The sequence below is a fragment of the Ictalurus punctatus genome, chromosome 9, assembly GCF_001660625.3.
Source record: "Ictalurus punctatus breed USDA103 chromosome 9, Coco_2.0, whole genome shotgun sequence".
NCBI lineage: Eukaryota > Metazoa > Chordata > Actinopteri > Siluriformes > Ictaluridae > Ictalurus > Ictalurus punctatus.
The window spans coordinates 25,197,273-25,268,453 of NC_030424.2; the positions used below are offsets into that span (position 1 = coordinate 25,197,273).

The 71,181-nt window shown below is 37.6% G+C and overlaps 6 protein-coding genes, 1 long non-coding RNA gene and 1 pseudogene across 17 annotated transcripts; 2 read left to right on the top strand and 6 right to left on the bottom strand.

Annotated features, from left to right (window-relative positions):
* The first annotated feature begins 2,674 nt into the window (after positions 1-2,674).
* Positions 2,675-5,328, top strand: LOC108269858 (F-box only protein 36). The gene is made up of 4 exons (XM_017475951.3): positions 2,675-2,831; positions 3,025-3,133; positions 4,350-4,522; positions 4,958-5,328. The coding sequence occupies exons 1-4, from the start codon at positions 2,736-2,738 to the stop codon at positions 5,165-5,167; spliced, it is 588 nt and encodes a 195-aa protein (XP_017331440.1). The 5' UTR covers positions 2,675-2,735; the 3' UTR covers positions 5,168-5,328.
* Positions 5,329-5,843: 515 nt separating this feature from the next.
* LOC128633585 (procathepsin L) lies at positions 5,844-14,474 on the bottom strand. Of its 4 annotated transcripts, none has more exons than XR_008397011.1 (10): positions 14,373-14,474; positions 12,582-12,682; positions 10,540-10,682; positions 9,706-9,903; positions 9,397-9,582; positions 9,027-9,192; positions 8,784-8,904; positions 8,500-8,601; positions 8,258-8,332; positions 5,844-6,668 (listed from the first exon to the last, which is right to left on the bottom strand). XR_008397011.1 is itself a non-coding variant. In XM_053682733.1 (9 exons), exons 1-8 carry the CDS (start codon positions 13,015-13,017, stop codon positions 8,502-8,504), a joined length of 1,101 nt encoding a protein of 366 aa, XP_053538708.1. In that variant the 5' UTR covers positions 13,018-13,208; the 3' UTR covers positions 7,863-8,332; positions 8,500-8,501. The 4 variants fall into 4 exon arrangements, 1 of the variants encoding a protein (XP_053538708.1); XR_008397009.1 differs by lacking the exon at positions 14,373-14,474 and adding an exon at positions 12,932-13,208; XR_008397010.1 differs by lacking the exon at positions 14,373-14,474 and having other exon boundaries at positions 12,582-13,208.
* LOC128633587 (procathepsin L) lies at positions 13,694-17,826 on the bottom strand. Of its 2 annotated transcripts, XM_053682736.1 has the most exons (9): positions 17,680-17,826; positions 17,335-17,435; positions 17,055-17,197; positions 15,788-15,973; positions 15,421-15,609; positions 15,054-15,216; positions 14,747-14,852; positions 14,373-14,474; positions 13,694-14,136 (listed from the first exon to the last, which is right to left on the bottom strand). In XM_053682736.1, exons 1-8 carry the CDS (start codon positions 17,682-17,684, stop codon positions 14,375-14,377), a joined length of 993 nt encoding a protein of 330 aa, XP_053538711.1. In that variant the 5' UTR covers positions 17,685-17,826; the 3' UTR covers positions 13,694-14,136; positions 14,373-14,374. The 2 variants fall into 2 exon arrangements, with proteins under 2 accessions (XP_053538711.1, XP_053538710.1); XM_053682735.1 differs by having other exon boundaries at positions 13,694-14,474.
* A 1,507-nt stretch (positions 17,827-19,333) lies between these two features.
* On the bottom strand, positions 19,334-24,283 carry LOC128633586 (procathepsin L-like; annotated as a pseudogene).
* A 206-nt stretch (positions 24,284-24,489) lies between these two features.
* LOC128633588 (cathepsin L) lies at positions 24,490-26,667 on the bottom strand. The gene is made up of 5 exons (XM_053682738.1): positions 26,545-26,667; positions 26,147-26,312; positions 25,861-25,966; positions 25,230-25,331; positions 24,490-25,010 (listed from the first exon to the last, which is right to left on the bottom strand). The coding sequence occupies exons 1-4, from the start codon at positions 26,638-26,640 to the stop codon at positions 25,232-25,234; spliced, it is 468 nt and encodes a 155-aa protein (XP_053538713.1). The 5' UTR covers positions 26,641-26,667; the 3' UTR covers positions 24,490-25,010; positions 25,230-25,231.
* Positions 26,668-27,905: 1,238 nt separating this feature from the next.
* LOC128633589 (uncharacterized) lies at positions 27,906-32,208 on the top strand. Its single transcript, XR_008397012.1, has 2 exons — positions 27,906-27,990; positions 32,176-32,208. It is a non-coding gene; the product is annotated as an uncharacterized LOC128633589 (long non-coding RNA).
* Positions 28,680-39,978, bottom strand: catl (cathepsin L). 6 transcript variants are annotated; one of them, XM_053682436.1, is made up of 9 exons: positions 32,906-33,039; positions 32,571-32,671; positions 32,160-32,302; positions 31,102-31,299; positions 30,738-30,929; positions 30,340-30,505; positions 30,054-30,159; positions 29,420-29,521; positions 28,680-29,200 (listed from the first exon to the last, which is right to left on the bottom strand). In XM_053682436.1, the coding sequence occupies exons 2-8, from the start codon at positions 32,668-32,670 to the stop codon at positions 29,422-29,424; spliced, it is 1,005 nt and encodes a 334-aa protein (XP_053538411.1). In that variant the 5' UTR covers position 32,671; positions 32,906-33,039; the 3' UTR covers positions 28,680-29,200; positions 29,420-29,421.
* Positions 39,979-50,682: 10,704 nt separating this feature from the next.
* On the bottom strand, positions 50,683-56,181 carry LOC108269855 (procathepsin L). 2 transcript variants are annotated; one of them, XM_017475948.3, is made up of 7 exons: positions 55,998-56,181; positions 53,565-53,707; positions 52,950-53,144; positions 52,541-52,732; positions 51,915-52,080; positions 51,648-51,753; positions 50,683-50,934 (listed from the first exon to the last, which is right to left on the bottom strand). In XM_017475948.3, exons 1-7 carry the CDS (start codon positions 56,092-56,094, stop codon positions 50,754-50,756), a joined length of 1,080 nt encoding a protein of 359 aa, XP_017331437.1. In that variant the 5' UTR covers positions 56,095-56,181; the 3' UTR covers positions 50,683-50,753. The 2 variants fall into 2 exon arrangements, with proteins under 2 accessions (XP_017331437.1, XP_053538709.1); XM_053682734.1 differs by lacking the exon at positions 55,998-56,181 and having other exon boundaries at positions 52,950-53,091; positions 53,565-53,703.
* Between the last annotated feature and the right edge of the window lie 15,000 nt (positions 56,182-71,181).

The following is a 71,181-nucleotide window of genomic DNA, read 5'->3' on the forward strand; positions in this document are numbered from 1 at the left end:
GGTTCACTAATCTGCAAAAAACTGAGTCTACAATTTGTGGAACAATTTCAGAATAATGTTCCTCAACGTAAAATTGTTAAGACTATGAATATCTTATCATCTACATCACACAATATCATCAAAAGAGTCAGACAATCTGGAGAAATCTCTGTGGGCAAGGAACAAGGGTGAAAATTAATATTGCATGCCTGTGATCTTTGGGCCTTCAGGCGGCACTGCCTTAAAAACAGGCATGATTCTGTAATGGAAATCACTGCATGGGCTTAGAAACACCTCCAGAACTCATTGTCTTTGAACACAGTTCACCATGCCAACCACAAAGGCTGGTTAAAGCTCGATCATGCAAGGAAGAAACCATATGTGCACATGATCCAGAAACACCGCCGTCTTCTCTGGGCCAAAGCTCATTTAAAAATGGACTGAAGAAAAGTGGAAAACCGTTCTGTGGTCAGACAAATCCAAATTTGAGATTCGTTTTGGAAATCATGGACTCCGCGTCCTCTAAACTAAAGCGGACTAAAGAGGAGAGGGACCATCCGGCTTTTATCAGCACTCAGTTCAAAAGCCTGCATCTCTGATGGTATGGGGGTGCATTAGTGCCTATGGAATGGGCAGCTTGCACATCTGGAAAGGCACCATCAATGCTGAAAGGTATGTACAGGTTTTAGAGCTTCCATCCAGATTTCATCCCATCTTTACCTCTCTAAGATACTCTTTTTATACCCAATCATGTTACTGACCTGTTGCCAATTAACCTCATTAGTTGCAAAATGTTCCTCTAGCTGTTTCTTTTTAGTAACGCTTACTTTTTTTGCCCCCGTCCCAACTTTTTTGAGACATGTTGCGGCCATCAAATTCAAAATTACCTTATTTTTTCCTTAAAATGGTACAGTTCCTCAGTTTAAACATTTGATGCTTTCTATATTCTATGAATAACATGTATTTATGAGATTTGCAAATCACTGCATTCTGTTTAGTTACATTTTACACAGCGTCCCAACCTTTTTGGAATTGGGGTTGTACTAGGATGTATGTACTGCAGACATGCAGCTTGGTGAAGATCCAGGTGGCCTGTAGCTGTTCCAGGGCAGTGGGAATTAAAGGCAGAAGATACCGATATTTGTCTGTGCATTGATTAAGTCAAGTCAACTGGGTTGTCAACCGACGTTGTCAAGACACGAATCAAGCGGTGTGTTGTGTCTACAAGCACCACAAAGCGATCTGGCCTCCGAACCTTCCATTTCATCACAGACATAAAAAATAAAAATAAAAAGGCAGAAACATGATTACGACAGATGACAACTGGAAACCGTGTTTTTGTCCACGAAAAGCTTGCTGTTTTCCGTTCGTCAGCACACATATCGATTTAACTTTCATCCGCACAAACTCGTTATGTGCTGAAGACGCTGGTAAACAGTGTGTGTGTTGTTGCTGTTACAGACAGTTGCAGCAGCTCCACTAAGTGAAGTGGGCTAAATCTCAAACAACACCCTACTATCTATATAAGTGCAATATATAGGGTGCGGAAGAATGACTTCCACGACTACCTAGGATGTACGTCTAATGCATAGTGTTTTTGAGACAAGGCCGATCACTACCGGATCAGCCGCGCACGATGTAAACGACGCATGCGCGCAATTTTCACGCATGCGCAGTAAGAGAGACAGTGACGTCCCTTGAACAGCTGAGCGACCTGCATTTTGTTCCAAAACAGTCTTGGGTAAATAAAGAACTTCTGATAGCAAGCAGTTAAACCGGTGGCTCTGCTTGTCATGGTAACCACTGGACAGAGCAACAAAACATACTGGCATAAAATTGGTTTGACGTTGGACGGTCGATATTCGCGGATATGCGGAAATTAAGGGACCGTCTCTAAAGTTACATACGACATTGTTAAACACGTTTCTAACTTCAATGGCATTTGAAGGGAATGATGTACAGTCACACAACCAACTGGAAAGTGTTCATCTAGGTGTCAGCTATAATGCACACCTCTTAGATTTTTGATATTTAACAAAAATAAGCTATTAATTCATATGTAAATTAGATATGTATTTCACTACAGAATGGGGTCATACACAAAATAGCCATAATTTAAAGCTCAGTAGCATTTGAGGGGAATGATGTACAGTCACACAACCAACTGTAAAGTGTTCGACTAGGTGTCAGGTATGACGCACACCTTTTAGATTTTTGATATTTAACCCTACAATGCATAAACCAAAAAAAAAAAACCTTCACGAATGCATAAAGGGGGTCAAAATGACCCGAACTGGATTGAATGGTTTTCTTCAATACATGGCAAAATTTACATATGATTTGATAGCTTATTTTGTTAAATATCAAAAATCTGAAAGGTGTGCGTCATACCTGACACCTAGATGAATATTTTCCAGTTGTTTGTTTCACTGTACATCATTCCTTTCAAATGCTATTGAGCTTTAAATTATGGTATATTTTGTGTATGAGCCCATGCAGTAATACATATTTTATATATGACTTAATAGTTTATTTAGTTAAATATCAAAAAATCTAAGAGGTGTACATTATAGCTGACACCTAGATGAACACTTTACAGTTGGTTATATGACTGTAAGTCATTCCCTTCAAATGCTATTGAAGTTAGAAACGTGTTTAACAATGTCGTATGTAACTTTAGAGACGGTCCCTTAATTTCCGCATATCCGCGAATATCGAACGTCCAACTTCAAACCAACTTTATTCCAGGACAAAACATGGCGTCTCTGCTCCCAGACTTACTGTTTGAGATCAGTGGTCAGGCACCTTCTCCTTCTAAAGATTTCGTTCAGCTCACTGTAACAAAAACACAGGTATGATAATTTACATGAGTAGCAATTTTATATTCTGTTTATAACAAGTTGTGTATAGAAATAGGTAAAAGAAGAGGTGGTAAAAGTCCAGTATAGCATACAAAGTTTCCACTGAAACACAACGTACTTCGTAAGCGTTCGCTTTTCATTTGTGTGTGTATGTGTGTGTGTGTGTGTGTTTGTTTGTTTGAAGGTAATATGGAGGTGGTGGAAGATTTCTCTGCATGTCAAGTTGCAAGGCATGTCGCCCGGAGAAATGAAACACAGTCATGAGGAGTTTCTAAATGATAACAGACTACAGCGTAAGATTCTGAAAAACAGACAGACAGACAGACATTTTCTATACGACTTATCCTGCTGGGTCACCGAGAACCAGGAGCATCAGGCACAAGGAGGGATACACCCTGGAGGGGGTGCTAATCAATCACAGGACACACTCACATAAATTTATACACACACACACACACACACTTTCACACTTTGGACATGCCAATCAGCCTATTGTGCATGTCTTTGGACTGGGGAGGAAACCGGAATACCTGGAGCATGGGGAGAACACGCAAACGCCATACACACAGGAATTGAACCCCCAACCATCTAACCACTAAACCAGACAGACATATAGAGAGATAAATAGATAGATAGACAGATAGATCTATCAGATACTTTACTGATGCTTTAAGGGAACTTACAGACATCTAGCATTATTATATACCAGAACAGTTGGTATATCATAAAAATACATTTAAAATAGGCTAATTAATGAAGTATTATGAGTTATAAAAAAAAAAAATCGACAGCAATGACAATGCATACATGCCCACTGTACAAATAATTAACTGTATACAACATGGCAGATAATAATGTAGGCCTCACACCACAAATATTAATTTCTTTAATCCTGTAGATTTGTTCCATTATACTATATTATATTTTTATCTACTATTATATTTTATCTTCTACTACTACTACTACTACTACTAATAATAATAATAACAATAATAATAATAATGTTTCAGGAAGTTTGATTATACATTGTCAGTAAAATGGTATTCACATATAATTTACAGGGTTCAAACCTTTGTTACTGGGATGGGATCCTCAAGGGTACGTTTTTTGTACCTTTAGGTACAACATCAGGGGTGTCCAATCTTGTCTGCAAAGGGTCGGTGTGGGTGCAGGTTTTCACTCCAATCAAGCAGGAGTCACTCCTAATTCCATCTGTTTAATCAGTTGAGCTTGGTTTTCAATAGACTCAGATGGGGCTTCTGCTTGGTTAGAATGAAAACCTGTGCCCACACTGGCCCTTTCCGGATGAGATTATGTAGATGAAACATCTTTATCGACTATTGTAAAACCTTTAGATATCATGATATCTCTTTGATGTCACATTTACATTTTGAGGAGCAAAAATTTACCTTTATGGTATACAGTGTGTGTGTGTGTGTGTGTGTGTGTGTGTGTGTGTGTGTGTGTGTGTGTGTGTGTGTGTGTGTGTGTGTGTGTTTGTGCATTTAGGACAAGTTGGTTTGGTGTTTGGGTCACAGATCCTGGAGTACACACTTGGCCTCTGTGAAGGGAGGTTTGATTATCTGGAGCGTTTGCCTGATAAGCTGCTGCTGTATTTTCTTTCCTATATGAGCTACCAGGATATCTGCCACCTCAGCCAGACCTCACACCGTTTCAAGAAGGTCAGAGCACCCAAACAATAGGGTTCTACTTAGTGTTCCTGGGGAAACATTGGCTATTGTTTCATGCAAAACATTAGGGTTCATCTTAGTGATCTTGATAGAACATTAAGGGCCTGTCCCAAACATTATAATTTATGTCTAAATAGTGTTAGATTTCAAGGCTTCATCCCAAACTCAAAAATTCATGTTTATTTTTCCCAACAGGCATGCCAGCTAAATTTATGTCTTCTTAGTGGTTTACTGGAACATTAACTATTTTAAAGTTAAATCCCGAATGTTAGAACCAAAAGTTTTAAATCTTTATTCAAAATTGCAGAATTCATGTCTAGTTTTTGTCTAGCTTATTTCCGTCCTAAATGCTCCTACACATCCAAAGTTGTTTTCTTATTAGCTTAAGACAAGGACATGAGTGGCAATTTGTTTCTTTGTGTCCAGCTGTGTGACTCTAATAAAGTATGGCAGCAGGCAGTGCGGCGTAGCAGTATTGATATCACACCTGAAATAGAGACGCTGGCCAAGAGGTTTGGCTGGAGGAAGATCTACATCACTTTCCATGATATTAAAGCCCAACTTGGTAGCGAGAAAGACATATCCATGGACATGGGTGAAGATGAGGACAAACATGAACCACATGAATCCCTTTAAACATGGCTCCTAGAAGCATTATGTAAATCTCTGTGATAATTGCTTGTATTTTCTCATTTGTAAGTCACTTTGGATAAAAGTGTCTGCTAAATGAATAAATGTAAATGTAAATTTATTGTTCTTATGTTTGCAGTGTTATCATTAATAAACTTTCCTGACACGCTTGTTCCCCAACTGTGTGTTTGTCGGATGTGGAACATCTATAATGTAATTAGAGATGATTGATTGTAATGCTCTGATCGTTTTTCTAAGTTGCTTACATACATTTCAGAAAACAGTGTCTCTGCTCCCAAGCATTCTAGCATATTTCTCAAAACTACACACACATTTATGTAAACCTTATATATATATACTGTATGTGAGCAAAATAAACCACGAGAGTGGTGACAATAAGTGATGTCCTCATCCTGCAAATAATGATTTTCATGTAAGGATTTTCCCCCCAAATACCAGGAATGGTGTATTTTAACCAGTGTTTTGCTTGTTAGATAAAAGTCAAAGATTGATTTGTGCTCAGTCTGACTACATAATGTATATCTAGGTGTATGTGGTATGTACCTTATTTTGTATGTTTCTTCAATCTTGAATTCTTCTATAGACTGAAAGCTGTCACAGGTTTCCTATCTCTATATATAACTGTGTTGTGGCTTTGATCAACTGCTGCTCACACACATGATCGCAAATAAAAAATTTAATAGGAATTGCATCATTTTAACATGAGATGATTCTACACTTTGGCGGACATGACCCTTAAGGATCCATGTTTTTTTCTTGTCATGTATCATTGAATGACGTGAATAGCAAGGGAATAAAAGAAGGACAGGTTTAGTCCAGAATCAAAGATATTCGAAAAAGGAAACAACTCCATATAAAACTGTGCAATATAAAGAGTATACAACTAGTGTATCTGTAGTTTTCTTCCTGATTCATTTTTTTTATTCAGAAATGTCCCATTGTAAACTTTTCTATTTCTGATTGTGTTCATATAGTTATTAGCCTATACAGATGATCACTTGATCACTTTATTGGATGAATTTAATGATTAAACCCATCCGATCAAGTGATCATCACATTAGGTTGGGTAATTGAGGTTAGATTAATCTAACCTCAATAACCCAACCTAATGTGAGTGGACAGTTCAGGAATAAAAATCTCTATCACTGTAAAATAGCCATAATATTACTGCATGTGTTTCAGTGATGAGCATAATGTTTAAATATTTAGACACAGTACAGTATCTATCTAAAATGTATGTAAAGTATGTAAAAAGATACAGTTAATTAAATCTATGGGTGATGAGCTCGGACATTCAGGTGGAGAACAAAGTAGAATCGCTGCTCCTATGCATCGAAAGAAGCCAGTTAAGGTGGTTGAGGAATCTGGCTAGGATGCCTCTTGGACACCTCCTTAGGGAAGAATTTTGAGCATGCCCACTAGATCAGATGGAGAGATTATGTCTCTTGTCTGGTGGAGGTGGGCATCTCTGCTTAGACTGCTTCCCCTGCAACCCAGACCAGAATGAGAATGAGAAAAGCCAAAAGGTTCACATCAGGGAAAGCTGAATTGAACTCAGTACACATCAACAATATATATTATCTTTCTGCATAATTATATTAACACCATTAATTTAAAGTTGAGAAAGGTAAATGATAGTATTTTCATTTTTTTTCTGTGCATCACAGCAGTATAGTCAGACTGTAAGCATTGTATAACATAAATATCACATTGAAAATCAAGTCATGTAGCTGAGTTAGAGCTGTTTTTCTCACACCTAAAGAAAAGCATCAGTACGTAATATCATTGCCATTATTGCAGTTTTCTTGTTACTTTCTTGCTCCATAAATGTGTAATCCCTCAGTTTTCCTCAAAGGCACAGAGAACTCAACACTTAGATCATGTCATGCATTGTAAAAATCGTGCCTGGAACTTTGGAGTACGTTTTGTGAATGGACAGTACTACAGTTACATAATCTAGGCATTTTATGAAGATGCAACAAGTTGTCCCCAAAGTGCTGTCCACTCCAGGACTTTGAACAACTAACAAATCAGTAGCACTGAATGAGGAGAGTCAGGATAACTAATCCAAATTATCACGACAGTTTCTAGGATGTATACTTGGGCAAGTTATCTGTGACTTGAGCATTAGATTTCCATCCACCTGGACCTGTCATCATCAACTTTAAAGTTGTGTTCTCCACGCTTAATTCTGGCTGATCCCACCCCTCTCCACTCTTGAAGAATAATGACACAATCTCCACTGAAGACTTGTACACAGTGACTCACGAAGACCTTGTTCATGATCTCTTACTCAACTGAGGCAACAGATGGAATTTCAGAGTGATTTCTACTACAGCAGGTCCACAAAGTCATAAGACTTCTTCCAGAGAAGCAGACTCAATGCCATTGAGTCAAAGGACTCTTTTTTTCTCAGAGCTTCCACTGATGCAAGAGCTGACTAGGAATAGCTTCTGACAATACAAGCAATATAACTGTATGTGGATTTATGTTTTGTTCTGTTATTTTATTGATTAATTTTTCAATCAAAAAGTGTACTATTTTAGGTGCTTCTCCATCTTTCTATGTTCTATGCTCAATGATTATTTCCAAGTTGTAAACAGTACAAAGTCCTTTTTAAAGTGGACCAACATACTGCTGAAAAGTTCATGTGCATAAGAATCATAAGAGTAAGATAGTATGCATGAGATTTATTTTATTTAAGCAAGAACAGTATTACTAATTTCAAGGTTTTTCTTATACTTAACCTATCATGCCATTACATGCCATAGTCTACATGTCAAAGAATATTCAAGGAATCATGAGATTATTTAGAAAGGAATCAAAAAGGAAACGTGATCACAAAAATAACATATTTCTGTATTATAAATTCTTTGTATTAATATTTTGAGACAGTGGATTTTGGATTTCCGTGAGCTCTAAGCCGTAATCATCTAGATTAAAGCAAAAAAAAAGGCTGGAAATATTTCACTTTGTGTGTAATGAATCTAGAATATAAGAAAGTTCCACTTTTTAAAATTAAATTACGGAAAAATACTGACTTTTCCATTATATATATATATTTTTTAGATGCACCTGTACATGTATCATGTGTTCATAATCAACTCATGTAGTTGCTGCAGCCATGGAGCCATGGAGTATTACAGCCACCTGTAGAAAATCATCAATTATTAATATTATTGCAGATTTCAAGTTGAAGAGAAAGACTTGTTAAAGTAGTAGTATAGTTTGTTTTCAAAACCTAGAAGTTAATGTCAGTTTCATTACTCAAAATAATGCTTTATAGCCATATCATCAGTGGTGTTTACTGTACACACCTTTAAACCAGAGGGAAAATGGCGTTTGTGGCAATGCCACACTGGTTCAAATCGTTCCTTGCCATCTTGATATAGCCATTTTCACCCCACTGAAGACCCCAGCTGTGTATATGTTTATTTAAAAAAAAAAAGTCGTCAGTGAAGGGATATATATATATATATATATATATATATATATATATATATATATATATATATATATATATATATAACTTTTACAATATGCTTATCATTTAAAGCTAATTAAGTACATGTAAGTAGTAACTGGAATCCTGTTGTTTTACCTGTTCTTGACCAGCCAGTAGTCTTGTTTGTAAAACATGAAAAGAATTTCTGTGCCATAACCAACAGCCAGGACAGCATGGTTCAGGTTAGTTCTGCTACACTTTGGCTCATAGTAGATACCTTCAATTAATCAAGTAATGATCAATTTTATTAACATTATGCAATCAATTAGTAACTTTGTTAATCAGTAAAGTACTGACCAGTAAAACGGGACTGGTTTGTGATCTTCATGTGCGACTCACCAGATTCATAGAGCTGGAAGGAACTCTGACCTGCATCTATTGCGACAGAAATGGGTCCAATGGTGGCCACGGCTTGCTGTAGAGCGTTCTCATCTCCACTTCTTACATATACATAGCTATTGCAGGTAGCTCTCACAGTGGCTGGATTAAACCTGCAATACCCATCCTACAGAAAAATCAGAAAAAGAGAACCTGAGTTCTTTGTACTTCATATTTTTGCACATTCTAAAACTATGCTAGATGGTTTAATAAATATATACAAAAAAATAATAATTACTTTTCATCGTGCAACAGGCTAAGCTGTGTGTTATGTCTGTCAAAACTAGCTATGTCTGTCCATCTAAGTAATGTGTTTTTATGCTCTACTCACGCTGGCTGTATAAGGGTAGGACTCCTCTGTGTCAATTCCCCCATTGTTGATAATGTAGTCAAAGGCTCGATCGACCCAGCCTCCACTGCAACCCAGGTTTCTGTATGAGCAGTCCACCAATTGCTGCTCACTCAGAGAAATCAGATTCCCCTTCTTCCCAAATGTCTGACCTTCCAGTGACCCTGTCTAAGAGAGGACAGAAGACCAGTATTACAGTAGTGTCATTGTTGCCACTAGTTACATGTAGCAGTGATTGTGAAGAAGTAAATTAGGCATGTAGCAGTAACCACAGGACAACCCTGCCCTTACCGCACTGAAGGCCCAGCAAGAGCCACAATCCTTCTGGTCCTTAACCTGAGTCACATAGCCCTTCTCCCTCCAGTCCACAGTATCTGGCAAAACAGCTCCAGCTGTCTGCTGGAAGAATGCCGCTGCACTGTGTTTCTTGGTCCTGTTAAAGGGTCCCAGGCAGCCCTTAAGCACAGACTCTCTGTACTCCTTGTTACTCTGTTCAAGATGGAGACAGAAATGTGATACTTGTTTTCTGCTTGTTCTCAAAGTGCAGCAGTGAACAGGCTGCTTTCCTGCACTGTACTATTTTTTATTAAAGAACCACTTTTTCCCTGTCTGGGTATATGCCTGCTTACATGAACTAGCCATAAATTTAATCATAAGTATAAATATTCTTGCATGTATACCCAAAACTATTGAAGAGGAATGAATTAAAATAATTTGAAAAATTGTTCATTAAGAAAACATTTAAACATTTTGATTGCATACGTTTTTGCATATTCCCAATGCTGTCAAACCCTACTGCTTGATTATTTTTGGAAAACTCTCCGGTTATAGAATCAATTTCTTTTCTTGCTGATAAATAAATACACATCATTAACATTTTGTCAATAGCTGATTTTAGTGATCTATTTCGCCCCCTGGTGGAACAGCAGAGACCAGCTCTTTTCCCCTAAATCTTTTAATTCTATTGGAGTCAACAAGATAATTTCTAGTACAGATTCCAAAATACATTTGGTGGGCCAGAGGAGAACCTACTGTATGTTATTTATATATTCACACCACTGTTGTATATGTGTACACATATATACTGAAAATAGTGTGTGTGTGATTAAATGTTATCCATCTCACCATGTCTGCAAAGTAGTTCATGCCAAGTCTGTAGCTCTTAATGCCCTTATCAGCCAGCATGTTGTGTGCCAGGACCAGCTTACGATTTTCCAGCCAAGTCATCTTACGCTGAGACTCCTCCTCCACAGACTTATAGATCTTACCTAGTTTAAAAAAAAGAAGAAGAAGAAGATAATTTACCACTTTTACCGGTAGCCAAAAAATTGTATTTTTGTCTGTTTTGGGGGTACCTGTGTTCAGCATTGATTTGTTTTGTGATCTCACACACCACAGCACTGGTTAATGGCTCATATGAAAGTAGACACTTAAGACTTTAAGAATTAGCAGTTATTTCAAGTATTTCTTCTTTGACCTAGCCTACCTGGGGCAATATATTCCGAATTTTTTTTCTAATTATTTAAAAAAATATATTTACTTTTAACACAAATGTTATATCTTCACAGCAAATGTTGATATCAACCCCATTCCTGGTCTCAAAGATACCCATAGCACTTGTCCATGAACACCCAAAATATGAGGAACTTATCTTTAACCACTAAAATTGTGTGTAAGGTTATCCAAACACAGGTAAAAACCTCTCCAAAATGGCACAAAACCTCTCCAAAATGGCACCAAACGTCTCTAAATGACATAAAACCTCTCTAAATGGCACGAAGCTTATAAAAATGGCACAAAGCCTTTAAATATTGCAGACTTCTAGAAATAGCAAACTTTTTAAAGGCACAAAATAACCTCTCCAAATGGCACCAAATGTCTCCAAATGGCACCAAACCTCTCCAAATGGGACAAAATGAAAACAAATGTCAGTAGCATGAACTCTGTTACACAATGCGTAATTTCACACACACACAAAAAGTCTGAAACATACTTATAAAATATAATGTTTATTAAAAATAGTGCCAGAGCCCCAGGCGAAGGAGCACTTGCTCTCCGAATGGTTCAAATGATAGACACACGAGTGACCCCTCCCCTCTGACTTCTCTGGGGGGGCGGGGAAACCAGTAGAAAACTAGCGAACAGAAAAAACTGCCAAACATGCAAAAACCTGCTGTATAAAGTTTTGCAGGAAGACCGTTAGAGCGGAGAAGCCATTTCCTGATAGTGTCTTTGCACGGCGCTCTAGCACTGTGCTGATTGGCCTGTACCCGCTGACAAACAACCAAAGACGCACGCGTAAAAGTCTGGTTGTGCTGATTACGCGTTTGATTTTCTCAGCCTCTGCGTGGTAAATCATGTCGTGTTTGGGCTTGTTTGAAAGCTAGAAGTATCTACAATTGGTCTAAGTGGGTGTCAATCAAGTTAGACGGCCCGATTATAATTTAGGATGCGGAATGTTCAGCATAGCCAAAACAGATGAGTTTTTTTAGATGGTATCTCAGTTCAGTTTATGGCTAATTACTAAATTCCAGAGGGGTGGGATACCAAAACACTTAATGCATTTTGAAGAGGACATTTGTGACTAAATATGGAACTTTGCATTTGTTTTCTTCAATAAAGCTGATGGACTTTATACCGATGGAAATGTGCATGATTTATAAAAACCGCGAGCGAACTGGATTTTCGTCTATGTAGGTAATGTAAGGTAGTAAACGTTTATACAAGTACGATCTTGGGTTTAAATGGTATACTTTTATTGTGGCAGTTGTATACGGTGTTTTATTATCAAAAAAGCTTTAGTCGTGTTCTCCGATTTATCTCTGTCTCAATGTTTTCGTGGAGAGGTGTGAATTGTTTGCCCAGCAGGGAGCTCAAACTCCGCCCATTTCCCATCCCCCTGCTCACCATAAGTTAAGCACACAGAAAGCCACAAGTGTCCTGACTAATCTTGTGCCAGAACTGTGGTGATACAATAATTCATTTGTTTATACTAATTGAAAATGCCCGATAAGTCGTTTTCCATTCCGCCGGCGGAATGAACGCTAGTGTCGGGGAGAAAGGCAAAATACTGCATGATTATTTTCCTTCTTACAAAGAAGCAGATTTGTGGGTTTTATAAAACATTTTTTCAAAGACATTTGATTAGAAATAAGAAGATTTCTCACCAAACTTCAGTTTCCAGGCAGTGAACTCCATGTCTTCGAGAGAGACGCTGGCTGCACTAGCCAGAGCCACAAGAGTGGTGACGATAAGCAAAACCCTCATTCTGCAAATAAGGAGAAGATCCACATTACTGTGTTTTGTGAAAAAATTGTTTTCTTAATTCCATTGTGCAAAATCTTTTTACTCTCACACATTCTTACTCACATCCTTTTCCCCTTAAATATCAGAAAATACCTAATTAAAAATTTACGTCTGTTTTAACGAGAATATTTTACTGGTTAGATAACTGAATTATAATGATTTGCTCCTTGCCAGTCTACAAAATGTATATACAGCCATATGTTGTACGTACCTCATGTTACATGAATCTTGAATGCATTTACGAATGGAGACCTGCTGTGGATTTCCTGCCTCTATATACTCGCCTATATATTCCATATGTGTTATGGCTTTGATCAGCTACTTGTCAGTCTCCACCTCTTTTTCTTTTTTCAATAAACACATTTTATATTGAGCATGATTGTACTTTCAGTACAATGAGCAGTGAGATACAGTGAAGAATATATATTTTTTTAACATAGTTCTACTTGCTCCAAAGACACCAAAAGGCACTAAGGAGCAAAGTAACTAGCTCAGACAAGAAATTCACTCAAAAAATAATATATAATAATTAAATATAATATAATAAAAATATATACATTTAATCCAGTTTCCAACTCACATTTATATCTAATATTTTTAATTCAAATTATTTATGTGTATTCAAGTATAATTTAAATATATATATATATATATATATATATATATATATATATATATATATATATATATATAAATCTTTTTTTTCTATAATTGCTATATAAGTGTCAGTTGATCCATGCATCTTGTAATATATTAACCTCTAGATGCCGAGTCTACTTTAATAAAACTGTGTGTGGATTTGTTATTATTATTATTATTATTATTATTATTATTATTATTATTATTATTACATAGTAATCTCTAACTTCCCAGCTCCTATTTGCATTGATAATTTACAAAACATTAAAAGTACTACAAATAAATTGGAAAATTAAATTAAAAGACATCCATGTGCAAAACAACACAAAATAAGTCAGAATGACTAAGATTTATTTTATGTAAGTGAAAACAGTATTGCTAAAGTTAAGTTTAGCATGTCAGACCATTGAATGCCATATAATGCAAAGAATACTTAACAAATAATCAGCTTATTTAGAAAGAAAGTGAAAATAAAAAGTGATCACAAAAAGGAAAACTGAATGAAAAATGCCAAACTCAATAGACATCAATGCAGTTCCACTACCAGAAATGTCAGATTATTTTATCTTTCTGCAAAAAATATATTAGCACCTTTAATTCTTCTTCTTTCTTTTTTTTTTAGCTCAGAAAGGTAATTGAAAGACTTTTCTGTTTTTTTTTTTCTACTTTTTTTTCTACACGGCGACTGTATGTATATGGATGCAAATCAAGTCGTGTAGTTGATGCAGATTGAGTTAGCCAGATAGATGTTAGATGGAGTTTTTTTTTTTTACCCACCTGTAGAAAAACATCAATAAGTAATAATATTGCAGTTTTATAGAGAATGACTTTTTAAGCTAGTAGATATGAATAATAAGAATAAATTGATATTATGTGTATATAATAAGCAGTTAATGTCAGTATTCATCACTTAAAATAATAAAGAGCCTTATAATAATAATAATAATAATAATAATAATAATAATAATAATAATAATAATAGCTGTCACATTATTGACTTTTATTGTACACACCTTTAAACCAGAGGATAGATGGCCATACTGGCAATACCACACTGATTATTCTTGTTCCGTGACATCTTGATATAGCCTTTGTCACCCCAGTCAAGACCCCAGCTGTTAAATAAATAAATAGGTTACATTAATCAATCAATTAACTAATTAATTCATTTTACAACATGCAATAAGTGAGGAATTTAGTGGTTAATGTGGACCACTGCTTTTAACTAACTTGAGTGTATCTTATAATTTAAAGCTAATGTAGTTGTTGTGAATAGTAATTGGAATACTGTAAAATATTTTTAATATTACCAACATTCTATCTTTAAATACATTTTAGATACTACAAAAATAAAAACACAATGTTGTTGTTGTTGTCGTTGTTTTACCTGTTCTTGACCAACCAGTAGTCTTTTCCATTTTCTGTGCCATAACCAACAACCAGGACATAAAGATTCATCTCAGTGCTGCTACAGTCGGGGTTATCGTGGATACCTTTAATGAATCAAGTAATGCTCAATTGTCCCCACATTATAAAATCAATTATTAACAGTGTTACTCAGTAAATGAGTTGACCAAAGATTATGTCAAATGAAAGTAAACCACTAAACAACATTATTCAGATTATTTTGGTAGATTTAGCAAGTAGTGATCGGTAACACAGGATTTCTTTATGATTTTCAATGTGAGACGCACCAGATTCATAGTGCTGGAAAGATTTGGTTGCATCTATGGCGACAGAAATGGGTCCGATTCTGGCCACAGCTTCCTGTAGAGCTTTCTCATCTCCACTCATTATAATCACATAGCCAGTGCAGTTAGCTGCCACAGTGGCTGGATTAAACCTGCAAACCCTGCCCTACAGAGAGAGAGAGAGAGGATAGGACAGGCCTGAGTACATTGTACTGCATATTGTAAGACTATATGCTAGCTGGTTAAATAAAATAACTACCCAACAAGACATCTTTCATCAATAGGCAAGCAGTTAAAAAAAATTTTTATATGCCCAACAAAACTAGTTGTCCCTGTTCATCTGACTAATGTGGTTTCAGGTTCTACTCACGGGCCCCACATAAGGGTAGGATGCCTCGGTGTCAATTCCATTGTTGTTTTTAATATATTCAAAGGAATTGACCACAGATCCAAAGCACTTAATTTCCCCATATGGCCAGATGCAATCGATTAACTGCTGTTCACTCAGTGGCATCAGGTTCTTCATCTTCCCAAATATCTGGCCTTCTAGTGACCCTGTCTAAGAGAGGATAGGTGATGAAGGAATAGATAGAGAACAGAGGGAAAGAAGGAAACAGAGAGAGGTCTATTCACACCAGGACATGTAGTGTTGTCATTTGTTACATGTAGCAGTGATTGGTGGAGGATTGGAGTAAAGAAGCCATGTTGCAGTAACCATGTGTCAACCCTTCCCTTACCGCACTAAAGGCCCAGCTACATTTACCAGCCTTAACATCAGTCACATAGCCCTTTTCCCTCCAGTCCACAGTATCTGGCAGAACAGCTCCTGATTGTCGGCGGAATGTAGCCGCACTGTGTTTCTTAGTCCTGTTGAAGGATCCCAGGTAGCCCTTAAACACAGCATCTCTGTACTCCTGGTTATCCTGTCAGATATGGAGATGCAGTGAAATGTTTTTATTCTGGAGTGAAATGTATTTAATCTTCTTCAGTAGCCACATGATCCTTGTCAAGGTGTATATACCCCCTTATGTAGACTAGCCATTAATTTAGCTATAAATATTAAATATTTTACAACGGTGCTTGAAAGTTTTGGAATCCTCTAGAATTTTCTGTAGTTCTGCATACATATGACCTAAAATATCATCAGATTTTCACACAAGTCTTAAAAGTAGACAAAGAGAATCCAAGTAAACCAATGATACAAAAATAGTATACTTGGTCATTTTTTATTAATATATGTATATATTACATGAACATAGGGTCAATTTCTAGCTTGCTAATGAAGAATTACAGATCATTAACTCATTTTGTCAGCATCTGAGTTTATTGCTCCATTTTGCCCCCTAGTGGAGACCCCTAGCGCTCTATTTTGTCCACTAGTGCAATTTTTTACATTTAATTAAGGTCAAAAGATGAGTTTAATTTCAAATATCAATTCCACAAACATTTGGTGGGCCTTATAAGAATCTTTAGCAAGATGATTCTGGCCCACTGGCATATATTTGACACCCTTGGTTTATACATACTCACAAAATACATGGCAAGCTATATATATATATATATATATATATATATATATATATATATATATATATATATATATATATATATATATACACACACACACACAGTTGGATCTTAAAGTCTGAGCTCCAAAAGTCTTGTGAAAATGCCTCTGTTTGGCATTCCTTTTCAATTTAACATGAAGGTTTTCATTACAAATGATATTTATCACCGACAACTTAAGTGAAAAATAGAATCTTAGAAATATTTACATGAATTTCAGGATTTCTTTGCTTTAATGACAGTGTGCACTTGAGCTGACACAGACTGCACAAGATTGTGTAAAACCTGATGATCCATTTTAGATCAAATCACAATCATCCATGTGTGAATTTTCAAAGTTCTAAAATTTTTGGTTTATTTGGTTTAGTTTTTGCTTTTTTTTTAATCCCAGATTTTCAGTGTGATCCAACTGTGTCTGTACATGTTTCTCCTTCTCACCATGTCTGCAAAGTAGTTCATGCCGAGTCTGTAGCTCTTAATGCCCTGGTCAGCCAGCATGTTGTGTACCAGGACCAGTTTGCGATTTTCCAACCAAGTCATCTTACGCTGAGACTCCTCCTCCACAGACTTATAGATCTTACCTAAGAGGGGAAAAAAAACAGGAAACTTCTTTTTTTTCTTAATTGGGTTCATTGTGTAAATGTGAGATAGACAAACAAGCAGAGTTTTGGATTTGCAAAGCATGTTTAACAGTTTAATTAGACGTAAGATTTCTCACCAAACTTCAATTTCCAGGCATGAAACTCCATGTCTTCGAGAGAGATGCTGGCTGCACTGGCCAGAGCCACAAGAGTGGTGACTATAAGCAAAAGCCTCATTCTGCAAAAAAGTGAGAAGATTCACATTTATTTTTTTGTGTGTAAAGATTTGTTTTCTTTATTCCAGTGTAGGAAATGTTTTCTCTCCAACAAACTCTTACATCCTGTTTACCAGGAAATACAAAAATTAAAAAATAACTGTCTTTGCTAATCAAAGTTTATTTCTGGTTGGATAATACTGAATTATAACTGATGTGTGCCTCGTCAGTCGACATAATGTATATACATGTGTATGTAGTACGTACCTCATTCAGTGTGTTTCTTGAATGTTGAGTTCATCTCCGGATGCAGACCTGTTGTGGATTTCCTGTCTCTGTATGCCACTGCGTTATGGCTTTGATCTGCTTCTTGTCAGTCTCCACCTCTTTGAGCATACTCCTTGGCATCAAAGAACAAAGTAGCTGTGCAGCCCATACAATAATTTTACTCTACATTAATCCAAAAAATCCTAATTTAATCCAATTTCCAACTCAAGTTTACTATATCTAAGGTTTTGGAGATATTTTTAAACAGATGATTTTGTTAAGTAATGTATTTAAGTCTAGTTTCCAGAAGCATTACAGAACAGTACTGGTGGTCAACTGTTTGCCCCAGATTGTGTATATGTTTTTTAATTTTGGACTTCAATATCTAACATTATTGACCTTTACATTTTAATGGACAGGCTTGAGTACATAGTCAATTTTGACAGACAAGTTTAGCCCAGTTTAGAGATTACTTGATATACTGTTGCCAATATGTTAGCATCAATAGATTTTTTTTAAAGCCGAAAAAACTGCAATATGGTGTCCTGAATGGTTCTGTTCTTAGGCTCTTTATTGTCGTTCCCATTTTCCCAACAAAACATGTTGGGTTTCACTTCTACGTTGATGATACTTAACTATATGGCCCAAAGTTTGTGGATACCTGACAATCACACCCATATATCAGCCTTGTCCTAAATTTTACCACAAAGTTGGAAGCACACAATTGTGAAGGATGTCTTTGTATGCCGTAACATTACAATATCACTTCACTGGAACTAAGAGGCCCAAACATGTTCCAGCATGACAATGCACATGTGCACAAAGTGACATCCATGAAAACATGGTTTGCCAAAGCTGGAGTGGAAGAAGGTGTCCTACACAGAGCCCTGACCTATATATAATGTATTTAAGTCTTTAAGCTCTTGCAGTGTGTTTGTGCATAGTTTTACCATGTGAACAAAGAACTAACTCTACAGAAAATGGTGGAACAATCTCATAATGCAACACTGTTGTTTGTTTCATACCTGCCTCCACTATCGCCATGTTTTGTATCTTACTCAAACTTTGCATTTGAAGCTTTAAAGTTTGAGGGTTTTTTTTTTTTTCTTTTTACTGGATGTCATAGATCCTGCAGCTTTTCTGTGATCTTTTAACTACCAAGTTCAAAGTATGTTAAAAGCTTAAAGTTTGCACATACACTAACTTCACTTGGATACAATACATTTAAAGTTAAAAAGTCTAATGAAATCAAAAATGACTCTGATGCTTGTACTAAAGAGCTTTTGAACACACTTAGCATTAAGTCATTTACTTGTTAAGTCCATTTCCTTATTTCTGTCAAGCTACTTTGTAACAATGTTTAGTGTTAAAAGTGCTGTGTGTCACGAGAAGGTACAACAACGAGTTAGTTGTTAAATATGTTTATTGAAAATATTGCATGCACATCATTAAACTGCATAAAAACTCCACCCCCTATTTTCCCAGGCTCCAGAGATTATGTGGGTGGAGTCCCCACCAATACAGATATTATTTGATTGGCCAACATAATAAGACTGGTTCAACACAACTCCCCTCTTAGAAAAGACCACACAATAACAAATTAATACAGTGATATAATAATAATAATAATAATAATAATAATAATAATAATAATAATAATAATAATAATGCAGTGATTACTCTTTGCTTTTTTTCTTTTACCATTTAAAGATATTAAAACACAATATAATATAATGTGTCATTTTCATACTTTAACTCTCTCCTTCCCTCTTTGATTACTGATTGCATTAATGGTATTCAATCAATTAATTGGTTCCAATTTCACTTACAATACAAAAGCATATACTATCATGTAACATTTACTTTGATATACTTTTATGTCAGGTTTGTCCATGTTTTGCCATTGGTCATGTTCCATGCTGAACACCTTTGTCCCTTTTGGCTTGCCATTTTCTTTATATGGTCAATAATGTTTCCTAAAACCATGTTAGTTAATCAGTCACACCTGATGTTTGTTAACGCTAGTCTTTTTTAAAGCAGACTTGTTGCCTTTTGTATTTGTGAAGTGTTACTGGTTTCTTAGTCTTGCCATGTGCAAAATTAATACAATTTTAAACCAGTTCTGAAGATATTCATATAATTCTCTAGAAAGATCAAATAAGACCATTTAAAGAATCAAAACTGGGCTCATTCAGTGCTGTATAGGCTTTGTTGTTGCTGGTCTTTTAACATTACATTTACTTTAGTAGTTTAAAATGTTTTAACACATGGCATCTATGAGTAATGGTCCTATTACAGTACTCAGTTTCCCAGAGAAATTTTACTCTATTTGTACAGAAATTTCACTGTGCAATGATTTATATGTTGAATAATCAAGTCAAATAGTTGCTGCAGATTGATTTATGCATGGAGCTGTTTTTCCCACACCTATGGAACAGCACGAATAAGTAAGATTACTGCATTGATCGCAGTTAGTAAATGTGAAAAGATTTATTAAGTTAGTAGATATTGATTCCAAACATAGATTCATATTTATTTTTAAAGCTACCAGATAATGGCAGTTATCATCACTTAAAATAAAATTAAAAAAATCCTGTAATAGCCGTCATATTGTTTACTTTTATTGTACACACCCTTAAACCAGAGGATAACTGGCTGATGTGGCAATACCACATTGGTTATTCTTGTTCCTGGACATATTGATATAGCCTTTGTCACCCCAGTCAAGGCCCCAGCTGTAAAAAAAATAAATAAATAAATAAAATAAAAATTAGAAAACTTTAGTGATTAATTTTGGCCATTGCTTTTAACTTGATTGACTGTATTTTCAATTAATACATTCCTCATTTAAGTCACATGTTAGATACATTCATTGATGCATTAATTTAGAATAACATGGTACAGTAGGTCAAAATAGAGTTTATGGAGCTCTGCAGCTGTGCGGCAGCAAAGCTACCCATTGTGCCATAATAATAATAATAATAATAATAATAATAATAATAATAATGTTCAATTATGTGAAGCTAGTTCTAATTTTTGCTTTTCCTTGGAACCTGAAATTGTTAGTTTGTTGTTGCATTTACCTGTTCTTGACCAGCCAGTAGTCCTGTCCATTTTCTGTGCCATAACCAACAACCAGGACACCATGATCCAGGTCAGTGCTGCTACATTTGGGCTCATCATAGATACCTTTAATCAACAAATTAATGGTAAATTTTCCCAACAGTAAATAAATGATTATCTTTGTTAATCAATACATTAATGGACCAGCGGGGTATTCCACAAAGCAAGCTAACTCAATAAGTCAGGCTTACTGTATATCAACAAGCTTGGTTAATTCAATTTCTGTTCCCTAAACATAGCTAATTATAAGCCTCCCTGAGTTACTATTGCAAGATATACTTTTGGACAAACTTTGAGTTAGCAGAAATAAGTTGCACGTTGAAATTAGTTGATTGAACCTGGATTGACCTGTTATGCTAAATCAAGCAAATTACCAAGGTTCCTAGAATACCGTCCAGAGATGATGCCAAATGAATGTAAACCACTAAACAATAGCAATGAGATTCAGATTGTTTTGTTAGTGTTAGCAAGTACTGGTTTGTTTACTTTTGAGACTCACCAGATTTGTAATGGCTGAAGGATGTCTGACTTGCATCTATGGTGACAGAAATGGGTCCGATGGTGGCCACGGCTTCCTGTAGAGCCTTTTCATCTTTACTTTTTATATCCGCATAGCCAGTGCAGGTGGCTCCGACAGTGGCTGGATTAAACCTACAATTATTGTCCTGTAGAGAGAGAAAGGAAAGTTTGCACCAGATATCTTCTTACTGCATATCACTGCATTTCACAAAAAGTTTGATATGCCCTTCAAATTAGTCATCCCCAACCAATTATCTGAATTAAGTAATTTCATGTTCTACACACTCTGGCCTCATAAGGGTAAGACTTCTCTGTGTCAATTCCATTGTTGTATTTAATGTATTCAAAGGCTTGATCCATCCATCCTCCACTGCAACCAAAGTTATGGAATTTCCTGGAACAGTCCACCAGCTGCTGCTCACTCAGTAACACCAGCCTCCCTGTCTTCCTAAACATCTGACCTTCAAGTGACCCTGTCTAAAAGAGGATAGATGATGGAAAAGTAGATGGGGGAACACTTGTTAAATGTAGCAGCAATTGAGGGAGAAGCAGGAGTAAAGAGTCCATTTTGCATCTCAACCCTTCATCCCCTTACCGCACTGAAGGCCCAGCAAGAACCACACGCCTTTTGGTTTTTAATGCCAGTCACGTAGCCGCTTTCCCTCCAGTCCACAGTATCTGGCAGAACAGCTCCACCTGCCTGTCGGAGGAATGTAGATGCACTGTGTCTCTTGGTGCTGTTGAAGGATCGCAGGCAGCCCTTAAACACAGAGTCTCTGTATTCCTGGTTATCCTGTTAGGAATGAAGATGCTGATACTTTAGTTACTTTTTAAGTTTTTTGTTTGTTTATAAAGATCATCAGTGAATTGGTTTGTGCTAAATAAAATTTTATTCATTCATCCATCTGCAGTAACCACTTAATCCTGGTCAGGGTTGCATTGAATATCCAGGCTTCCCCAAGAAAGCTCAAAGCAGCAATTGCTGCCAAACGTGCTGAAAAAAGAATCTGAATAATTATCTAAATGAGAGATTTCAGTCTGGATACTTTCTGAACCCACAGTACATGTTTTCTTTCTCACCAGGTCTGAAAAGTAGTTCATGTCGAGTCTGTAGCTCTTAATGCCCTGGTCAGCCAGCATGATATGTACCAGGACCATCTTGCGATTTTCCAGCCAGATCATCTTACGCTGAGACTCTTCCTCTACAGACTTTTAGATCTTACCTGAAAAAAATAAATACTGAACCTAACAAAGGAAAACACTGCATGACTTCTTAATAACATTCTTATAAGCATTGTACAGTTGTGGGACATACAGAGTTTCAGTTTTGCAAAATGTGCTTGATTGTTTAATTAAACATAAGATTTCTCACCAAACTTCAATTTCCAGGCATTGAACTCCAGGTCTTCCAGAGAGATTCTGGCTGCACTGGCCATTGCCACAAAAGAGATGATGGCAAGCAAAACCCTCATTCTGCAAAACAAAATGAGAAGATCAATATTTCTATGTTTGTGTAAAGATTTGTTTTCTTTATTACAGTGTAAAAACTCTCATTTCCCCACTCCACTCTTACCAAGAAATACAAAATTAAAAATACCTGTATATTTTAACCAGAGTATTTATTGTTGGTTAAACAATCAGCCACTCTACATAATAAACATATAGTCAGGTGTAAGTGGTACGTACCTCAGATACTGAATTCTTCCCTACATGGAGAGCTGGCACAGGTTCCTTGAATTTATATACTACGGAGTTACAGATCTGCTGCTTGTCATGCACTTGATCACAAATAACAAATAAATTCTCATTTTTTAAGTAATTGCTTCATATGAGATGATTCTACAGTCATGTGAATATGAGCCTTAGTGATCATTCTTTAGTTCCTCCGCATGTATCACCTGACAAGGGTGAAGAGCAAGGGGACAATATTTCAGAGGTCAGGCTTAGTCCAAAAAAACGGCATATTAGAAAGTCTAAATGAATGCATATTTAAAAACGTGAAAATTGTATGATATATGCAGTTGCTCGATAAAACCACTATATAGTGGTGCTTGAAAGTTTGTGAACTTTTAGCATTTTTGATATTTCTGCATAAATATGACGTAAAACATCATCAGATTTTTTCACAAGTCCTAAAGGTAGACAAAGAGAACCCAATTAAACAAATGAGACAAAAATATTATACTAGGTCATTTATTTATTGAGAGAAATGATCCAATACTTCATATCTGTGAGGGGCAAAAGGAGGTGAACCTCTAGGATTAGCAGTTCATTTGAAGGTGAAATTAGAGGCAGGTGTTTTCAATCAATAGGATGACATTCAGGTGTGAGAGAGTAGCCTGTTTTATTTATAGAACAGGAATCTGTCAAAGTCTGATTTTTACAACTCACGTTCGTGGAAGTGTTTGATAGCACAAACAAAGGAGATTTCCGAGGACCTCAGAAAAGGAGGTGTTGATCAGCTGGAAAAGGTTATAAAACCATATTTTTTTATATACATGCCCACTTTGTCCATATTCTGCTTTGGTCATGTCTGTACTTGACACTTTTGTCCCTTTAGGCTTGCCATTTTCATTACATAATCAATGTTTTCTGTAACCATTTATTAATCATAGCTGATATTTGCTAACTCCTCTAGTGTTTTTTAAAGCGCATTTGTTTCTCATGTGATGTGTGCATCTTTCATCACTTGCTGCAATGACTAACATTAAGCACTATTTTTAAACATGAAGTTCTGCATACATTTAAATGATTCTGTACCAGATATCGGTATAGTTATGCATATCCTAATTACATATTAGGAGGCTTCTGTATGTTGAACTGACTGCATGTCTACAAAAATCAAATGAGATTAGCTAAAGCATCAAAACATAGCTCATTCAATAATGCTTTCTTTCTTTCTTTCTTTCTTTCTTTCTTTCTTTCTTTCTTTCTTTCTTTCTTTCTTTCTTTCTTAACATCGCATTTACATTACGGAGAGCAACTGTTTCAACACATGCCTTCTGTGAATAATGACCCAATGTATTTCTACAGTGTAACTATTAAAAGAAAACAAAAGACAATTTTATCAAACGTTCACTTAGAAACGACGAAGAAAAAGCAAAAGGATCACACAAGTAGAGCTGAATTAAAAACACCAAACTCAGTACACATTAACACAGTCCCAGAACCAGTAATGTCAGAATATATTATATAATCTTTTTGCATACATATTAACACCATTCATTTTAAGTGCAGAAAGATAGTAGTGTTATCTGATTAGTTTTTTCACTAGCATTGAGGCTGGAAACCTTAATAAAATAAGTACTAAACAAGGTCAACTAGTGTGCATCCAAAATGACATAACCCATCGTCTCCTTAATCCATTTATTAATATGTTCCCTGTGATTAAAAAAGTGCACTATAACTCAATATTATTGAAAGAATGTCCAGGGTTTTCATTTTTTCCCCCCATTATTTTATTTATTTATTTATTCCATTCATGCTCATTTTTGTCTTCGAACCATGCTTTCTGCCCACAGAATAGAAAAGTAGAAAACAAGGTTCGGCAACATATTACAGTACTCAGTTTTCTAGATCAATTATATTTTTAAAAATGACTACATTTTTACACAGATTCCATTGTGCAGTGTGTTCTATAACCAAGTCATGTAGATACTGCTGATTGAGTTGACTTGTTTTTCACCCACCTGTTAAAAAAAAAAAAAAAAAAAAAAAAAAAAAATCAATAAGTAAGATTTTTTGCATTCATTGCAAAAATCCAATTTGTTAAAGTTCTAGATATAGCCATTGAGTAAATTTATATTATTTATATTTGGAACCTATTAATGCCAGTTAACATTACTCAAAATAAAAAAGCCTTTAATCACTGTGACATTTTTTTTTATTGTGCATATTATTGTACACACCTTTAAACTAGAGGATAGCTGGCTGCTGTGGCAATACCACATTGGTTATTCTTGTTCCTGGTCATCTTTATATAGCCTTGATCACCCCAGTCGAGACCCCAGCTGTAAAAAAAGAAAAGTAAGGTTGTGTTTTTTTTTGTTGTTTTTTTAAGGTCAGTGAGTAATTTAGTGGTTAATGTGGTCCATTGACTTTAACTTGCTTGACTGTATCTTAACTAATGGAGTTGTTATAAATATTAATTGGTATTGTGTAAAGTTATTTCCAATATTTCCTCTGAGCCTGTAGATCATGAGTGTCAAACTCATTTTAGGTAACAGGCCAAAACACACTTAGCACAATGTGAAGTGAGCTAAAGGGAAAAAAAATGTTTAGTAGACCAGCAGTACATAATCAACTACTCTTACATGTATTCATCAACATTCATCTGGCAGGTACATTCTGAATGAACAAGCGGATATGTCACCTACAAAAAAAATTCGTTGGGTGGGCAAGATTATAAACATTATTGGGCCATATGTTGAGATTTTTAACTTTGGGGGGGGGGGGGGGGGCAAAATAGTTCACTTTGAATATCTAAAGTATGTTGATTTTTTATGCTGATTTTTTTTTTTTTTTTTTTTTTTAATATACCTGTTCTTGACCAGCCAGTAGTCTTGTTGATTATCTGTGCCATAACCAACAGCCAGGACACCATGATCCAAGTCTTCACTGCTACAATTAGGCTCATTGTAGATTCCTTTAACCAATTCCAACATTATGCAATCAATTATTCATTTTAATCAGTAAATCAATTGGACCAAAGATTATAGCAAATAAATGTAAAGCACTAAGCAATAGCATTCACATTGTTCTAGAAGCGTTAGGAAGAACCGATTAGTAACACAGGGTTGGTTTATAATTTTCATGCAGGACTTACCAGATTCATAGAGCTGGAAGGATATATGGCCTGCGTCGATGGCAACAGAAATGGGTCCGATGTTTGCCACGGCTTTCTGTAGAGCGTTCTCATCTTCACTGTTTATATCCACATAGCCAGTACAGGTGGCTCCCACAGTAGCTGGTTTAAACCTGCAGTCCCCATCCTGTCGAGAGTGAGAAAAGGGGCACTTTCTTCATATTGTATATTACTGAATATTGTAGAACAGTAAGCTTGCTGGATAAATAAATAATGACTCAATAAAGCAACTTTCATCCCACAAAAAGCAAGTAGAGGCTTTAAGCAATTTCACAAAAAACTGACATGCCAATCAAAATGAGTTGTCCCCATGTGTTCATCTGAATTAATTCATCTGAGTGTTTTCATGTTCCACTCACAGTAGCTTCATAAGGGTAGGACTCCTCTGTGTCAATTCCCTTATTGTCCTCAATGTATTCAAAGGCAAGATCCATCAAGCCACCTCCGCATCCCATGTTTCCATATTTCCATATTGATATGTACCAGGACCATCTTGCGATTTTCCAGCCAGATCATCTTACGCTGAGACTCTTCCTCTACAGACTTTTAGATCTTACCTGAAAAAAATAAATACTGAACCTAACAAAGGAAAACACTGCATGACTTCTTAATAACATTCTTATAAGCATTGTACAGTTGTGGGACATACAGAGTTTCAGTTTTGCAAAATGTGCTTGATTGTTTAATTAAACATAAGATTTCTCACCAAACTTCAATTTCCAGGCATTGAACTCCAGGTCTTCCAGAGAGATTCTGGCTGCACTGGCCATTGCCACAAAAGAGATGATGGCAAGCAAAACCCTCATTCTGCAAAACAAAATGAGAAGATCAATATTTCTATGTTTGTGTAAAGATTTGTTTTCTTTATTACAGTGTAAAAACTCTCATTTCCCCACTCCACTCTTACCAAGAAATACAAAATTAAAAATACCTGTATATTTTAACCAGAGTATTTATTGTTGGTTAAACAATCAGCCACTCTACATAATAAACATATAGTCAGGTGTAAGTGGTACGTACCTCAGATACTGAATTCTTCCCTACATGGAGAGCTGGCACAGGTTCCTTGAATTTATATACTACGGAGTTACAGATCTGCTGCTTGTCATGCACTTGATCACAAATAACAAATAAATTCTCATTTTTTAAGTAATTGCTTCATATGAGATGATTCTACAGTCATGTGAATATGAGCCTTAGTGATCATTCTTTAGTTCCTCCGCATGTATCACCTGACAAGGGTGAAGAGCAAGGGGACAATATTTCAGAGGTCAGGCTTAGTCCAAAAAAACGGCATATTAGAAAGTCTAAATGAATGCATATTTAAAAACGTGAAAATTGTATGATATATGCAGTTGCTCGATAAAACCACTATATAGTGGTGCTTGAAAGTTTGTGAACTTTTAGCATTTTTGATATTTCTGCATAAATATGACGTAAAACATCATCAGATTTTTTCACAAGTCCTAAAGGTAGACAAAGAGAACCCAATTAAACAAATGAGACAAAAATATTATACTAGGTCATTTATTTATTGAGAGAAATGATCCAATACTTCATATCTGTGAGGGGCAAAAGGAGGTGAACCTCTAGGATTAGCAGTTCATTTGAAGGTGAAATTAGAGGCAGGTGTTTTCAATCAATAGGATGACATTCAGGTGTGAGAGAGTAGCCTGTTTTATTTATAGAACAGGAATCTGTCAAAGTCTGATTTTTACAACTCACGTTCGTGGAAGTGTTTGATAGCACAAACAAAGGAGATTTCCGAGGACCTCAGAAAAGGAGGTGTTGATCAGCTGGAAAAGGTTATAAAACCATATTTTTTTATATACATGCCCACTTTGTCCATATTCTGCTTTGGTCATGTCTGTACTTGACACTTTTGTCCCTTTAGGCTTGCCATTTTCATTACATAATCAATGTTTTCTGTAACCATTTATTAATCATAGCTGATATTTGCTAACTCCTCTAGTGTTTTTTAAAGCGCATTTGTTTCTCATGTGATGTGTGCATCTTTCATCACTTGCTGCAATGACTAACATTAAGCACTATTTTTAAACATGAAGTTCTGCATACATTTAAATGATTCTGTACCAGATATCGGTATAGTTATGCATATCCTAATTACATATTAGGAGGCTTCTGTATGTTGAACTGACTGCATGTCTACAAAAATCAAATGAGATTAGCTAAAGCATCAAAACATAGCTCATTCAATAATGCTTTCTTTCTTTCTTTCTTTCTTTCTTTCTTTCTTTCTTTCTTTCTTTCTTTCTTTCTTAACATCGCATTTACATTACGGAGAGCAACTGTTTCAACACATGCCTTCTGTGAATAATGACCCAATGTATTTCTACAGTGTAACTATTAAAAGAAAACAAAAGACAATTTTATCAAACGTTCACTTAGAAACGACGAAGAAAAAGCAAAAGGATCACACAAGTAGAGCTGAATTAAAAACACCAAACTCAGTACACATTAACACAGTCCCAGAACCAGTAATGTCAGAATATATTATATAATCTTTTTGCATACATATTAACACCATTCATTTTAAGTGCAGAAAGATAGTAGTGTTATCTGATTAGTTTTTTCACTAGCATTGAGGCTGGAAACCTTAATAAAATAAGTACTAAACAAGGTCAACTAGTGTGCATCCAAAATGACATAACCCATCGTCTCCTTAATCCATTTATTAATATGTTCCCTGTGATTAAAAAAGTGCACTATAACTCAATATTATTGAAAGAATGTCCAGGGTTTTCATTTTTTCCCCCCATTATTTTATTTATTTATTTATTCCATTCATGCTCATTTTTGTCTTCGAACCATGCTTTCTGCCCACAGAATAGAAAAGTAGAAAACAAGGTTCGGCAACATATTACAGTACTCAGTTTTCTAGATCAATTATATTTTTAAAAATGACTACATTTTTACACAGATTCCATTGTGCAGTGTGTTCTATAACCAAGTCATGTAGATACTGCTGATTGAGTTGACTTGTTTTTCACCCACCTGTTAAAAAAAAAAAAAAAAAAAAAAAAAAAAAATCAATAAGTAAGATTTTTTGCATTCATTGCAAAAATCCAATTTGTTAAAGTTCTAGATATAGCCATTGAGTAAATTTATATTATTTATATTTGGAACCTATTAATGCCAGTTAACATTACTCAAAATAAAAAAGCCTTTAATCACTGTGACATTTTTTTTTATTGTGCATATTATTGTACACACCTTTAAACTAGAGGATAGCTGGCTGCTGTGGCAATACCACATTGGTTATTCTTGTTCCTGGTCATCTTTATATAGCCTTGATCACCCCAGTCGAGACCCCAGCTGTAAAAAAAGAAAAGTAAGGTTGTGTTTTTTTTTGTTGTTTTTTTAAGGTCAGTGAGTAATTTAGTGGTTAATGTGGTCCATTGACTTTAACTTGCTTGACTGTATCTTAACTAATGGAGTTGTTATAAATATTAATTGGTATTGTGTAAAGTTATTTCCAATATTTCCTCTGAGCCTGTAGATCATGAGTGTCAAACTCATTTTAGGTAACAGGCCAAAACACACTTAGCACAATGTGAAGTGAGCTAAAGGGAAAAAAAATGTTTAGTAGACCAGCAGTACATAATCAACTACTCTTACATGTATTCATCAACATTCATCTGGCAGGTACATTCTGAATGAACAAGCGGATATGTCACCTACAAAAAAAATTCGTTGGGTGGGCAAGATTATAAACATTATTGGGCCATATGTTGAGATTTTTAACTTTGGGGGGGGGGGGGGGGGGGGCAAAATAGTTCACTTTGAATATCTAAAGTATGTTGATTTTTTATGCTGATTTTTTTTTTTTTTTTTTTTTTTAATATACCTGTTCTTGACCAGCCAGTAGTCTTGTTGATTATCTGTGCCATAACCAACAGCCAGGACACCATGATCCAAGTCTTCACTGCTACAATTAGGCTCATTGTAGATTCCTTTAACCAATTCCAACATTATGCAATCAATTATTCATTTTAATCAGTAAATCAATTGGACCAAAGATTATAGCAAATAAATGTAAAGCACTAAGCAATAGCATTCACATTGTTCTAGAAGCGTTAGGAAGAACCGATTAGTAACACAGGGTTGGTTTATAATTTTCATGCAGGACTTACCAGATTCATAGAGCTGGAAGGATATATGGCCTGCGTCGATGGCAACAGAAATGGGTCCGATGTTTGCCACGGCTTTCTGTAGAGCGTTCTCATCTTCACTGTTTATATCCACATAGCCAGTACAGGTGGCTCCCACAGTAGCTGGTTTAAACCTGCAGTCCCCATCCTGTCGAGAGTGAGAAAAGGGGCACTTTCTTCATATTGTATATTACTGAATATTGTAGAACAGTAAGCTTGCTGGATAAATAAATAATGACTCAATAAAGCAACTTTCATCCCACAAAAAGCAAGTAGAGGCTTTAAGCAATTTCACAAAAAACTGACATGCCAATCAAAATGAGTTGTCCCCATGTGTTCATCTGAATTAATTCATCTGAGTGTTTTCATGTTCCACTCACAGTAGCTTCATAAGGGTAGGACTCCTCTGTGTCAATTCCCTTATTGTCCTCAATGTATTCAAAGGCAAGATCCATCAAGCCACCTCCGCATCCCATGTTTCCATATTTCCCGGAGCAGTCCACTAACTGCTGTTCACTCAGTGACACCAGCTTCCCTGTCTTCCTAAATGTCTGCCCTTCCAGTGACCCTGTCTGAGAGGAGAGATGATGGAGAAATAAAAGGAGAACAGGGCAAAAGAAGAAAACAGGCAGTCTATTCATACCAAAAGTAAACGTGGCCAATTATTAAATCTATCATTGATTGACAGTGAAGGAAGAGTAAAAAGGCAATGCTGCAGTAACCATATGTCAAGCCTGCCCATACCGCACTGAAGGCCCAGCAAGAGCCACAATTCTTCTGGTCCTTAACCTCAGTCACATAGCCTTTGTCCCTCCAGTCCACCGAATCTGGCAGAACAGCTCCACCTGCCTGTAGGAGGAATGTAGATGCACGGTGTCCTTTGGTCCTGTTGAAGGACCCCAGGCAGCCCTTAAACACAGACTGTCTGTACTCCTGGTTATCCTGTTAGAGACAGAGATTCAGTAAAATTAGAAGCAATGAAAATAGTAAAGTATGATGACCATACTAATTGATATGTTTTCAGTCAACCATTCATTCATCTTCAGTAACTGCTTCGTCCCTGATGTAGACCCTCTCATGAGAACACTGGGCGTTCCCTGGGTGCCAGTCATATCAATTTACCATTCACAAATATACATTCACATCTAGGGGCAATTTAGAGTAGCCTGTCTACCCACACCATGTTTGTAGGTGGTGTAAGGATTTATTATTATTTGTTAAATTTAAAGTTATGACTTACAATAATATGATACTGTGATAATCATGAGAAGTGTATTTTATACACAGTGTATTGAAATTCAAATTTTTTTCTAATTAACACTGGAAGTAAACATAAGCAGAAAGTTTAAAAAAATTTAAAATTCTAAAATAAAAAAACGGAGATGTGGAACATGTTGATTATTCATTATTCAAGATATTTGCACAATTTCTAGGTCACTATTTACATTTAAGCAAGTTTGTGATATTGACCATGCTAACTTTGTACAAAAAAATCATTTAGAGTCCCTGTGAGCCTTGTCCCTTTTACCGAAGCACATGTTCAAGCAAGACGGCAATATATTTGATCTAACATGGATCATCAGATTGAGTGCACACTGTAAAAGAAAGAAGTTGGCATACCAAATGCTAAGAAATTCTGAATTGCATGTAAATATTTCTACGATTCTACTTTTCACAAATTTTTGCTTATGAGATCATTTGTAATAAACTTTGTGTTAAATTGAAAAATGAATGCCAAACAGAAGCATTTTCCCTACTGGTCGTAGACTTTTGGACCTCACTGTGCATATTTTTCTTCTCACCATGTCTGCAAAATAGGTCATGCCAAGTCTGTAGCTCTTAATGCCCTGGTCAGCCAGCATGTTGTGTACCAGGACCAGTTTGCGATTTTCCAGCCATGTATTCTTACGCTGAGACTCCTCCTCCACAGACTTATAGATCTTACCTAGGAGGGAAAAAACCCAAAAGGTAACGGAACTTGACAAATGAAAATAGTGCATTTTCTTCTTAATTGTTTTCTCATATATATATATATATATATATATATATATATATATATATATATATATATATATATATATATATATATATATATGTATGTATGTATGTTTGTTTGTTGGAGATATGTGTAGATGTGGGTACTACTAACGCTTGTTCTTATTATCCTTTTTTAAGTGTTTGACAGTTTGATTATGCATAAGAATATTTCTCACCAAACTTCAGTTTCCAGGAATGAAACTCCAGGTCTTCCAGAGAGATGCTGGCTGCACTGGCCAGAGCCACAAGAGCAGTGATGACAATCAAAACCCTCATTCTGCAAATAATTAGATGTTGTTTTTTTTTTTATCTTATTGGAAGGAAGAGAACAGAATAAAAGAATCACTTTCTATTTTCACACCTCACACTTGCATCCTTTTTGTCTCAATTGTTGTGAAATACAACTGTCTGATTAACCTGAATAGCTGGAGGGTTCAAACTTAAATATAGTTAATCTGTGCAAAGCGAGCCCACAAAATGTGTATCTACAGTAGATGTATGTGGTACATACCTGATTCTGTTGAACTCTCTATGGATGGAGAGCTGTCACGGGTTTCCTGACTTATATGCCACTGTGTTATGGCTCTGATCAGGTGCTTGTCACACAAAAAACACAAGACATACAGACCTAGTTAAACTTGCACACGTTTATCGCAGAAATTGCACCGTCATAAAATGAGATGACTCCACAGTCAGGTGGACATGGCCATTAGAGATCTTTATTTCCTCATCAGGTATAGTTGAACCAGGTGAAGGGCAGGGAAATAAAAGACAAATATGTCGGACAGAGTTAATCCAGAACCATGGTTTAAACCTACCATACTGGAAAATGCATACAAAAGCAAAATTTACAGATGCAGAGATATATACACATTTCCTTATCTACAGAGCCATATAATTTTGGTAGCTTGGTAAGGCTATTTATGAATGTAACTATGGTTCTGTGAACCCCGGATAATGGTCAGGAGTTCTGTTCCTTGAACCTATTCCTTGAGTGCTTACTAGGTTGATGGTGGTAATGAATGACAGGGATCACTATTGGTTAACCTGGTTTCATACTAGATACATTCATAACTAGATTCATTCATAACCATAACCACAAGATACATTCATAACCATTTCACCCCCTTAACCACCAGGGGCAGTGTTTAACACCTGGATACACTTTACCACAAAGTCATTTGAAACCAACTCATGGTACATTGGAAGGTTGTTCAGAGATGACTGTTGCATTCTCACCATAAGGGGGTCTAGTAGTTCCAGTAAAAAGGTTAACACTTTAGGCACTTGGCAATGCATCAGGTCCAGTAAGAAGAGCGCAAACAACTTCCAGAATAGTTCCTATGGTTAGGGTTCCCAGCGTATAAAGGCCGTGTACAAAGATTGTTTCTTGGATTGCTACATTGCGACCATCAAATTGTCGTTTTTCTAAGGGCCAAACCCACAAGCTCAGATAGTCTGGCCTGGGATGCCACACCTCTCCATTCATCTGTGACAGTAATGATAAAGTCGAAAGGACATTCCCATCAATAGCGAGAGTCACAGTGGGAACCCTGACTTTGCTGGCCAATTTAGGGCTACCTACTTGTGGGCTAGTCCTGACCCAGAGGGCCATTGACTCACGCTTGACAGTATGACAACTTGGCCCTGGCATAGAGCTCCACCTATGCCTGACCAAACCTTTCCCAGATCTGCTGCACCACCTCTGGTGCATGTGTCGCTCTTCCAAACAGTCAGGTGATTCACCTGCAATAAAGCTAGCCATGCGTGAGCCCAATTGAGGAGTTTCCATGTGAAATCAAGAGCATGTCAAGACCTCATGCCAACCTGGTCTGAGTGGATCAGGATATGACAGTGTCTCAGGACTGGTTAGAAGAACAAGCCAGACTGCCTTCGTTCTTGTGATCCCACATGCCCCCTGTACCTCTGTTACACCACACTGCTCCCCAGGTGGTGAGGGAGGCATCCATGATGATCATCTCTCTCCAGTGGGGAACTGCCCCTAAGCATAACCCATTTGTGAGGAAGATTTTGTGTCTTCAATAATTCAGGGCTTGTGCCCCTTTCACTGAGATACTGTAAGGACCTATATATGCTGGTCATGCTTAGGGTCAAGCCATAGGTTTCTGATCTATCTCTGAAAATTCCTTAGTTCTGAGTGTATTTATTGTTTTGCACTCGTCTCACACTGATGTGTATTTGCACCTTATGAAGTCTTGCATACTGTTCCGTGTTGCACCATGGTCCTGAAGAAACATCATTTCATAACAATCTATACAAGCTACAGTATATAGAGGAATGACAACAAAAACCCACTTGACTTGACTTGACTTGACTTGACTTGACTTGACTTGACCTTGCCTGCCATTTCTTATGAAATTTTCGACAGTTTAAATTGTAAGCTGGAAAAGCTTTGATTTTTTTTGTAGCCTTTCTTTATTTTGTAAGCATGTTAAATAGTATAAGAATAGGATAATATAGTATAAGTATATATATATACAGCATATATTCTATTGTTGAAGTTCATCAAATATAAAGTAACTGTGCTATAACCTTTTTAGTAGGTTGCTGCTGTGGTTGTGTTTACTTCTTTTTCATTTACAAAAATTCTACTTCAAAAATAAAAATAAAAAATATGTAATTTGGCCAGAGGTTCCCAAAGCTGTAGTTTTTATTTTATCCTTACAGATAAAATAGCTAAGCAGCAGATTTATTTTTACATGTAAGTATACATTAAAGTGACTATCCTCACTCAATGCTCTCCTAGGCTCTTCTGTTTCCTTTATTTATACTATTTATAGTGGCAATTACAGACACTTTGCTATTATCTATCTGCAGAAGTACATCAAATATGAAAAATTTTAACATCACAGATTACAGGCTCATCATTGTACATTGAAATCCTATTTAAAACCGGAAGTGACCAAATTTTATGCTAAAAAATTTATGCCAGTGCCACTGTATATTTTATGAGCATCTATTCCCTTGCAGTGGTTCGCTCATTTTCATTTATTACTAACAAACATCATGACCACACTATTATACATTATAAAACAGTTTTAATTAAATTCACATTTATTTTATTTTATTTTTTTTTACATTTTTATGCCATATTTTCCACCATCCCATAGAAATTACAGATTAGTTTGAGGTATTGACACTTGGTACTGTATTTGTATAGAAATGCGAGGTTGTGATTCCTGGAAAAAATTCCTGTTGATGATCAAGTCATGAAGTCATTCTGCAGACTGCAGCATCCTCTTTAGTTATTCACGAAGATATTGGTTTTCTCCTGCCTGTAGAATTAATTAGATTTAGATTTACATTCATTATTTGATAATGTAATATGGTCAGTGTGGCTTATGAGTTATTTTATTTAATGTGAGATTTTTTTCAGATGGAAGATACTACCTAGAAGTCTTTAATAGAATTTCTCATGAAAAGTAAGACGTCTTTAACAAGAAGTTAATGGCAGGTGAAATTAAGTGTCTCTGATACCTGTCTCATAATTATTATCCTTTATTGTTCACAACTTTAAACCAGAGGATAGCTGGCTTTTGTGGCAATGCCACACTGGTTGCCCTTGTTCCTTGACATCTTGATATAGCCATTATTACCCCAGTTTAGGCCCCAGCTGTGAAATACAATTTAAAGTTAGTGTCGCATTTATTTACGATTTATGCACAATGCACAATTTACAGTTTACATCCTTTACATGCTTCACATAACAAATATAATCACTCATGTATAATTATCATTAGTTTGATAATATTCTAGAAATATTATTTTCTAGAAACCTCGAAAATTGAAACTGCTTTTTAATATATTGTTTGTTGTGTTTTGTTTTTCTTTACCTGTTCTTGACCAGCCAGAAATCCTGTCCATAATCTGTGCCATAACCAACAGCTAGGACCCCATGATCAAGCTCAGTGCTGCTACAGTCAGGTTCATCATAGACACCTAAATCCATTATTGTAATTAGTGAATCAATTGAGTAAAGGAAACCCTAATGTCTCAGAAAACTCAAAGAACTGCCTCAATTTCATCAATATACTGTAGTTATACCATGCATTCATACAGCATTGATTTATCAGTGATTGTGTCAGACTCACCTGATTCATAGAGCTGGAAGGATATGTGGCCTGCATCTATGGCGACAGAAATGGGTCCGATGGTGGCCACAGCTTCCTGCAAAGCATTCTCATCTTCATACCATATGTCCACATAGCCATTGCAGATTGCTCCAACAGTGGCTGGATTATATCTGCAAAACCTATCCTTCAGTGAGAAAGAGAGGGGACATTTCACTTTTTTAAATAGACCTAACAAGGGCCAAAAGGATCCAAAATTTCTATTCCAGTTTTTGTCTAATGGGCGGGGCCAAAAAAAATTTAAGCTGTTCATATTACTTTGTTTCAGTTTTCCTCTCACCTCGGCCTCATAGGGGTAAGAGTACTCTGTGTCCAGTCCTCCATTTTCTTTCACATATTCAAAGGCCGTGTCCATCCAGCCTCCTTCACAGCCCATGTTACCAACTACCCAAGAGCAGTCTACCAGCTGCTGCTCACTGAGTGACACCAGTTTAGCAGTTTTCCTGAATGTCTGACCCTCCAGTGCCCCTGTCTGAGAGAGGATAGATGGAAGCAGAATAGAGAACAAATGATTGTCTTGTAAAAGACACCATACATTTAGGAGATGACAAATGGGGATGAAGATAGGGTTGAGGAGCATCATTGAATTATTTACTCTTAGGATTAAAGGCTAAATGGCAGTGGGCAGAGGAAGGGCACGTATATTAGAACCTGAAACTGTCTTGTGCTGAATTAAAATTTCTTGCAACATAATCATCAGTTCAAACTCTGCTGTTCATCCTTACCGCACTGAAGGCCCAGCAAGAGCCACAATTCTTCTGGTCCTTAACCTCAGTCACATAGCCCTTGACCCTCCAGTCCACCGTATCTGGCAGAACAGCTCCTCCTGCCTGTCGGAGGAATGTAACTGCACTGTCCCTCTTAGTGCTGTTGAAGGATCCCAGGCAGCCCTTAAACACAGACTCTCTGTACTCCTGGTTACTCTGTTAGACAGAGGAATGGTGGGAGGAGACTACTACATTTCACCTGTAAGGACACATACTTGGCTATCCATAGACTATGGTTAGGCACCAGGATAAGCAAGGCTTATACAGAAGATATACCAAAGAGTTAGCCTTTTTTAAATTACCATATCTGCAAAATAGTTCATGCCAAGTCTGTAGCTCTTAATGCCCTGGTCAGCCAACATGTTGTGTACCAGGACCAGTTTGCGATTTTCGAGCCATGTATTCATATGCTGAGACTCCTCTTCCACAGACTTATAGATCTTACCTAGGAGAAAAACACACACTATTTAAAAAGGTGCATACATTTGATTGGCAGATGCTGAAATTAAAAACATGCTGCAAAATTTCATTACAATGCATTATGTACTGTAGAAAACTGGTATTCAGGACCACCCACATTTGTGCTTTCTTCCAACATGCCTAAACAAAGCAACCATGAACTCTGTATGTCTGGTGTAGGTGTGTTGGGAGATAAGAGATAATGTTGACTGCCCGAGGAGTCTGAAGGCCAATTTGAAGAATAATCATCAATACTGTATAAAGGTAATATTACCTATATCAACATATTATTTGGAATGTAGATATAGAATTGTACTCATCCATCCATTTTCCATACAGCTTATTCTACAGGGTCGCAGGGAACCTGGAGCCTATCCCAGGGAGCATCAGGCACAATGCGGGGTACATCCTGGATGGGGTGCCAATCCATCACAGGGCACACTCACATATACATTCTCACACCCAGTCATACACTATGGACATGAGTGTGCGAATGTGTATGGACACTTTAGACATGCCAATCAGCCTACCTGTCTTTGGACTGGGGAGGAAACCGGAGTACCTGGAGGATACCCCCACAGCACAGGGAGAACATGCAAACTCCACACACTATCGAACCCCCAACCTGGAGATGTGAGGCGGACATGCTAACCACTAAGCCACAATGCCCCCATACTGTACTCATTTCTCTGCAAAATGTTTATTCATTAATATATTAATTAACAAGACTTCATAATGTGTAGCACTGCCAACATCTATTTTCTGATTTACTAATTCACAATACAGTCAGTAAATCTACTCTAAAACACTGTGGCAACATTATTAAAAGAAATAATTAATTCAATTTAACCCCCTTTTATTTGTGTAGTATACATTAAATAAAGTGTATCATGTGGAACTTTTTCAAACAAATTGTAAATACACACACAAACACACACACACACACACACACACACACACACACACACACACACACACACACACACACACACACATACACACAAAATCAGACTTGTGGCATAGATTAATACCAAAATGATGTGTGTCCCAATCCATAAAGACCTTTAATCCCTTTAAACTCCCAGGAACTGATGCAAGTTCCAAATCAAATTTAAATTATTTACACTATATACTTTCTTATGTAGTTTTTTCTTGTGTTTTTTTGAATAATATACTTTAACATTAATAACTGATGAATAAATTGAGAGTTTAAGGAGTTTATAGACCAACTGGAACATGCATTTACCCTGGAAAACCAACAACACTGACAGTACTAACACAAGCCCAACTCCATTAGCTTATATAGACTGAATACTAAAATGAGGGTCAGTGAAAGTATGTAATTGTTCTTCACAAGCACACAGTAAATGATTTACTGAAAATATTTAATAGCTACTGCTGCAATTCAATAATTCAGATAACTATAATGATTTGTATAATTTCTTGAACTTATCAGAAAATGGCTTGATTTTATTTTGATTTATTATTAAAATACATAAATATGTTAAATGTATTTGAAAGAAGTTGATCTCATTCAATTTAAATTCAGAATCATCCTTCATTTTTTTCAAATTCATTTTATGATTTTTTTTAAAGGTGTACTCTGTGTATGTTATCATTTGTTAATCCAACTAGAAATATTTTATGAAATGCCCTCAGGCCACAGTTTAAAAAGATTTCTTACCAAACTTCAGCTTCCAGGCATGAAACTCCAGGTGTTCCAGAGAGATGCTGGCAGCACTGGTTAGAGCCACGAGAGCGCTAACAACAAGCAAAACCCTCATTCTGCAAAGACTGAGAATATAGTTTGGCTGTGTTTGAGGTATAAAGACATTGTGAATTAAATACCATTTGCTTTTTCCGTTCTCCTGAATATTACTCCTCCTCACTATTACTCACATCCTTTGCCACTCATTCACAGGTTTCACTTTGTTCTGATAGTCACAAATAGGAAATATAAAAGTGAAACCAACTGCCTGTATTAACAAGATTCATTTTATCTAGATAAAACTAAGGGCTTTAAGCTAATTGAGGATAATTTACAAATATGTGTGTGTGTGTGTGTGTGTGTGTGTGTGTGTGTGTGTGTGTGTGTGTGTGTGTGTGTGCGTTTGGTACATACCTGTCTTTGTGTGTGTCTTTGTATGTAGAGCTGCCACATTGTTGCTGAGTTTATATACTGCTGCATTACATGTCTGGTCACGTGCTTGTCACACACAGCCAAAAAAAAACTAATTTTTACTGGAAAGTTATATAACATGTTTGATTTGAGGAAATTCCACAGTCAAGGGAACTTGACTGATGACTGACAACAGATGACTTTACAGAGGAAATACTCAATAACATAACCTCAATAATGATTTATTTTTTGTCAAATAAAAATAAATAAAAGTCCCGCCGGGGCCATGTGTGGGCGGAGTTTGTATGTTCTCCCCGTGTTGCGGGGGTTTCTTCCGGGTACTCCGGTTTCCTCCCCCAGTCCAAAGACATGCATGGTAAGCTGATTGGCATGTCTAAAGTGTCCGTAGTGTATGAATGGGTGTGTGAGTGTGTATGTGATTGTGCCCTGCGATGGACTGGCACCCTGTCCAGGGTATACCCCCCCTTGTGCCCGATGCTTCCTGGGATAGGCTCCAGGTTCCCCGTGACCCTGAAAAGGAGTTAGAGGTAGAAGATGGATGGATGGATGGATGGAAAAATAAATAAATAAATTTGTGGTATATTAGAAAATATTAACTACTGCAATTTAAAAAAAGATTGACGTTTACAGTAAAATAAAAAATATGTTGACTTTTAGGTCAATATTTATAAGTAGGTTAATATACAGTATCTCACAAAAGTGAGTACACCCCTCACATTTTTGTAAATATTTGATTGGAGCTTTTCATGTGACAACACTGAAGAAATGACACTTTTCTACAATGTAAAGTAGTGAGTGTACAACTTGTATAACAGTGTCAATTTGCTGTCCCCTCAAAATAACTCAACACACAGACATTAATGTCTAAACCACTGGCAACAAAAGTGAGTACATCCCTAAGTGAAAATGTCAAAATTGGGCACAAAGCGTCAATATTTTGTGTGGTCACCATTATTTTCCAGCACTGCCTTAACCCTCTTGTGAATGGAGTTCATCAGAGCTTCACAGGTTGCCACTGGAGTCCTCTTCCACTCCTCCATGATGACATCACGGAGGACATCACATGTTAGAGACCTTGTGCTCCTCCATCTTCCATTTGAGGATGCCCCACAGATGCTCAATAGGGTTTAGGTCTCGGGACATGCTTGGCCAGTCCATCACCTTCACCCTCAGCTTCTTTAGCAAGGCAGTGGTTGTCTTGGAGGTGTGTTTGGGGTCGTTATCATGCTTGAATACTGCATACTGATCATGCTCTGCTTCAGTATGTCACAGTACATGTTGGCATTCATGGTTCCCTCAATGAACTGTAGCTCCCCAGTGCCGGCAGCACTCATGCAGCCGAAGACCATGACACTCCCACCACCGTGCTTGACTGTAGGCAAGACACACTTGTCTTTGTACTCCTCACCTGGTTGCCGCCACACATGCTTGACACCATCTGAACCAAATAAGTTTATCTTGGTCTCATCAGACCACAGGACATGGTTCCAGTAATCCATGTCCTTAGTCTGCTTGTCTTCAGCAAACTGCGGGCTTTCTTGTGCATCATCTTTAGAAGAAGCTTCCTTCTGGGATGACAGCCATGCAGACCAATTTGATGCAGTGTGTGGCACTGACAGGCTTACTCCCCACCACTTCAACCTCTGTAGCAATGCTGGCAGCACTCATACCTCTATTTTCCAAAGACAACCTCTGGATATGACACTGAGCACGTGCACTCAACTTCTTTGGTCGACCATGGCGAGGCCTGTTCTGAGTGGAACCTGTCCAGTTAAACCGCTGTATGGTCTTGGGCACGGTTCTGCAGCTCAGTGTCAGGGTCTTGGCAATCTTCTTATAGCCTAGGCCAGCTTTATGTAGAGCAACAATTCTTGGGCAAAAAAATGGGCAAGTGTAGGGATCTGAGTGACTTGAATGGACCAAATTGTGCTGGTTAGATGACTGGGTCAGAGCCACAATAGCAGGTCTTGTGGGTTGTTCCCGGTATGCATTGGTCAGTACCTACCAAAAGTGGACCACGGAAGGATAACTGGTGAACTGGTGGTGAACATATTCTGGGCAATGTTATGCTGGGAAACCTTGGGTCCTGGCATTCATGTGGATGTTACTTTGACACGTACCTCTGACCTGAAAATTGTTGTCCAAGTACACCCTTCATGTCAGCGATATTCCCTAATGGCAGTGGCCTCATTCAGCAGGATAATGCTCCCTGCCACACTGCAAAAATTGTTCAGGAATGGTTTGAGGAACATGACAAAGAGATCAAGGTGTTCAAATGGCCTACAAATTCCTGAGATCTCAATCTGATTGAGCATCTGTGGGATGTGCTGGACAAACAAGTCTGATCCAAGGAGGCCCCACCTCGCAACTTACAGGACTTAAAGGATCTGCTGCTAACGTCTTGGTGCCAGATACCACAGCACACCTGCAGAGGTCCTAGAGGAGTCCATGTCTCAGATGACACTTCAATGGATTTGATCTAAAATGTATCATAAAGTAGATGTATTAAATTAGAAAATAATGTACATTTGCTAAATTTTCACTAGTGCTCAGACTTTTGGGCCACATTGTATATAAATTACATTTTCCAGTTCCTATAATATATTCTACTCATCCATGGCACCACTAATGTATAATCATCCTTTCTACTTGTCCAATCTTATGTTTCGGTAAATGAGCTCATTCAAATTTGAGTTGTCATGTCAGTATTTCATGTATCCATATTGTGCAACTTCCTTATGAACATGTGACTTGTGGTATATTCAAAATACACTATATGTGGACATTTGACATATGACATCCATATGTGTTTCTTCCCCAAACTGTTGCCACAAAACTGCTGGCACGCAATTGTATAGAATGTCTTTGTATGCTGTAGCATTATAATTTCCCTTCACTGGAAGTAACAGACCCAGACCTGTTCCAGCACGACAATGCTCCTGTGCACAAAGTGAGCTCCATAAAGACATGCTTTGCCAAAGTTGGAGTGAAAAATCTGCACAGAGACCTCACCTCAACCCCACTGACCACCTTTGGGATTAATGAAACACCGACTGCACCCCAGGCCTCCTCACTTGACATTAGTACCTGATCTCACTAATGCTCTTGTAGCTGAATGAACACAAATCCCCACAGACATGCTGCAAAATCTAGTGGAAAGCCTTCCCAGAAGAGTGGAGGTTATTATAACAATAAAAGGGGAATAAATCTGGAATGAGATGTTCAAAAAGTACATATGAATTTCATGGTCAGGTGTCCAAAAACTTCCTTTGAAACATGGTCACTTGAAATGTATAGGCAATATATGTAGTGTATTTCATAGTTGTGAATGTGTTGAGGTAACAGGGTTGAGTGAATGTTTGGTGCAATGGGCCTCATTTATCAAGCTGGATATAAAGCTGGAAGTCGTTCTTGTGCAATCACTCACACAAGAAATGTGGTTTTCATGAAACTCCAATTAGCTCAGAAAATGTTTGTTTCCTATACTTTGTGTAAATGTATGGACAAGGACCCTCACTAATGTAAACATTATGATTAATCGACTTCGAATTACTTCTTGGTGCCAGATACCACAGCCTACTTCAGAGGTCCTAGTGGAGTCCATGCCTCAGATGACACTTCAATGGATTTGATCTAAAATGTATCATAAGTTTTTGTACAAACCTATGGAGTCCATGCCAGCTCGAGAGCACACTGTCATTTAAGCAAAATGGAGATATACCAAATACTAAGAAACTCAGAAATTCAGGTAAACATTTCACAGATTGTACTTTTCAATCAAGTTGTTGTCAATAATATAATTTGTAATGAAAGTAGTTGTATTAAATTAAAAAATAATGTACATTTGCTAAATTTTCACTAGTGCTCAGACTTTTGGATCGCTCTGTATATAAATGACATTTTCCAGTTTCTATAATACAGTGGTTCTCAACCAGGGGGGCGTGGAGAGATCGGAATGGGGCGCAAATGTTTTTTAGAATTCACAGACTTTGCATCATTTGGGTCCACGGTGTATTTTATTGCTTTTCTAATAGAATGTGCATTACTTGAAAAACTCTGCGTTCTCGCTCCCTCTGTATTTTCTTTTTGCTGGGGAGAGGCGGAGCCTAGCTGCCTTTTATCTAGCTGTTAGTGCAGACCAGTGTTGCAAACTTAGCAATTTTTCAGACCGCGTTAGTGGGTTTTTTTTTTTTTTTTTTTTTAAAAAGCGCCTAGCGACTTTTTGGACAAACCCTAGTGACTTTTCAAATATCTCCAGTACTGTGCTGCAAGCGTGAGGTCTTGCTTTCCCGCTGCACTCACACCTCTCTCTGCATCTGCTCTGTTCAGTGAGGGGCTGAGAGCCAGAGATGATCTTCTTTTCGTGTCGAGGTTCCACTTCATATTGGAACCATCGTGGTGGAAGGATTAGCTGCTCAGCAGTATGATACTGAACGTTTCCCAGGGTGCGCCAGGGGAGGCTCATTCCGTGCACACACATTCACACACCCATTCATACACTACGGACACTTTGGACATAGAGCCAGAGATTTAACAGTGTCATAACCAGACCAGGATAACCAGACGTGACCTTCCTCACAATTTACATCATTCACATGCGAATGTTTGTAGAACACAAGACGAACGTAATGCAAAATGTTTTACATGTAAAACAGTACACGTTATTACAGCCTTGTTCTATTGTTCAAAGTAGTTATAGTATTCAGAAACATTTTTGATCATTCATGTTCCGTACCTGTCTGCAAGGGCGTAGCCATGGTAGGGACATGGGGGGGGGGGGGGGGGGGGTCTCAGTTACCGTTTGAATCCACGTCATTTCTGAGTGATAGAAGCTCCAACAGCATGGGGAAAATGGGGTGCTGTGGACCTCCTGTGTTTGAAGATGTGTTCTCTGCTCCATAACCTACCATGAAACCCACCATAGCAAGTAGAAGCAAGCTAAGGTGTGTGCAGTTAAACCACACACGCTAACATTTAAACACGCAATCACGACTTTTAAACAAACTCAGAAAGGATGGCTACCTATGAAACTAAATTCAACACTATATATGTTGTAAATACAATTTCCCCACGGATGCTTCCAAGCAATGCTGTGCTGCCTGCATTGTAACCAGGTACCATTAATTTCCCAGAAGAGCAATGAATGACTTAGATGATCATTTTAATTTCATAAATTGAATATTCTGTTTGTGTAACTGGTGTCATTTATTATGTCAATGTCATCACGCTGTTTAGCTTGCTATGTAATAAGTGTACAACAATATATAGTGGTAACCTGAAATGTTAGCTATGTAAAAGGTACTGGAGTTTTATTTTCTTAATTCTAAAGACAAACCGCCATAACTAGTTCTGAATGGATAACTACAATATGGCCACAACTCAGACGTTAGTTCCATATCTCTCGTTGCCAAGCTAGCACATCTCAGCATTATGCTGAGCCTTATATTTGTAAAATCACTTAATTGTCCTTAGGCCAAATGTAGTGTAAAGGAACGAAATGCTGTGCAACTTTCCTCACTTTCACTCGCATTTATAACAGTCTGTCACAACGTGAGTGTTCACAACGAACTCGGCGGGAGGATATACAAGTGAATGTAACGTTAATGGTCAAAAACTGGAACTGACATTAGCCTAGCCTACTTCGTGGGTGTGCAAATATCAAAAGTTAATTGACGTTCTTAAGAACAAACCAAGCCATGGTATGATGCCTTCTATACTAAGCTAAGGTTACCTACTATTTAGGTATCTATTTACTTACTGTCTGAAAAAAAAGCTCGTATGTTCTGCTGCACTTTTCTACGCTTGGCTGCTGTCTCCATTTCTTACAGACTGAGCTGCTAAATTAGATCAACGAACTTGCGTTGAGTATGGGCGCAACCAAGCGTACAATTGGAGGGGGGGCACACACCTATTTTCCTTAACAAACGTAAATAAATTAAAAAGGAATAGACATAAATAAATAGAATAGATTAAGAAAAGACAGATCCGTTAGCAGGGTTCATTAAAGGGGGACATATAGAAAATATTTTGTACTGTATATTTTGGGGGAGGGATTGGTATTTCCTCAAGATTGGGGGGGGACACGACCCCCCACAAAGAATGCATGGTCACGCCCATGCCTGTCTGTTATATAGTTTTATAAAAGTCGTAAACGTTATTTTTAAAAATCATAAGTTATGAAGAATAATATAAAAAAATACAAAAGCAAAAAAATGTATCTATCTATCTACCTATCTATCTATCTATCTATCTATCAAAAACTGATTTTATATTTATTAGGATATATATATATATATATATATATATATATATATATATATATATATATATACACACACACACACACACACACACACACACACACACACACACATATATATATATATATATATATATATATATATATATATATATATATATATATATATATATATACAGTATCTCACAAAAGTGAGTACAGCCTTCACATTTTTGTAAATATTTGATTATATCTTTTCATATGACAACACTGAAGAAATGACACTTTGCTACAATGTAAATTAGTGAGTGTACAGCTTGTGTAACAGTGTAAATTTGCTGTTCCCTCAAAATAACTCAACACAGAGCCATTAATGTCTAAACTGCTGGCAACAAAATTGAGTACACCCCTAAGTGAAAATGTCCAAATTGGGCCCAATTAGCAAGTGTCCCTCCCCGGTGTCATGTGACTTGTTAGTGTTACAAGTTAGATAAACGGGAGGTGTGGCAGGGCATACAAGACATCACAAACTACAGAGGCCGCGATGCGACAACAGGAGACCTGAGTGCGATGCTGGCAGAAGAGCTAAATTGCTTCTTTGCTTGCTTTGAAACATCACAACAACAGCACTCATCTGCTCCAGCCTTGCCTCCACCCTCCTCTGGCTCCTGCATCAGTCCAGCCCTGCTTCCATCCCCTCCTGGTTTCTGCTCCACTCTATTTACTGTGAGGGAACACGATGTTAGACGGACGTTTCTGGCAGTGAACCCCAGGAAGGACGTTGATCATTTTGGACACCAATTCACTATATAAGTCCTATATAGTATGGTCCTATGTAGTATAGCATGATTGTAAAATGGTAAATGTCATACTTATATAGAGCTTTTATCCAAAGCGCTTTACACTGTGTCTTATTTACCCATTCACACACCAATGGTAGCAGAGTTGCCATGCAAGTTGCTAACTTGACATTGGGAGAAACTTGAGGTTCACTGTCTTGCCCAGAGACACTTCAGCATGTGGAGTCACATGGGCCAAGAATCAAACCGCCAACCTTACAATTAGTGGACAACCCGCTCAACCCCCTGAACCACAGCCGCCCAATTGTGAATGTCGAACAGGTTTATGCTCATCTGGTAACTGAAATCAAGCTTATGCCATGAAAGGTGAAACACATCAATTATGTTTCATTATGTCTTGTTGTAAAATCAGCCATATAGATACTACATTCACAAAATGTCCAATCTCATGTTTAGGTAAATGAGCTCATTCAAAGTTGAGTTGTCATGTCAGAATTTCATGTATCCAGACTGTGCAACTTCCTTATGAACATGTGACTTGTGGTATATTCAAAATACACTATATGTGGACATTTGACATATGACATCCATATGTGTTTCTTCCCCAAACTGTTGCCACAAAACTGCTGGCACGCAATTGTATAGAATGTCTTTGTATGCTGTAGCATTATAATTTCCCTCCACTGGAACTAAGAGGCCCAGACCTGTTCCAGCACGACAATGCTCCTGTGCACAATTTGAGCTCCATAAAGACATGCTTTGCCAAAGTTGGAGTGAAAAATCTGCACAGGGACCTCACCTCAACCCCACTGACCACCTTTGGGATTAATGAAACACCGACTGCACCCCAGGCCTCCTCACTCGACATTAGTACCTGATCTCACTAATGCTCTTGTAGCTGAATGAACACAAATCCCCACAGACATGCTCCAAAATCTAGTGGAAAGCCTTCCCAGAAGAGTGGAGGTTATTATAACAGTAAAAGGGGAATAAATCTGGAATGAGATGTTCAAAAAGTACATATGAATTTGATGGTCAGGTGTCCAAAAACTTCCTTTGAAACATGGTCACTTGAAATGTATAGGAAATATATGTAGTGTATTTCATAGTTGTGAATGTGTTGAGGTAACAGGGTTGAGTGAGTGTTTGGTGCAATGGGCCTCATTTATCAAGCTGGATATAAAGCTGGAAGTCGTTCTCGTGCAATCACTTACACAAAAAATGTGGTTTTCATGAAACTCCAATTAGCTCAGAAAATGTTTGTTTCCTATACTTTGTGTAAATGTATGGACAAGGACCCTCACTAATGTAAACATTATGATTAATCGACTTCGAATTACTTCTTGGTGCCAGATACCACAGCCTACTTCAGAGGTCCTAGTGGAGTCCATGCCTCAGATGACACTTCAATGGATTTGATCTAAAATGTATCATAAGTTTTTGTACAAACCTATGGAGTCCATGCCATCTCAAGAGCACACTGTCATTTAAGCAAAATGGAGATGTACCATATACTAAGAAACTCAGAAATTCAGGTAAACATATCAGAGATTCTAATTTCTTAAACATATCAGAGATTCTAATTTCTATCTAAATATGAGATTTTTTGAGAAAAAAAAGCGCCTAGCGACTTTTTGGACAAACCTTAGTGACTTTCCAAATGTCGCCAGTACTGTCCTGCAAGTGCAAGGTCTTGCTTTCACGCTGCACTCACACCTCTCTCTGCATATGCTCTGATCAGTGAGGGGCTGAGAGCCGGAGATTTAACAATATCATGGATAACAAGACACGCCCTTTGTCCCAAATTACATCATTCACATGCGTTTTTTTAGAACGCAAGATGAATGGAACGCAAAATGTCCATCCATCGATCCATCCATCCATCTTCTATACCGCTTTATCCTTTTCAGGGAAATCAAGCTTATACCATGAAAGGTGAAACACATCAATTATGTCTTGTTGTAAAATCAGCCATCTAGATACTACATTCACAAAATGTCCAATCTCATGTTTAGGTAGATGAGCTCATTCTCAGTGGAGTTGTCATGTCAGTATTTCATGTATCCATATTGTGCAACTTCCATTTGAACATGTGACTTGTGGAATGTTCAAAATACACTATATGTGGACATCTGACATACGACATCCATATGTTTCTTCCCCAAACTGTTGCCACAAAACTGCTAGCACGCAATTGTACAGAATGTCTTTATATGTTGTAGCATTACAATTTCCCTTCACTGGAACTAAAAGGCCCAAACCTGATCAGGTGTCCAAATGTGGTTTCCATGAAACTCCAATTAGCTCAGAAAATGTGTGTTTCCTATACGTTGTGTAAATATATGGACAAGGACACTCACTAATGTAAACATTATGATTAATCAACTTCGAATTATATGAAATTGTATAATTGCACGAATAAGCACACAGGACATACATAGGAAGTTAATTTTAACAGATTTTTTTAAGTAATGCAACAACACATTTAAAGATTTGCAATGGAAAACCCATTTCCTTTTATTTAAGCACACAGCAGGTAAATTAAAAAAAATCAAAACTAGAACTTTTTTTTGGCATGTACAACTTTCAGAAACCAAATACAGCTGTTCATTACAGGTACTTGTGCTATATTAGTTTAAACGTAAGAAGATGAAGTATTTTGAAACATGGTCACTTGAAACGTATAGGCACTACACTCAGAGGTGGGTAGTAACACAATACATTTATTTCTTTACATTTACTTGAGTAACTTTTTTTTTTTTTAATTACTTTTAAGTGTAGGTTTAACTGGCTATACATATACTCCTATTCAAAATCAAATTTTTAAACACAGAAATATACTTCGCTACATTTGGTGGCGTTACTGTTAAATGTTAATGAATATATGTAGTTTTAATCATTAGTTTTGTATCATGTATAATTACTTCGCTACATTTGGTGGCGTTACTGTTAAATGTTAATGAATATATGTAGTTTTAATCATTAGTTTTGTATCATGTATAATAAGGTCACGAGTCTCGCAATGCGCTGCCCTGAATTCATATGCAACAACCCTTTACTTTTTTAGCGGCTCAGACCTGGAAGATAGTGATTGAAGAGCGGGAAGAAATGAGAGTATTGACGAAGGCAGGACACACACACACACACACACACACACTAACACACAAACACACACTCTCTCTCTCTCTCTACACACACTTTCTTTTCTGTTCTGTTCCATATGCTGTTCTTTTGTTCTCTACTGTCTTGTTTAAACGCAGATCCTGAAAAGTTTGTGTTGTTAACGTGTTGTGCAAATAAATACAGTCAGCTGTTTTGTTTTTTGGGTGTGTGTGAGATTTTGTGTTGAAAATGACCGATGCACGCCTAGCACTGAGTTGTCTAATCAGTCGGAGAGAGTGATAAAGGAGCAGCTGGAAGTGGGTGGGGGGTGTTAGAGAGATGTAGAGAAAGAAATTTACTTCTTTTTTTTTTTTTTTTTTTTTACTGTAACAGGAACATTATAAAGTACTGTTTATGACAAGCCCAAGAACGTTGATTTGTGGTCTTAAGACTGGTCTCACAGTACCATAATATTAGCAAGCTGTAAAAAATAGACAATGATCAAAATGCTTATAAAAGCTGAGTGAAATTATCTGATATGTTTAAAATTTTCTACAACAATAAAACTGCTTTCTTAAAGCAGTCTATACAGCTCAAAGATCCATTAATGGTCAAGAAAACAACCAAGACAACCAATTTGACAAATTTAATATTTTCCCCATTCACGTCCATTTTTGTATTTACACAATGCATTCCACTTACTCAGTTAAACATACCCCACAATATGCATCCCAGTACAAAGATGGAAGAGCAAACATCACACTGAACACATTGAGTTTTATTGACAACCAGAGGATAGCTGGCTGCTGTAGCAATACCACATTGGTTATTCTTGTTCCTGGACATCTTGATATAGCCTTTTTCACCCCAGTTAATACCCCAGCTGTAAAAAATAAATAAATAAATAAATAAATAAAATTTAAAAAAAATTAAGTTTGCAGATTTCATCTCTTACATGCTTAGTTACAGTTACACATTGCATTCCACCATGAGCGACTGGTGGAGAGGAGAGGAGAGTGGTGTAGCCAATTCAGGGATAGAGATTATTAGGGGGCCATGATAGATAAGGGCTAATGGGGGAATTTTAATGACCACAGAGAGTCAGGACCTCAGTTTAACGTTTCATCTGAAAGACGGTGCTGTTTTTACAGTATAGTGTCCCCGTCACTATACTGGGGCATTATTTCCCACACAGACCACAGAGTGAGTGCCCCCTGCTGGCCTCACTAATACCACTTCTAGCAGCAACCTTAGTTTTCCCCAGGAGGTCTACCAACCAGGTACTGGCCAGGTTCAAGCCTGCTTAGCTTCAGTGGGAAACCAGTCAAGAACTGCAGGGAGATATGGCTCAGATATTATCACATATGGCATATTTACTGAATAAATATAATTACTTATCTCTACTTGTCAGTGGCATGATAATATCCTAGAATATCGCTTTGCTTGTATTTCCTCATTCTTAAATCGCTTTGGATAAAAGCATCTGCTAAATGAATAAATGTAATTTAAATGTAATGTAGAAAGGTCATTTTACTATAAATCTAACAAACTGAAGCAGTTCTATATGTGATTTATTGTGTTTTGGGTTTTTTTCACCTGTTCTTAATCAGCCAGTAATCCTTTCCATCATCTCTGCCGTAACCAACAGCCAAGACACCATGATTCATGTCAGTGCAGCTGCAGTCAGGTTCATCATAGAGACCTAAATCAATTGCAGCAATTCGTTTTACACAACACAACACATTGTTTTTTTTTGTAATCTAATGAGTAAAAAAAAAAAAAAACAACTAACAACAAGTTCTGTATGTACCTATACCATGCATTCATACTATGCTGGTTAATTAGTGGTTGTGTGAGACTCACCTGATTCATACAGCTGGAAGGATGTGTGGTTTGCGTCTATGGCAACAGAAATGGGTCCGATGGTGGCCACAGCTTCCTGCAAAGCATTCTCATCTTCACTGTTTATCTGCACATGGCCAGTGCATGTCACTCCAACAGTGCCTGGATTATCTCTGCAAGATCCATCCTGCAGTGAGAAAGAGAGAGGAGAATTCACTTTTCTGTTCGAGTTTTTATCAAACGAGCAGGCCCATGACAAATTAACATGGCTGAAATTCATAGTTCTTCAGGGTGGTTACAGCAACCACATCCCACCACCCTATCTTTCATTGTTGTCCTATAAAAGCATTCACCCATGTTCTATTCCATAGACAATATAAACTTTAACAAATATGCCAGCTGCTATCTACTGAAGTTGAATTTTATAATTGTTTTTGTAGGATTACACTAGGTGTCACAAATGACTTTTATAGGTGTCATGTAGCCCTCTGAATGCTGCCTTTAAATAAAGTGTGAGTGATGTTTGTTTGTTGTTTTTTTTTTGCCCTCTACATGCATAGCAGTAAGCAAATTCAGAACAATTTCATGAGCACTTCAAAGCAAAGTTTGGAGCTGTTCATATTGCTTTGTTTCAGTTTTCCATTCACCTTGGCTTCATAGGGGTAAGACTCCTCTGTGTGCAGTCCTCCATTTTCTTTCACATATTCAAAAGCCCAGTTCATCAAGCCACCCTTGCAGCCATTGTTCCCAAATTTTTTAGAGCAGTCTACAAGCTGTTGCTTGCTGAGTGACACCAGTTTCCCAGTCTTCTTGAATGTCTGACCCTCCAGCGCTCCTGTCTGAAAGAAGATAGATGGAAGCAGTATAGAGAACAAATGAGTGACTTGTTAAAGGCAGCATAAATTTAGAGAATGTTAAAAGGTGGAGGGATATTGGTGAGGTCAAGGATCATAATCATATTATTTACTCTTGGGATTAAACGGCTAAATAGCAGGCTACAGATTTAAAATTGCTTGCAGCCTAATCAAAAATTTTAATTCTCCTGTTTCTCCTTACCGCACTGAAGGCCCAGCATGAGTTACATTGTTTCTGTTCTTCAACCTCAGTCACATAGCCCATTTGAGTCCAGTTCACAGTATTCGGCAAAGCAGGTCCTCCCACCTGTCGGAGGAATGTAGCTGCACTGTGGTTCAAGGTCCTGTTGAAGGATAGGCAGCCCTTAAACACAGACTGTCTGTACTCCTGGTTACTCTGTTAGACAGAACGATGGCGGAAGGAAATTACTGCAGCAGAAATACTTCCACTGTCTTTTTGTCACTTGTAAGGACTGATTGTACAGTATAAAGAAAGAACTATACTATACAATTCATGCATAAAAATGAAAAGACACTTGTAAGGCTGTGAGTATGTGTGTGTGTGTGTGTGTGTGTGTGTGTGTGTGTGTGTGTGTGTATACCGTCAGCCCTCAGGTTTAGAGGCATACTAATATATATATATATATATATATATATATATATATATATATATATATATATATATATATATATATATATATATATATATATATATATATATATGTGTGTGTGTGTGTGTGTGTGTGTGTGTGTGTGTGTGTGTGTATAAAATTTTCTTCTTTTTTTTTGCTAAAGTTAATTTTAATTTTTGTATTACCATGTCTGCAAAGTAGTTCATGCCGAGTCTGTAGCTTTTAATGCCCTTATCAGCCAGAATGTTGTGATTCATGACCAGCTTGTGATTTTCCTGCCAAGTTTTCTTATGCTGAGATTCTTCTTCCACAGACTTATAGATCTTCCCTAAGAAAAAAACAATAGAATTAGAAAGGTATATGAATTTTATTGGCAGATGCTGAAATTGGAAACACTCTAGTTATAGAGCAAATTATAGTGTAAAAAGAAAAAAAATGTGTCTTGATCTTCTATTACGAAATAAGCATTATATAGATTAGTTTTGCCAAACCAATACATAGGACCACTCACATTTTCACTCCATCCCAGCATGCCTAAACAATGCAAACCTGGAACCCTGTATGTTTGGTTTAGGTGCATTGGAAATTATAAGGAATGAAAAAATGTTGACTGTCTAGGGTGTCCTGAAGACCAGTTTGGAGAACAATGATTTATACTGTATAAAAGTAATATTACCTTCAGTGCCTTCCACTAATATTGGCACCCTTGGTAAATATGACCAAAGAAGGCTGTGAAAAATTGTCATTATTGTTTAATCTTTTGATATTTTGTTCAAAAGATTCACAAATATACAGCACAGGTTTATAAACAAAATATCTTTGTTAAATATATGTGTGCCACAATTATTGGCACTCCTATGAATTCATATAAGAAAAATATATTTATATATTTAAATAATATGTAAGTATATTCCCATTGATAGTTAATTTTTTTTAATACGTCTGGGTGACTAGGAACAGGAAATTGTTCAACCATGACTTCCTGTTTCACAGGGGTATAAATATGAGGTAACATATGGGCCATATTCCCTTAGTCATTCATAAAAATGGGTAAGACCAAGGAGTATAGCTGTTATGTGCGGTAAAAGGTTGTTGAGCTTCACAAAATGGGAAGTGGCTATAAGAAAATAGCACAAGCATTGAAAATGCTCGTTTCCATCATCAGGGCAATAATTAAGAAGTTCCAGATAAATGGAAATGTTATGAATCAACCTGGACTTGGATGTGGGTCAATATTGTCTCAACACACTGTGAAGAGGACGGTTCGAGTGGCCAAAAAATCTCCAAGGATCACAGCTGGAGAATTGCAGAAGTTAGTTGCGTCTTGGGGTCAGAAGGTCTCCAAAACTACAATCTGAAGTCACCTACATTACCACAAGTTGTTTGGAAGAGTTTCAAGAAAAAAGTCTCTACTCTCTTACAGAAACAAACTCAAGCATCTTCAGTTTGCCAGACACTACTGGAACTTCAAATGGGATCGGGTTCTATGGTCAGATGAAACCAAAATAGAGCTTTTTGGTAATATACACCAGAGGTGGTTTTTACACACACAGAGAGGTAGCCATATGGAAAAGTACCTCATGCTCAAGGTTAAATATGGTGGTGGCTCTTTAATGTTTTGGGGCTGTTTATCTGCCAGAGGACCTGGACATTTTGTTAGGATACATGGCATCATGGACTCTATCAAATATCAACAGATATTAAATGAAAACCTGACTGCCTTTGCCAGAAAGCTTAAAATGGGCCCTGGTTGGATCTTCCAGCAGGACAATGATCCAAAACATACATCAAAATCAACATAAAATGGTTTACTGATGACAAAATCAAGGTCCTGCCATGGCCATCCCAGTCTGCTGACTTGAAACCCATAGAAAACCTGTGAAGTGAACTGAAGACATGAGTCCATCAGCATGGACCTCGAAATTTGAAGGATTTGGAGAGATTTTACATGGAGGAATGGTCTCAGATCCTTTGCCATGTATTCTCCAACCTCATCAGGCTGTTATCTTGGCACAGGAAGGTAGCACTAAAAGGTTGCCAATAATTGTTGCGCACCTATATTTAACAAAGATATTTTATGATAAACCTGTGCTTTGTTTGCAATTCTTTGATTTCCATGAGAGCAGAGTATTTTTGTGAATTATTTGAAGAAAAGATCAAAAAGTTAAACAGTAAAGACAATTTTTCACAGCCTTCTTTGTTCATATTGCCAATATTAGTGGAGGGCACTGTCAACACATTACCAATACATTATTTGGAACAAGATCTCATAATGTAGTGTATTGCCACCTATAGCACAATGCTACATTTATGCTACAACCAATGAAGCTACTCCAAATGCCTATGGCAACATTATTTAAAAAAAAATTATTGTGGCTTGTGGAATCCACTAATACTGATGTGACAAGTCATAGTGCATAGAAAGTGTGGCCTAACACCAGCCCAAACATAGTGAATGTTTTATAGCAAAGGTTTTATAGCTACTGTTGCATTTCTATAACCATTTTTAAATGTGTACTCTGCGTTTATTACTATGTATTTATCCAACTAGAAATATGCTATAAAATGTTCTTTAGCCTCGGAACAATTTAAGAAGTGTCTTTAAAAAGATTTCTCACCGAACTTCTGTTTCCACTCCTGAAACTCCAGATCTAGAGTCAAACTGTCTACATTGGCCAGAGCCATGAGAGCGGTGACAACTAGCAAAACCTCCATTCTGCAAAGACTACAAGGATAATTGGTTGTTGTTTGTGATGAAAAGTCACACCTAGGTGTTCCCCCTCCTTACTTATACTCACATCCTGTTGCACTTATTCACTGTGTTTACTTTGTTAAGATAGTCACAGGAAATAGGAAATAAAAAAATGAAACAAATGTCTGTTTTAACTAGAGATGGAATCTATGTGAAATTAAAATGTATATGGTCTGTAGTATATGAGAAAATATGAATTATAGCAAGAAAATATTATTAAACAATGTTTACAGGTAGATATAAGTTATACTGTATTTTAAATCAATAGTTGGCTGTGTAACTAAAACTGTAGTTGCAAATACATAGATCTGGCTCCATTTATCAATTTTCAGAGCACAAGTATAATTAGTACATTGAGCAGAATTCTTAATCATGGCAGTGTATACAAATATAACTTGAAAATTACTTAAAATGAGCAAAAATGACATTTTACAGTTCCTACAATATAATCTGCACATCCATAGCACCACTTATGTACAATCATCCCTCCTACTTGAAGTACATGGATCATTTTGTACACCAAAGTCATCATAGTCCTTTAACTATAGTATGACTGAAAATAAGAAACAGGTTTATGTTCATCTCATAACGGAAACCAAGTTTATGCCGGAAATGGTTGGAAAGCACATAATCATGTCTTGTTTAGAAATCAGCATCCGGATGCTTGACATCACTCACAAAATGTCCAATTGCATGTTTCGGTAGATGAATTAATTCACCCTTGAGTTGTCCTACCAACATTTCATGTAGGTCCTCATGTAACAATTACTAAAACATAATCACTTGCAAGCCGTATCAGTTGGTCTTGACAAGAAACATTCAGGCAAAAATCAAAGAAAAGGACTTACGACTCGGAAAATTTCCTACCAGTAATGAAAATTAATTATTGTATCCAGATCAAGGTTGCATACTGCACTGGTAGTAGTAATCAGTGCTGGGTAATGATTGTCAATTTGCAGGTGAGATTTGCCATACTTATGGAGCTGGAAGGATATGGGCCTGTGTGTATGGCAACAGAAATGGGTGAGATAGTAGCCACAGCTTCTTGTAGAGCATTATCATCTCCACTGTTTACGTTCATATTTCCAGTGCAGAGAGGCACAACCAGGAGAGGTTGGAGGACTCGGCTAGAACATTGTCTTAGGAACCATTAAAGGATTTGACAGTATTCAGAAGTCTGTCAAACAGTAAGGATGACTGCTGAAACCCATACTTCATATACAACATAGTTATACATTTGAATGGTTTGTTTTTACTTTAAATACTGTACATTGTAACAACTTTACTATAAGTTACCTGCTTAACCCCTAACATTTCCTTCAACATCGAAAGCATAAGAGTAAACCATTTTAAAGCAACATCTGCAGACTTGCAGAAAAGAACAACTGCTGAAATGGCCAACAAAATGTACCAGTTTGCATCATTACTTCATTCATTCATTCATCTTTAGTAAATGCTTTATATTGGTCTGGGTCAACATGGGTCCAGAGATGTAAACTGGCTACCCTAGAAATCTGAGACAGCAGTGCTATCCACTGCTCCACCATGCTGCCTAAATCACTACAGTGTTTCAATATTTCACTCACTAGGTGTCCTCTGTGTCTAATGCTCTATTGTATTTTACATGATTAAATGCCTGGTCCATTCACCATCATGGCAGCCCTTATTTTCCAGAGCAGTCCACCAGCTGCTGCTCACTGAGTGATACCAGTTTCCCAGTTTTCTTTAATGTCTGACCCTCCACTGCTCCTGTCTGAGAGAACATGGAAACATAATAGAGAGGAATGTCTTGTTAAAGACTACATTCATTTGGGGGAAGTCAAGAGGAAATGCAGGTGAGAACTTCTAGTACACAGAAGCATTTTGAGATTATTTATCTTGTCATGAACATTATCAACACTGCTTACAGACTAATCAACAATTAAACCTACAATTCAAACTCTAAGATTTTTACCACACTGAGGGCCCAGCAAGAGGCACACTGCTGCTCGCCCTTAACAAGGGTCACATAGGCCTTGTCCCGCCAGTTCACAGTTGTTGGCAGTACAACACAGCCTGCCTGTTGGAGAAATGTTGCTCTGTGTTGTCTCTTGGTTTTATTGAAGGTTCCCAGGCAATTGGTCATGAACCCACGTAAGGATGGAGAGTTTCTTTGTTTTTTCTTGATTTTATATACGATTATATTACTTTTCGAACTGTAAGGCTGGTGCCAAGATGTCTGAACCTAGAGAGAAGTACTCTCTGAGGACAAAGGACTACTTCGAGAACGAACACTCAATTTTTCTCCCACAGAATTAGCATCCACACCTGAGATAGCACATCATGCTGAGAAGAGACCAGGAAATCATCACTACACTGTTTCCTCTTTCCTCTCCTCACACCCTTCTCTCTCTCTGTGTCAAGATCACCCTTCCTCTCCTCACACCCTTCTCTCTCTGTGTCAAGATAACCCTAAACACACCAAAAGTCTATATACATTACATAACATGTTTTAATGCGAATAAGATGTCACCTATACATGTTTACTATATTATACAAAAGGTCTCAGTGTGACTGGAAAATATGGTCTCATTCCCTCAACAGCAGTTTAAATAAAATGGTACATGCCATTAAAGGTATACCCTCCCAAGGTCCCTCACTCAAATTTCCTCCTATATGAAAATAAGGTACATCCTTCCACAGACATCAAATTATAATCACAAACAGCACCTTTTGGTGGTCCCACAGATCTGGGTATTTAGGAGAGAGCTGGCCAAAGACTCAGGGAATCTGTAGACAGATCTCCCACACGATCACTGTGTGTAGTTTTTCTGTACCAGGTAGGTAAGTATTGTCTCTCTTATGTTGTATTGTTATGTTTTGGATTTGACTGGAATGTAATGTTGCATATAATTCTTTCTTGTTATTATCAATAGTAGTGTTGAATTTGGATGTGTTTTACATGGTTAAATAAATTATTAGACTTGATTATATTCTGAATTATTCTGAAATTATGGTCTCTAGTAAATTACGGCAAGTCCTTGTTACAGCAAATCTGTGACCAGCTTAGTACAGGCTAATAATTTGGCATTAAGTTAAGTATACTTAGAGTGTACAGGCTCAATAGGAAATATCCATTTAGGCAACATAAAGTTGATCGACCAAGTCTAAATAGGGGCAAGTCTAAACCTCTGGTTATTGTAATCTTACTCTAGTTAACGTGTACATAGGAAACTATGGCAGGATTATATAAAGCTAATTTTACTTAGATATTATTGGTCTGTCTCTGTAGATTTTAGTGGTCATGACCTCTGACTAGAGATAACGTTACTATAACTAAGTGTTACTATCTAAGGGGACTAATAAAGTACTATTTAGGAAAGGGTAAGCATGAGGCGGTCGTCTAAATAGTATTAGTCAATTACCTCTGGCTTATGACCAAGACTGGCGAGTTTGTGACCATGAGATCTGCGCACACAGCCGGCGCGAGACTCGACACGAAATCTGAATGAACAAGCACAATATAAAGTATAGAATAAATTAGAATTAATCAAGTATAGAAGATCAAAAGTATAAAAAATATGAATAACTAAGTAATGATATTAAATATATTCACATCACTTCAAAAAGACACTAATACGTGGGAATCCTTCTACCACGTCATTGGATACCGTCGTTGGGCCAGTGAGTGGACCCTTACATGATCAAGTATTAATGACACGCAACCACAAAACACAAGATTCTTTACTCAATCTACATGAAATTATATACCATTTTCAGCTCTGAAGAATTATGACCAGGAGTCATCAAACCACTGTGTAATCAGTCCTCTTTCATAATTGTCAGAGGTCATTTTATTTAAAAAATAAAATAAAATGATAATAATAATTCTGCCTTCTTCTGTAATAAAAGGTTATGTGTGGCATAGGGAGAGCCAGGAGTTAACACAAGCATTAAGGAACCCTAGGATATAAGGCTGTTCCATAGCTGTGACATATCTCAACCCGGCCAGGACTCAGTTTCCCAAGAAGCAACACTCACCTCCCATGCACGCATGTGCTCACCATCCCCGGAGTTCTAATCTCCCACACCTGTCACTAATCACACACACACTCTCTCCACTAGTATTTAGAGAGTCATTCGCCAAATGTTCATTGCGAAGTATACGTTCAGTAGACTTGTTCTCTGCGTTTCCAAGCCTTTCACATTCATTTGCTATCTTTGTTAGCTCGACCTCTTTTCCCATTTACGACTACGCTTTCTGCCTGTCCCCTTGTGCTTTGTTTGTCCGATCGCCTGACCCTTGCTTGTTTTATGACTACGTCTTTGGAACTACCCTTTACTATGCCCCCGCTTCTGCTTCTGTGCCAACTCCGGTTCGTGACAGAATACTTCGCCTTCCAATGGAAGCAGCGGGGGATCCACGTTGGCCACAAGCCATCGAGGGACACGGATGATCAGAGACCACGATCAACGTCTAGCCAACCTAACTGAGCAGGTAGCTAGGCTAAGTCAAGCCACGCCGTTTGCTGCGGCGGCGACAACGCGTTTACCTCCCACACCAGCGCCGGAGAAGTACGACAGAGATCCGGCACGCTGCCGGGGTTTCCTCCTACAATGCTCCGTGTTCTTCTCAACCTACCCAGACATGACGGAGAATCGTAAGATCATCCATTTCATGGAACTTTTGACCGGGAAAGCTCTCCTCTGGGCCACCGCGGAATGGGAACAGGGAGGAAACGTCACAAACACGTATGATCAACTGACAGCGCGATTCCGTACAGTCTTTGATCACTTGCCAGACAACAGAGAGACTGGTGAGGAATTATTGTCCCTGAAGCAAGGATCATGTGCGTGGCTGATTACGCCCTTGAGTTTCGCACTGTAGCAGCAAGAACTGGATGGAATCAACCCACTCTCAAAACTGTTTTTCGCCAGGGATTAAATGCCGACATCGTGAACGAACTGGCATGTCGCGATGATCAGCTAACATTCGACTCGCTGATTGATTTAGCAATTCGCCTGGATCGTCTACTACGAAGCCGCTGCCATATACGCAGCGAGGTGGAAGTACCAGTCCAGGAGTCTCTCATGGAACCCATGCAGCTGGGTCAGACACAGGTTAGCATGCAGGAGAGAGAACGAAGGCGCCATGAACATCACTGTTTTTACTGCAGCAAGGAAAAGCACTTCGTGCAACAATGCCCACTCAAGCAACGCCCCGCCCGATAGGACAACGCAACTGCTAAGCAACAGCAGCCAGGGGTGAGTTTGGATTCCACAGTCCAACACGCGATTCAATCTGTGTTTTTAATGCCAGTCATATTAGAGTACTCAGTCGTATCTTGTATTTTAGAAGCGCTGATCGACTCAGGAGTGGCAGGAAATTTCATCGATCAAGACACCATACAGCAGCACAACATCCCCGTTCGTCCCCTTATCACACCCCGCCGTGTTCAAGCCATAGATGGAGCCCTTATTGGAAAAGGGCTTATTACCCATTGCACGGAACCCATTAACTTCTGCACCAGCGCTCTCCATCAAGAACGGATAATCTTCCAGCTAGCAGGCTACCATCTCATCGACACTACGACTGCGCTATCGACCTGCTTCCGGGCACTACACCACCTCGAGGAACAATATATCCACTAACACTAACTGAACAAAAGGCCATGGAAGAATATATTCAAGAAGCATTACACCAGGGTTACATACGACCATCCACATCTCCGGCATCAGCAGGGTTTTTCTTTGTGGAGAAGAAAGGAGGAGGTTTGAGACCATGCATAGACTATCGAGGGTTAAACCAGTGCTGCATCAAGTATCGATATCCACTGCCTCTGGTACCGGTCGCTCTGGAACAACTACGCACTGCCACCATCTTCACTAAGCTGGAGTTACGCAGTGCCTACAACTTGATCCGGATTCAAGAGGGGGACGAATGGAAGACGGGTTTCAGCACAACATCCGGTCACTATGACTATCAGGTCATGCCGTATGGGCTTTTCCTCAGTCTTCCAGTGTCTTATTAACGACGTCTTACGGGACATGCTGGGGCATCATGTAATCACCTACATCGATGATATCCTAATATATTCCAACTCCAAAGAGGAACATGTCCACCACGTCCTCCAGGTTCTACAAAGATTACTCCATCACCAGTTGTATGTCAAAGCTGAAAAATGTGAATTTCATAAACACACCATTTCATTCCTGGGATACATCATTAGCCCTGAAGGGGTCTCTATGGATCAAGAAAGGGTCAAGGCAGTACTGAACTGGCCCACACCTACAACGGTGAAGGAATTACAAAGATTTCTGTGTTTTGCCAATTTTCACAGAAGATTAATTCGAAATTTCAGTACCATCGCCAATCCCTTGATGTTCTTATTAAAAGGGAAGCCAAAACGCCTTCCGTGGAACCCAGCTGCCCAAGTAGCCCTGGATCAGCTCAAGAAAGCCTTCACAACCGCCCCCATTATCAAGCATCCAGACCCATGTAGACCATTCATCGTGGAGGTCAACACGTCAGAGACTGGGGTAGGAGCTGTACTCTCCCAGCATTTCAGAGAAAGGCCAAAGCTCCATCCGGTGGCCTTCTTTTCACGAAAGCTTTCCCCCACTGAGAGAAATTATGATGTGGGCAATCGAGAACTCTTGGCCGTCAAATTAGCCCTTGAAGAGTGGCGGCACTGGTTAGAAGGAGCTACACATCCCTTCGTCATCTTCACTGACCATAAAAACTTGGAGTATTTACGCACTGCCAAGAGGCTCACACCCCGTCAAGCCCGATGGTCCCTGTTTTTCACCAGGTTCCACATCACCCTACCATATAGACCAGGATCCAAAAACACAAAGGCCGATGCCCTGTCTCGTCTGGACCACACGGAACGTGTGAATGACCATGAGGAATATATCATCAACCCTTCATGTATCATCAGTGCTCTAGAATGGGAACTAGATCAAAAATTGGAAGACATTCCCCAGTCACAAGTTCCAAAAACATGTCCCACAGGCAAACTATTTGTAACCGAAGAATACCGTCAGGAGCTCGTTATATGGGCCCACACAGTAATCGGTACAGGTCACCCAGGGATGCAGCGCATCGGATACCATCTCCTACGGGAAAAGTACTGGTGGTCCAACATGGAGAGAGATATACACAGAGTGGTGGCATCCTGTTCATCATGCGCGCAGAGTAAGGTACCTCGGAAAGCTCAAGCCCCTACCTGTACCGGAACGCCCATGGTCACACATATCTGTCGACTTTGTAACTGACTTACCAAGATCCCAGGGAAACACAACTGTTCTTGTCACAGTGGACCGATTCTCTAAATCAGTACGCTTCATCCCATTACCCGCCCTGCCCACCGCCTTTATGACAGCTGAACTCCTTTTCCAACACGTGTTCAGATATTTCGCCATTCCAGAGGAGATTGTCTGCGACAGGGGTCCTCAATTCACATCCAGAGATGGTCCAGCTTTATGAAGAAGATGGGAGTTACAGTGAATCTCACCTCAGGTTATCACCCACAAGCCAATGGCCAAGTTGAACGAGTAAATCAGGAATTAGGCCGATTTACGCCCAAAATTCTCTCCAACATTCTGTGACTAATCTCACCCCATTCCAATGCATACTTGGATACCAACCCCCACTATTCCCATGGAATGCGACCCCCTCAGAATCACCTGCCATTGACCAGTGGTTTCTACGTAGTGAACAAGTCTGGGCCGACACGCACCAACCTCTGAGACAGACCACATACACGTACAAACGCAAGGCTGCTCACCACCGCAGTAAACATCCAAATTACCAACCCGGCGATTGAGTATGGTTGTCCACCAAGGACTTAAAGCAACCACATAGTTGTAAGAAGGTAACTCCAAGATACACTGGACCATTTAAGATCCTCAAGCGAATCAGTGAGGTTACTTACCATCTAGAACTACCACGACACAGCCGTATCGCCCCCTCCTTCCACGTATCACATCTTAAACTAGTTATCAACGGACCTTTAATCATTTAATTAGATTTCTTGTTTTATTGATATTTCTAACTGAAAAAGGCTATCCAAGTAGTAGTGAGACTGGAGTGAATCATCACCCCAAGTTATTTCACTGCTGCACATGGTGCAATTGAAAGACTGTCCTATATGACTATCTGCCTGTGGTCCTAGTAGAAGTACTTCTGTCATGTTGAAATTAAGTAGGAGGAAGTTACTCAGCATCCAGTGCTTACTGTCCTCTATACAGTCATCAGCTTTATTCAGCTTGTGTCTGCCATCATCTGAATCAGCAGTGGACAGCTGAAGCAGTGGACAGCATTTGCCTGCAGATCTGTTAACCATGGTCATAATCACAATCATTATGAGACCTATAGTTTCATAGTGTCATTTACTTTACAGTAAATGACACTATGATTTTTTTTGTAGAATTAGTTTCTGAATCTAATCGCGTATCAGCCATATCAGCCATATAGGCCATGTCTTCCATGATTGTTTACTTGTATAAGAACATCATTTAATCAGCAAACGCATCTCATGAACTTGCATTGCCTCTTTATTCTCATCTCTTTTTTTTCACTCTATGGTTGAAATTTTGCAATGGCTTTTAAACCACCGAGTGCAGTGGGTAATTGCAAGTGCAGCTTAAATGCAAATAAACACTGTAGCCACATCAAGTCATGTTTTGCACTGTGCCCCTGACATACATAGATATGGCACTTAGTGAAATATACAGGAACAAAGAATTATTGGTTTCTGAGGTTTTGACAAATACGTGTAGCACAGAATTACAACATATAGAATCCTGTACGTCAAGTACATTGTTTTCAGCAAGGCATGAAAGATGGTAAATATGACTTACACCTCTATATACAATGAATATGAATCAGTACCTAATAGACTGTTCTCTTTTAACTATGTTTAATGATGCACTTAACAAGGACTGATGTTTTAGGTACTTTACAATTAAAGGTTTGTTTGATACCATACACTATACATTTGCTTCAATATGGTGGGTAGAGGCAGAAGATGAAAATTTACTTTTACTTCAGGAAGTCCATATTAAACAACTCCTCCTAAGTTTTTATGTGCGGAAAACCTATTCATGCTGGAGATGTGGATGGTTGAATAAACCCCTGGCTCAGGGCTTTGGTCATGTATCTGTACATAGCTGTCATTTTCTTATCAGAGAAGGGTAGACTAGGGAGTCTGGCAACATTGCATAATGAAAATTATAATGAGTCTTTATTGATCACTTATACATATGAACAGTGAAATTCTTTCTTTCACATACCCCAGTATGTTAAGAGTTTGGGGTCAGAGCGCAGGGTCAGCCATGATACAGTGCCCCTGGAGCAGAGAGGGTTAAGGGCCTTGCTCAAGGGCCCAGCAGTGGCAGATTGGCAGTGCTGGGGCTTGAACCACCAACCATTCGATCAGTAACCCAGAGCCTTAACCACCAAGCCACAACTGCCCTTGTATGGTGGAACACAAGTGTATTAAAGGTGCAAAGCTTTTCAAAAACCGTGTATGAGTCTAGGGTATTTAAAAAAAATTATGTAGATAATAAGCACAGGGTTTAATACTCATGGGAGCGGGGATGTTGAGTGTTTTCTACTTGGGATGAATCTGGGACATAGGCGTCAATTTCACTAAACACTCAGGAGTTTCAGCTGAGTAGTTTTAGTCGGATTTTGATGGGCTTCTGACATCTGCCAGTAAGCACTGAATTGTCCTAGCCTACTGTAGCTGGATAAAGTTACTCAAGACTCTGACTCAGTAGAAGATTCTGACTCAGTAGAAGATTCTGACTCAATAGAAGAACTTTATTTTCAGCCTGTGTTTCGGTTTCTTAGAATGGGCTTTACACAGATTCATATTTCCTGTTTTTCTTCTTCTTGCAATCTCCAAACATGGTATTGAGTGATTATTGTCATCAGGAAGATAAACTGAGTGCACAGGGCAAAAACAATCACAGTCAAAAGTCTAAACTGCTCATGTAAATATAAGAGTTCTCAAAGTGGGGTCCTCAAATTCCCACAGGTTGGTGAGGTTTAAATTTTATTCCAATTGTCACAACTCCCAATCCAGAGTTATTATATTTCTTAGGTTTTTAACGTTATTACCTTGTTGGACTAGTTACTTGAATAATGCTCAAAACTCAATAATGCAATACAAATATGAATCATTTCAACTTACAATTTTAATTTTAAAAACAAAATGTATTGTGCCTGTGATAAGTTGAGGAATAATGCTTTATTTAACATGCTTATTATTGTAAACATGTAAAATATTGTACATTAAATTAATAACAGTACTAGTTACATAATTCATATATTTTAATAATCTATTGAATATAATGAATATGTTCATTAAAGACATGTGAAGAGGGGCTGTGTGAGATTTGTTTTTAAATGGGTTCTTAGCTGCAAAATATGTGGGAACGTCTGCTGGAACATATTTGAGATGACGTGTTTATGGCATCTATTGCCTGTAATGCTATTATGACCCTATACAAGTGGAAGTGAACTGACATCTGCTATGTCACATGATGGGGTTATGACGCAGTTATATATGTCTCATGATGCAAGGTTCAAGTAGATGCCTGTTGTTGTTGAGTTATTGGTTGTTGTTTTTTAATATACCTGTCTAGTCAATAATAAACTTGCAACTGAATGAGGCACCATGAATCAACCAGAGAATGATTCAGTGGTTTTTCACAGACTTTGATATATATGACCCAGATTCACAGGTTTTCATACCATGTGTAGAAATTTTGTGGGTTGAACACATCTAAAGTGAACGCTAAACACTAGGCTATATAAAATTATGTCAAATGATTATGAAAAAAAAAAAGACTATGAAATATTAGATTAGGATGGACCCACATCTTTGTTTTCATGCCTAAAGCATGTAATGTGTTTTCATTTCTGTGAGTGTCGAGTCATGCGGTCATCTGAGAGTTCATCTGCTTCACAGTGCAATGACACGCTTGTATTACAAAATTCCTGGATAATAAAACTAGAATGAGTGACTCATCATAGTTAGAAAGACTGGGGAATTAAATGAGTCATACATATTTCCATTTGATAGGCTATGTTGACAGGTTTGGACCTACTGCATTGGAAAGCCTGCACAATTATAAAAAAATTTTGGTTTTAGTCAACAATGATGCAAATTGCATATGTATGCTTTTTTGATCAAGTGCCAGTTTACCCATATTGTCAGCGAGTGCTGTACATTTTCAATGAAACCAAAAACGGTCCCATACTACAAATGTACCTGCAAACCGGCACCATTTCTACACCATTCAAAAAACTTACTTAGACGTACTTTATGAAAATTCAAATGAAGCCATCATACTTTCATTACTCATTGATACACCTTTGATGGTAGAGTGGAAAATATAAAGTAAATAAATGTTAATTGAACGTCTATTGCTATGGTATGGTATATCATTACTATGGTTTAACATAATGCTAATTCTATTATTTAAAAAGTATAATTCTGTGATTTATGAGCCATGCATCAGTTACTATTAATCCTTATTTATATACAGTATCAGTAAGTGTGATTCTTTTCCTGTCTCATTATCTAAAAGCCACCTTCCGCTAACCTCAACAGTCTGAGACACCTCTGAAGAAAGATGCAGTTTTGTTACAATTGTGCTGCAGGTTACACCCATGATTTCTCACAGTGTTGCATACACAAGGAGAATGTACAAACTCTATGCAATGAGAACTATGCAAACAGTGTAATGTAGAGATAAGTGTACACAAGTGCACGTTAGGAAAAATAATATTAGAGAAAATATTTAAAAATATTAGAAAAACACGAAGTTTTTTTTTTTTTTTTTTTTTTTTTTTTTTTTTTACCTATCTGGCATAAAATGTTTTGGGGCTTTTTTCCAACAGAAATATACAAATGTGATGAACACATGAAGCCACAATTGTGTGCTTGCATTTAGAGAAAACAAGCATATTACATTTGTGCCATGCTACAACTGTGCTGGCTTTCCTCTATATAATGGGGTGAAGTATGTTTCAAACCACTGTCACACTCCTATATAGACAGAGCACACCACCCCAGTTTCTCACAGAAAACCCATGTGAAAAACCATCTGTACGTCTACATATGTTTATGCAATTCAGCATAACAGTGGTTTCAGAACCTGTGACGAAACGACAGGTTAAAAACATAAGCATCCTACACATCCTACACACACACACACACACACACATTGAGAGACAAAAATGTATGAAATGGTGATATAAGAAAGACTACCAGCCTCTGTCCTTGACTGAAAGTGTCTTTTGGAGTTTTTCAATAAATTGTAATTAACTAGAGAGCATACGGTAGTTAGTGGTTAGCACGTTCACCTCATACGTCCAGGGTTGGGGTTGTATTCCCACCGCTGCCCTGTGTGTGCAGAGTTTCCATGTTCTCCCCATGCTGTCTGGGTTTTCGCTGTATAATACGGTTTCCTCCCCCAGTCCAAAGACATGCACGGTAGGCTAATTGGCATGTACAAAATGTCCGTACTGTATGACTGGGTGTGTGAATGTGTATGTGATTGTGCCCTGCGATGGATTGGCTCCCCATCCATGTGCCCCATGCGCACCATGCTCCATGCGCCCTGGGATAGGCTCCAGGTTCCCCGTGACCCTGTAGGATAAGCGGTATAGAAAATGGATGGATGGATGTAGTTAACTATATTAAGATAAACATATAATATTTTTTATTTTTAATTTGCATGTCAATGCAAGAAACAGGTCAATAGTGCATGGATGTGTGAGGATTTTTTAAATGGCATTACAGTGGTGACCAAATTTTGTTACTTTATATTTATATTATATTACTTTAGCGATAAGTGTAAGTAGTTGTTTTGTGAATTAAACTGGTGTAATCTTATGGTCAATTTTAACATAGAGTAGCTGTTTTGGATTCTCAGGGTGGAAAGTTAACTATGATGGTACATATTTTCTTGCCATCGTAATGGTGAAATAAAGGTGTTTTGTTTGTTTGTTTGTTTGTTTACATTGAAAGGGATTCCTGGCTGAAACCCATTTCAGAATTGTTCAATTTCAAATACTACACCCTACTAAATCATTTATTGATGGGGAAAAAATATACATTAACATGCATTGTTACATTATTTGTTTTGATGGCTTCAGTGGGCTGTTTATAACCAGTACCGGTAAGACGACTACGTCTTATCTTTCGTTTTCTTGGAAAGGGTTCTCAAGTACGTCAAACATCCTGTTTGTTTCCCCATAAGAAACACTAACACCTTTTTTTCTGCCTCTCTCTGAGAGTCAAAGGAACAAATGATCTGTTTTACATGCATAATGTCTCTGCTATTCAGAGGTGGTAAAAGTATCCAAACTGCTACTACACTACAACTTCAAATTCTTCTCTCAAGTTAAAGAAAGAAAGTATAGACTCCTAAATTTACTTAAAGTGTGAAATTAAAAGCATAAGAAAAAAAAACATCTGCCTTAGATCATACACTGGTTTAAAATATTGCTAGCAAATTGGTGTTTCTTTCATCAAAGAACCAATGAACATGGGAAAACTTTAGCTAAAGTTAACTACCAAAGCTTTATTGCAAAAAAATATCAAATGTTAGCTAACATTATAAGTCTTATGATACAAACTAACTGCATACTAATAGCTAGCTAACCTTTCACAAATTTTCACAAACATCTCACAAATTTTAGCTAGCCTGATAATAACTTTGATGATACAGACTAACTGAATGCTAATAGCTAGCTGACATTTGAGAGAATAGGAAGTAGTTACGGCTGACAAACAACACTTTACTCCTAATCTTGCAAATGTTAGCTAGCACGTTAACAACCCTGCTGAAAAAAACCCCCAATATAAACCCTCATAGAATTTGTAATGGTTTTAATGGTTATAATGGGAATGGTATTGGTTTTAATGTAAGTTCTAATGGTCCCTGTGGGTCTCTACTGGCAATTTGTTGACTTCTATTGGTGTCATGTTATGTCTAGTGGATACCATTAAGGACCAATAATAGCAATGGTAAAAGTTTTAATGATTAGCTGATGGTTTGTATTGGCATTTGTAGTATGCTGGAAGTAACACAGGAAGTATTTATTGTTATTCACTACAGCAATTTACTACTAAAGAAGTCCTTAAAATATAGTGAAACCTGTTTAATTATTTTTAAAAAATGATATTTAGTTTTATGTAGCTTTACAACAATAATCCCAATACACACCTTGCAACACAAGCATAATACCTGAGATAACAGTCACATGTTTAAAACTAACCAAAGCCCATGGGTTAGTTATAATCATATTGGCATCACAAAACATATTGTAAAAATGATTTACTGCTCACTTGTTACCCATAATTAAGCTTATTTCCCATAAAATGCTGAACCTAGTGTCTATGTCTAGTGGATACCATTAAGGACAAATAATGGTAATGGTTTTAATGGTTAGCTAATGGTTTGTAATGGTATTTTTAGGAAACCATTAGAATTTCTGTGATGGTTTCTATTGGTGGGACGTTGTTTTTTTGCCGTTGTTTGTTTGTTAGTTTTTTTGTCAGCAGAGAACTCTTCTGAAATTCCCTCAGAATTTCTATTTTTGAGACACAATCATTTAGGCTTGGACTTTACCAAAACAATAACACAAGTCTGAGCGCGTGTGACTGAACCTACTCTCAGATTCTCAGACCAAGAGATGGGGGGGCAAGACCACCACAATATCTCACAGGAAAACCACTGTTTCACATATGGCTTCATCTTGTTACTGTAGCTCAACAAGGAACAAGTAATTGTGACCTCTAGTCTTACTCATACACGCTATGTGTTTTTTTATGGCAGTAAATAAAAGACAGGCACTTTTTGGACTTTTTACAGTCTGTGTTGTGTTCTGTTTTATCAGGTGATCGAGAGCATGTGCCTTTATTTGCCCTATTAATGTCCAGAGAAATGTGCACAGATAGATAGATTTCTTGCAGTTATCATCCTGTTTTCGTATACCATGGCACATGGTTGTGGTAATGTGTGGGAAACGCTGGCTCAGCGTTTAT

Coding starts and splice junctions, on each gene's coding strand:
- LOC108269855 (XM_017475948.3), bottom strand. CDS start 56,094: ATGGAGGTTTTGCTAGTTGTCACCGCTCTCATGGCTCTGGCCAATGTA. Junction 53,708..55,997: donor GGAGTGGAAACAGAAGTTCG/GTGAGAAATCTT, acceptor TTTTTTTCTTAG/GGAAGATCTATAAGTCTGTG. Junction 52,733..52,949: donor CATGCTGGGCCTTCAGTGCG/GTAAGGAGAAAC, acceptor ATCTTCTTTCAG/ACAGGAGCGCTGGAGGGTCA.
- catl (XM_053682439.1), bottom strand. CDS start 39,555: ATGAGGGTTTTGCTTGTTGTTAGCGCTCTCGTGGCTCTAACCAGTGCT. Junction 37,469..37,614: donor TGAACTATTTTGCAGATATG/GTAATTTAAAAA, acceptor TCTGTCTAACAG/AGTAACCAGGAGTACAGAGA. Junction 30,506..30,737: donor CCTACCCTTATGAAGCTACT/GTGAGTGGAACA, acceptor CACTCTCGACAG/GATGGGGACTGCAGGTTTAA.
- LOC128633587 (XM_053682736.1), bottom strand. Junction 17,198..17,334: donor TGCCTGGAAATTGAAGTTTG/GTGAGAAATCTT, acceptor TTCCCCTCTTAG/GTAAGATCTATAAGTCTGTG. Junction 14,853..15,053: donor TTTCCAGCACTATGAATCTG/GTGCGTCTCACA, acceptor GATTCATTAAAG/GTATCCACGATAACCCCGAC.
- LOC128633585 (XM_053682733.1), bottom strand. CDS start 13,017: ATGGAATATATAGGCGAGTATATAGAGGCAGGAAATCCACAGCAGGTC. Junction 12,683..12,931: donor CAAGATTCATGTAACATGAG/GTACGTACAACA, acceptor CCTTATTTGCAG/AATGAGGGTTTTGCTTATCG. Junction 9,583..9,705: donor CTTGCTGGGCCTTCAGTGCG/GTAAGGGCAGGG, acceptor GTCCTCTCTTAG/ACAGGGTCACTGGAAGGTCA.
- LOC108269858 (XM_017475951.3), top strand. CDS start 2,736: ATGGCGTCTCTGCTCCCAGACTTACTGTTTGAGATCAGTGGTCAGGCA. Junction 3,134..4,349: donor AAATGATAACAGACTACAGC/GTAAGATTCTGA, acceptor TTGTGCATTTAG/GACAAGTTGGTTTGGTGTTT. Junction 4,523..4,957: donor CCTCACACCGTTTCAAGAAG/GTCAGAGCACCC, acceptor CTTTGTGTCCAG/CTGTGTGACTCTAATAAAGT.
- LOC128633588 (XM_053682738.1), bottom strand. CDS start 26,640: ATGGGATGCGGAGGTGGCTTGATGGATCTTGCCTTTGAATACATTGAG. Junction 26,313..26,544: donor CCTACCCTTATGAAGCTACT/GTGAGTGGAACA, acceptor CACTCTCGACAG/GATGGGGACTGCAGGTTTAA. Junction 25,332..25,860: donor TACTGGCTGGTCAAGAACAG/GTATATTAAAAA, acceptor CTTTTTTTACAG/CTGGGGTCTCGACTGGGGTG.